Source organism: Salmo salar, chromosome 06 (assembly GCF_965601325.2).
Source record: "Salmo salar chromosome 06, fSalSal1, whole genome shotgun sequence".
In the NCBI taxonomy this organism is placed as follows: domain Eukaryota; kingdom Metazoa; phylum Chordata; class Actinopteri; order Salmoniformes; family Salmonidae; genus Salmo; species Salmo salar.
Window position 1 is genome coordinate 11,420,378 of NC_138296.1, and position 72,089 is coordinate 11,492,466.

At 45.1% G+C, this 72,089-nt stretch overlaps 1 protein-coding gene across 2 annotated transcripts; it reads left to right on the forward strand.

The window, feature by feature from the left end:
* Positions 1 to 18,053: 18,053 nt before the first annotated feature.
* On the forward strand, positions 18,054 to 33,241 carry LOC106606229 (monocarboxylate transporter 6). Of its 2 annotated transcripts, none has more exons than XM_082976322.1 (6): positions 18,054 to 18,333; positions 20,548 to 21,226; positions 25,636 to 25,776; positions 26,005 to 26,620; positions 26,793 to 27,049; positions 30,049 to 33,241. In XM_082976322.1, the coding sequence occupies exons 2-6, from the start codon at positions 20,593 to 20,595 to the stop codon at positions 30,624 to 30,626; spliced, it is 2,226 nt and encodes a 741-aa protein (XP_082832448.1). In that variant the 5' UTR covers positions 18,054 to 18,333; positions 20,548 to 20,592; the 3' UTR covers positions 30,627 to 33,241. The 2 variants fall into 2 exon arrangements, with proteins under 2 accessions (XP_082832448.1, XP_082832449.1); XM_082976323.1 differs by lacking the exon at positions 18,054 to 18,333 and adding an exon at positions 18,876 to 19,425.
* Positions 33,242 to 72,089: the final 38,848 nt, after the last annotated feature.

Sequence of the window (72,089 nt, forward strand, 5' to 3'; positions counted from 1 at the left end):
GTGGATACCACTAGGTGGACCGCTATAGAACTCTGGACAGGGGAACTCTGTGTGGGTACCACTAGGTGGACCCCTGTAGAACTCTGGACAGGGGAACTCTGTGTGGATACCACTAGGTGGACCCCTATAGAACTCTGGACAGGGGAACTCTGTGTGGATACCACTAGGTGGACCCCTGTAGAACTCTGGACAGGAGAACTCTGTGTGGATACCACTAGGTGGACCCTATAGAACTCTGGACAGGGGAACTCTGTGTGGATACCACTAGGTGGACCCTATAGAACTCTGGACAGGGGAACTCTGTGTGGATACCACTAGGTGGACCCTATAGAACTCTGGACAGGGGAACTCTGTGTGGATACCACTAGGTGGACCCCTGTAGTACTCTGGACAGGGGAACTCTGTGTGGATACCACTAGGTGGACCCTATAGAACTCTGGACAGGGGAACTCTGCGTGGATACCACTAGGTGGACCCTTATAGAACTCTGGACAGGGGAACTCTGTGTGGATACCACTAGGTGGACCCTATAGAACTCTGGACAGGGGAACTCTGTGTGGATACCACTAGGTGGACCCTATAGAACTCTGGACAGGGGAACTCAGTGTGGATACCACTAGGTGGACCCCTGTAGAACTCTGGATAGGGGAACTCTGTGTGGATACCACTAGGTGGACCCGTATAGAACTCTGGACAGGGGAACTCTGTGTGGATACCACTAGGTGGACCCCTGTAGAACTCTGGACAGGGGAACTCTGTGTGGATACCACTAGGTGGACCCCTGTAGAACTCTGGACAGGGGAACTCTGTGTGGATACCACTAGGTGGACCCTATAGAACTCTGGACAGGGGAACTCTGTGTGGATACCACTAGGTGGACCCTATAGAACTCTGGACAGGGGAACTCTGTGTGGATACCACTAGGTGGACCCTATAGAACTCTGGACAGGGGAACTCTGTGTGGATACCACTAGGTGGACCGTATAGAACTCTGGACAGGGGAACTCTGTGTGGGTACCACTAGGTGGACCCTATAGAACTCTGGACAGGGGAACTCTGTGTGGATACCACTAGGTGGACCCCTATAGAACTCTGGACAGGGGAACTCTGTGTGGATACCACTAGGTGGACCCTATAGAACTCTGGACAGGGGAACTCTGTGTGTCTACCACTAGGTGGACCCCTATAGAACTCTGGACAGGGGAACTCTGTGTGGGTACCACTAGGTGGACCCTATAGAACTCTGGACAGGGGAACTCTGTGTGGATACCACTAGGTGGACCCCTATAGAACTCTGGACAGGGGAACTCTGTGTGGATACCACTAGGTGGACCCTATAGAACTCTGGACAGGGGAACTCTGTGTGGATACCAATAGGTGGACCCTATAGAACTCTGGACAGGGGAACTCTGTGTGGATACCACGACGTGGACCCTATAGAACTCTGGACAGGGGACATCTGTGTGGATACCACTAGGTGGACCCCTATAGAACTCTGGACAGGGGAACTCTGTGTGGATACCACTAGGTGGACCCCTATAGATCTCTGGACAGGGGAACTCTGTGTGGATACCACTAGGTGGACCCCTATAGAACTCTGGACAGGGGAACTCTGTGTGGATACCACTAGGTGGACCCTATAGAACTCTGGACAGGGGAACTCTGTGTGGATACCACTAGGTGGACCCCTATAGAACTCTGGACAGGGGAACTCTGTGTGGATACCACTAGGTGGACCCCTATAGAACTCTGGACAGGGGAACTCTGTGTGGATACCACTAGGTGGACCCTATAGAACTCTGGACAGGGGAACTCTGTGTGGATACCTCTAGGTGGACCCCTATAGAACTCTGGACAGGGGAACTCTGTGTGGGTACAACTAGGTGGACCCTATAGAACTCTGGACAGGGGAACTCTGTGTGGGTACCACTAGGTGGACCCCTATAGAACTCTGGACAGGGGAACTCTGTGTGGATACCACTAGGTGGACCCTATAGAACTCTGGACAGGGGAACTCTGTGTGGATACCACTAGGTGGACCCCTGTAGAACTCTGGACAGGGGAACTCTGTGTGGATACCACTAGGTGGACCCCTATAGAACTCTGGACAGGGGAACTCTGTGTGGGTACCACTAGGTGGACCCCTGTAGAACTCTGGACAGGGGAACTCTGTGTGGATACCACTAGGTGGACCCCTATAGAACTCTGGACAGGGGAACTCTGTGTGGATACCACTAGGTGGACCCCTGTAGAACTCTGGACAGGAGAACTCTGTGTGGATACCACTAGGTGGACCCTATAGAACTCTGGACAGGGGAACTCTGTGTGGATACCACTAGGTGGACCCTATAGAACTCTGGACAGGGGAACTCTGTGTGGATACCACTAGGTGGACCCTATAGAACTCTGGACAGGGGAACTCTGTGTGGATACCACTAGGTGGACCCCTGTAGAACTCTGGACAGGGGAACTCTGTGTGGATACCACTAGGTGGACCCTATAGAACTCTGGACAGGGGAACTCTGTGTGGATACCACTAGGTGGACCCCTGTAGAACTCTGGACAGGGGAACTCTGTGTGGATACCACTAGGTGGACCCTATAGAACTCTGGACAGGGGAACTCTGTGTGGATACCACTAGGTGGACCCCTGTAGAACTCTGGACAGGGGAACTCTGTGTGGATACCACTAGGTGGACCCCTGTAGAACTCTGGACAGGGGAACTCTGTGTGGATACCACTAGGTGGAGGCAGAGTGTCACTGTCACACCATGATTTATTACCACATCGACAAGTTATTGTTGAAATGGAATAGAGAAGACAGTACAGTATTGTATTTCAGAAACAATAATGGAACAGTACAGAGAGAGAATACTGAAGTAATGGGTAAATTGTGTTATTATTTGATGGGTGTTTGATAGAGGTATGATGTGTCAGTCTGTGTAGTAGTGCATATCTTTATATAGACTATAAACACTAGTAAGTACATGTTTGATCAAGAAAGTGTGTATCCCCAATTGGTATGTGTGACTCTTTATAGCACTGTATTTCTGGAAGTTGGAACATGCCCCTAAGATGAGTGTCTCTGAGGAGAGAGAGGAGGGGGGCACTGCCAACCCCCAGACCCAGAGAACAGTACCCAGCTGTCTGTCTATGACTGGTCCAGGGACAATCCTCTGAATGTTATCAGTGGACCATTGCCTTTTGAACCCAAAGTAAGGTTACTGCTATACATGACACATTATAAAAGGGGAATTCCTCAAAGATTTGTGGAGAATGTGAGAATGTAACAGACTCTGCAGCTTGGTTGAGTGGGTTCAACGTTCAATGCTTTTTCATATTACTGATCATCATTACTGTAGGAAATACTATGGGGTTTAATAAGGATACAGGATGATACAGAAATACTATGGGGTTTAATAATGATACAGGATGATACAGAAATACTATGGAGTTTAATAATGATACAGGATGTTACAGAAATACTATGGGGTTTAATAATGATACAGGATGATACAGAAATACTATGGGGTTTATTAATGATACAGGATGATACAGAAATACTATGGGGTTTAATAATGATACAGGATGATACAGAAATACTATGGGGTTTAATAATGATACAGGATGATACAGAAATACTATGGGGTTTATTAATGATACAGTAGGATACAGAAATACTATGGGGTTTAATAATGATACAGGATGATACAGAAATACTATGGGGTTTAATAATGATACAGGATGATACAGAAATACTATGGGGTTTAATAATGATACAGGATGATACAGAAATACTATGGGGTTTAATAATGATACAGGCTGCTTTCTCATACTACTGATCATCATTACTGAAGGAAATACTATGGGGTTAAATAATGATACAGGATGTTACAGAAATACTATGGGGTTTAATAATGATACAGGATGATACATAAATACTATGGGGTTTAATAACTAAAAATGCATTGTGGAAATCTACTTGATAATTCCTGAGGCTCCAACCAGACCCTGAGATCAGTCTCCAGTACCCAGCTGTCTGTCTATGAAGAGTGACTGACGGGTCAATGGATCTTCCTGAAAATGTTCAAAGTGGACCAATGCCCTTTAATCTAGGAATATATTAAAAAGTTAAACATGACATTACATTAATTGAGAAATAGGAGTGAAGGATCAAAATGTCTTTATGTTTTAATAATGTTCTTTCAGCTCTCTGCCAGAGGATCAGTCCAGGTGTGCAGTGTCTCAGCAGGTGCTGGGGGATCGAGTCTCTATCACCTGTGGACACAGGTTCTGTAGACAGTGCATCACCAGATACTGGGAGAAACCTGCTCCCTCAGGAGACTATGACTGTCCTCAGTGTAGAAAGAAATCCAGAACACTTCCGGTACTACATCCTGATGCCAGATCTAAACCATATGTGTTGATATGACAGGGCAGGTGGGCAGGGAAACCCCTGTAGAACTCTGTGTGGATACCACTAGGTGGAGGCAGAGTGTCACTCTCACACTATGATTTCTTACCAAAACCTCAAGTTGTTGAAATGGAATGGAATAGTCCCAAATGTTTAATGATCAGTGGAAATAAAGTTCATCTCAAATAGTTAAAATGACGAGACCTTTTACCAAGTCTGGTATGAAGCTATGATTTCAGAGCCTTCAGAACATTCAATTAGATTTTCACAGAGAAAGGTAGAGCTAACCTGAAACAGGATACTTTATCCTCATTAAAATGGGCTTTGTGATTTTCCCCTTTTGTGTAAAATTTTAAATCCCTACTGTAACTATGGCAACTAGGACCAGGCATATACGGAATTACTGTGTTGTTGTGTCTCTACAGCTGAACAACATGATGGAGGACCAGACATACTGAATTACTGTGTTGTTGTGTCTCTACAGCTGAACAACATGATGGAGGACCAGACATACTGAATTACTGTGTTGTTGTGTCTCTACAGCTGAACAACTCTTTCCATGATGGAGGACCAGACATACTGAATTACTGTGTTGATGTGTCTCTACAGCTGAACAACATGATGGAGGACCAGACATACTGAATTACTGTGTTGTTGTGTCTCTACAGCTGAACAACATGATGGAGGACCAGACATACTGAATTACTGTGTTGTTGTGTCTCTACAGCTGAACAACATGATGGAGGACCAGACATACTGAATTACTGTGTTGTTGTGTCTCTACAGCTGAACAACATGATGGAGGACCAGACATACTGAATTACTGTGTTGTTGTGTCTCTACAGCTGAACAACATGATGGAGGACCAGACATACTGAATTACTGTGTTGTTGTGTCTCTACAGCTGAACAACATGATGGAGGACCAGACATACTGAATTACTGTGTTGTTGTGTCTCTACAGCTGAACAACATGATGGAGGACCAGACATACTGAATTACTGTGTTGTTGTGTCTCTACAGCTGAACAATATGATGGAGGACCAGACATACTGAATTACTGTGTTGTTGTGTCTCTACAGCTGAACAACATGATGGAGGACCAGACATACTGAATTACTGTGTTGTTGTGTCTCTACAGCTGAACAACATGATGGAGGACCAGACATACTGAATTACTGTGTTGTTGTGTCTCTACAGCTGAACAACATGATGGAGGACCAGACATACTGAATTACTGTGTTGTTGTGTTTCTACAGCTGAACAACATGATGGAGGACCAGACACACTGAATTACTGTGTTGTTGTGTCTCTACAGCTGAACAACTCTTTCCATTATGGAGGACCAGACATTCTGAATTACTGTGTTGTTGTGTCTCTACAGCTGAACAACTCTTTCCATGATGGAGGACCAGACATACTGAATTACTGTGTTGTTGTGTCTCTACAGCTGAACAACATGATGGAGGACCAGACATACTGAATTACTGTGTTGTTGTGTCTCTACAGCTGAACAACTCTTTCCATGATGGAGGACCAGACATACTGAATTACTGTGTTGTTGTGTCTCTACAGCTGAACAACATGATGGAGGACCAGACATACTGAATTACTGTGTTGTTGTGTCTCTACAGCTGAACAACATGATGGAGGACCAGACATACTGAATTACTGTGTTGTTGTGTCTCTACAGCTGAACAACATGATGGAGGACCAGACATACTGAATTACTGTGTTGTTGTGTCTCTACAGCTGAACAATATGATGGAGGACCAGACATACTGAATTACTGTGTTGTTGTGTCTCTACAGCTGAACAACATGATGGAGGACCAGACATACTGAATTACTGTGTTGTTGTGTCTCTACAGCTGAACAACATGATGGAGGACCAGACATACTGAATTACTGTGTTGTTGTGCCTCTACAGCTGAACAACATGATGGAGGACCAGACATACTGAATTACTGTGTTGTTGTGTCTCTACAGCTGAACAACATGATGGAGGACCAGACATACTGAATTACTGTGTTGTTGTGTCTCTACAGCTGAACAACATGATGGAGGACCAGACATACTGAATTACTGTGTTGTTGTGTCTCTACAGCTGAACAACATGATGGAGGACCAGACATACTGAATTACTGTGTTGTTGTGTCTCTACAGCTGAACAACATGATGGAGGACCAGACATACTGAATTACTGTGTTGTTGTGTCTCTACAGCTGAACAACATGATGGAGGACCAGACATACTGAATTACTGTGTTGTTGTGTCTCTACAGCTGAACAACATGATGGAGGACCAGACATACTGAATTACTGTGTTGTTGTGTCTCTACAGCTGAACAACATGATGGAGGACCAGACATACTGAATTACTGTGTTGTTGTGTCTCTACAGCTGAACAACTCTTTCCATTATGGAGGACCAGACATACTGAATTACTGTGTTGTTGTGTCTCTACAGCTGAACAACTCTTTCCATGATGGAGGACCAGACATACTGAATTACTGTGTTGTTGTGTCTCTACAGCTGAACAACATGATGGAGGACCAGACATACTGAATTACTGTGTTGTTGTGTCTCTACAGCTGAACAACTCTTTCCATGATGGAGGACCAGACATACTGAATTACTGTGTTGTTGTGTCTCTACAGCTGAACAACATGATGGAGGACCAGACATACTGAATTACTGTGTTGTTGTGTCTCTACAGCTGAACAACATGATGGAGGACCAGACACACTGAATTACTGTGTTGTTGTGTCTCTACAGCTGAACAACTCTTTCCATGATGGAGGACCAGACATACTGAATTACTGTGTTGTTGTGTCTCTACAGCTGAACAACATGATGGAGGACCAGACATACTGAATTACTGTGTTGTTGTGTCTCTACAGCTGAACAACATGATGGAGGACCAGACATACTGAATTACTGTGTTGTTGTGTCTCTACAGCTGAACAACATGATGGAGGACCAGACATACTGAATTACTGTGTTGTTGTGTCTCTACAGCTGAACAACATGATGGAGGACCAGACATACTGAATTACTGTGTTGTTGTGTCTCTACAGCTGAACAACATGATGGAGGACCAGACACACTGAATTACTGTGTTGTTGTGTCTCTACAGCTGAACAACATGATGGAGGACCAGACACACTGAATTACTGTGTTGTTGTGTCTCTACAGCTGAACAACTCTTTCCATTATGGAGGACCAGACATACTGAATTACTGTGTTGTTGTGTCTCTACAGCTGAACAACTCTTTCCATGATGGAGGACCAGACATACTGAATTACTGTGTTGTTGTGTCTCTACAGCTGAACAACATGATGGAGGACCAGACATACTGAATTACTGTGTTGTTGTGTCTCTACAGCTGAACAACTCTTTCCATGATGGAGGACCAGACATACTGAATTACTGTGTTGTTGTGTCTCTACAGCTGAACAACATGATGGAGGACCAGACACACTGAATTACTGTGTTGTTGTGTCTCTACAGCTGAACAACATGATGGAGGACCAGACATACTGAATTACTGTGTTGTTGTGTCTCTACAGCTGAACAACATGATGGAGGACCAGACATACTGAATTACTGTGTTGTTGTGTCTCTACAGCTGAACAACATGATGGAGGACCAGACATACTGAATTACTGTGTTGTTGTGTCTCTACAGCTGAACAACATGATGGAGGACCAGACATACTGAATTACTGTGTTGTTGTGTCTCTACAGCTGAACAACATGATGGAGGACCAGACACACTGAATTACTGTGTTGTTGTGTCTCTACAGCTGAACAACATGATGGAGGACCAGACATACTGAATTACTGTGTTGTTGTGTCTCTACAGCTGAACAACATGATGGAGGACCAGACATACTGAATTACTGTGTTGTTGTGTCTCTACAGCTGAACAACATGATGGAGGACCAGACATACTGAATTACTGTGTTGTTGTGTCTCTACAGCTGAACAACATGATGGAGGACCAGACATACTGAATTACTGTGTTGTTGTGTCTCTACAGCTGAACAACATGATGGAGGACCAGACATACTGAATTACTGTGTTGTTGTGTCTCTACAGCTGAACAACTCTTTCCATGATGGAGGACCAGACATACTGAATTACTGTGTTGTTGTGTCTCTACAGCTGAACAACATCCTGATGGAGGACCAGACATACTGAATTACTGTGTTGTTGTGTCTCTACAGCTGAACAACATGATGGAGGACCAGACATACTGAATTACTGTGTTGTTGTGTCTCTACAGCTGAACAACCATGATGGAGGACCAGACATACTGAATTACTGTGTTGTTGTGTCTCTACAGCTGAACAACATGATGGAGGACCAGACATACTGAATTACTGTGTTGTTGTGTCTCTACAGCTGAACAACATGATGGAGGACCAGACACACTGAATTACTGTGTTGTTGTGTCTCTACAGCTGAACAACATGATGGAGGACCAGACATACTGAATTACTGTGTTGTTGTGTCTCTACAGCTGAACAACATGATGGAGGACCAGACACACTGAATTACTGTGTTGTTGTGTCTCTACAGCTGAACAACATGATGGAGGACCAGACATACTGAATTACTGTGTTGTTGTGTCTCTACAGCTGAACAACATGATGGAGGACCAGACATACTGAATTACTGTGTTGTTGTGTCTCTACAGCTGAACAACATGATGGAGGACCAGACATACTGAATTACTGTGTTGTTGTGTCTCTACAGCTGAACAACATGATGGAGGACCAGACATACTGAATTACTGTGTTGTTGTGTCTCTACAGCTGAACAACATGATGGAGGACCAGACACACTGAATTACTGTGTTGTTGTGTCTCTACAGCTGAACAACATGATGGAGGACCAGACATACTGAATTACTGTGTTGTTGTGTCTCTACAGCTGAACAACATGATGGAGGACCAGACATACTGAATTACTGTGTTGTTGTGTCTCTACAGCTGAACAACATGATGGAGGACCAGACATACTGAATTACTGTGTTGTTGTGTCTCTACAGCTGAACATCTCGTTCCATGATGGAGGACCAGACATACTGAATTACTGTGTTGTTGTGTCTCTACAGCTGAACATCTCGTTCCATGATGGAGGACCAGACATACTGAATTACTGTGTTGTTGTGTCTCTACAGCTGAACAACATGATGGAGGACCAGACACACTGAATTACTGTGTTGTTGTGTCTCTACAGCTGAACAACTCTTTCCATGATGGAGGACCAGACATACTGAATTACTGTGTTGTTGTGTCTCTACAGCTGAACAACTCTTTCCATGATGGAGGACCAGACATACTGAATTACTGTGTTGTTGTGTCTCTACAGCTGAACAACATGATGGAGGACCAGACACACTGAATTACTGTGTTGTTGTGTCTCTACAGCTGAACAACTCTTTCCATGATGGAGGACCAGACATACTGAATTACTGTGTTGTTGTGTCTCTACAGCTGAACAACATGATGGAGGACCAGACATACTGAATTACTGTGTTGTTGTGTCTCTACAGCTGAACAACATGATGGAGGACCAGACATACTGAATTACTGTGTTGTTGTGTCTCTACAGCTGAACAACATGATGGAGGACCAGACACACTGAATTACTGTGTTGTTGTGTCTCTACAGCTGAACAACATGATGGAGGACCAGACATACTGAATTACTGTGTTGTTGTGTCTCTACAGCTGAACAACATGATGGAGGACCAGACATACTGAATTACTGTGTTGTTGTGTCTCTACAGCTGAACAACATGATGGAGGACCAGACATACTGAATTACTGTGTTGTTGTGTCTCTACAGCTGAACATCTCGTTCCATGATGGAGGACCAGACATACTGAATTACTGTGTTGTTGTGTCTCTACAGCTGAACATCTCGTTCCATGATGGAGGACCAGACATACTGAATTACTGTGTTGTTGTGTCTCTACAGCTGAACAACATGATGGAGGACCAGACATACTGAATTACTGTGTTGTTGTGTCTCTACAGCTGAACAACATGATGGAGGACCAGACATACTGAATTACTGTGTTGTTGTGTCTCTACAGCTGAACAACATGATGGAGGACCAGACATACTGAATTACTGTGTTGTTGTGTCTCTACAGCTGAACAACATGATGGAGGACCAGACATACTGAATTACTGTGTTGTTGTGTCTCTACAGCTGAACAACATGATGGAGGACCAGACATACTGAATTACTGTGTTGTTGTGTCTCTACAGCTGAACAACATGATGGAGGACCAGACATACTGAATTACTGTGTTGTTGTGTCTCTACAGCTGAACAACATGATGGAGGACCAGACATACTGAATTACTGTGTTGTTGTGTCTCTACAGCTGAACAACTCGTTCCATGATGGAGGACCAGACATACTGAATTACTGTGTTGTTGTGTCTCTACAGCTGAACAACATGATGGAGGACCAGACATACTGAATTACTGTGTTGTTGTGTCTCTACAGCTGAACAACATGATGGAGGACCAGACACACTGAATTACTGTGTTGTTGTGTCTCTACAGCTGAACAACATGATGGAGGACCAGACACACTGAATTACTGTGTTGTTGTGTCTCTACAGCTGAACAACTCTTCCATGATGGAGGACCAGACATACTGAATTACTGTGTTGTTGTGTCTCTACAGCTGAACAACTCTTCCATGATGGAGGACCAGACATACTGAATTACTGTGTTGTTGTGTCTCTACAGCTGAACAACATGATGGAGGACCAGACATACTGAATTACTGTGTTGTTGTGTCTCTACAGCTGAACAACTCGTTCCATGATGGAGGACCAGACATACTGAATTACTGTGTTGTTGTGTCTCTACAGCTGAACAACATGATGGAGGACCAGACATACTGAATTACTGTGTTGTTGTGTCTCTACAGCTGAACAACATGATGGAGGACCAGACATACTGAATTACTGTGTTGTTGTGTCTCTACAGCTGAACAACATGATGGAGGACCAGACACACTGAATTACTGTGTTGTTGTGTCTCTACAGCTGAACAACATGATGGAGGACCAGACATACTGAATTACTGTGTTGTTGTGTCTCTACAGCTGAACAACCCCATGATGGAGGACCAGACATACTGAATTACTGTGTTGTTGTGTCTCTACAGCTGAACAACTCTTTCCATGATGGAGGACCAGACATACTGAATTACTGTGTTGTTGTGTCTCTACAGCTGAACAACATGATGGAGGACCAGACATACTGAATTACTGTGTTGTTGTGTCTCTACAGCTGAACAACATGATGGAGGACCAGACATACTGAATTACTGTGTTGTTGTGTCTCTACAGCTGAACAACTCTTTCCATGATGGAGGACCAGACATACTGAATTACTGTGTTGTTGTGTCTCTACAGCTGAACAACATGATGGAGGACCAGACATACTGAATTACTGTGTTGTTGTGTCTCTACAGCTGAACAACTCTTTCCATGATGGAGGACCAGACATACTGAATTACTGTGTTGTTGTGTCTCTACAGCTGAACAACATGATGGAGGACCAGACATACTGAATTACTGTGTTGTTGTGTCTCTACAGCTGAACAACATGATGGAGGACCAGACATACTGAATTACTGTGTTGTTGTGTCTCTACAGCTGAACAACATGATGGAGGACCAGACACACTGAATTACTGTGTTGTTGTGTCTCTACAGCTGAACAACATGATGGAGGACCAGACATACTGAATTACTGTGTTGTTGTGTCTCTACAGCTGAACAACATGATGGAGGACCAGACATACTGAATTACTGTGTTGTTGTGTCTCTACAGCTGAACAACATGATGGAGGACCAGACATACTGAATTACTGTGTTGTTGTGTCTCTACAGCTGAACAACATGATGGAGGACCAGACATACTGAATTACTGTGTTGTTGTGTCTCTACAGCTGAACAACTCTTTCCATGATGGAGGACCAGACATACTGAATTACTGTGTTGTTGTGTCTCTACAGCTGAACAACATGATGGAGGACCAGACATACTGAATTACTGTGTTGTTGTGTCTCTACAGCTGAACAACATGATGGAGGACCAGACATACTGAATTACTGTGTTGTTGTGCCTCTACAGCTGAACATCTCGTTCCATGATGGACGACCAGACATACTGAATTACTGTGTTGTTGTGTCTCTACAGCTGAACAACATGATGGAGGACCAGACATACTGAATTACTGTGTTGTTGTGTCTCTACAGCTGAACAACATGATGGAGGACCAGACATACTGAATTACTGTGTTGTTGTGTCTCTACAGCTGAACAACATGATGGAGGACCAGACATACTGAATTACTGTGTTGTTGTGTCTCTACAGCTGAACAACATGATGGAGGACCAGACATACTGAATTACTGTGTTGTTGTGTCTCTACAGCTGAACAACATGATGGAGGACCAGACACACTGAATTACTGTGTTGTTGTGTCTCTACAGCTGAACAACATGATGGAGGACCAGACACACTGAATTACTGTGTTGTTGTGTCTCTACAGCTGAACAACTCTTTCCATGATGGAGGACCAGACACACTGAATTACTGTGTTGTTGTGTCTCTACAGCTGAACAACATGATGGAGGACCAGACATACTGAATTACTGTGTTGTTGTGTCTCTACAGCTGAACAACATGATGGAGGACCAGACATACTGAATTACTGTGTTGTTGTGTCTCTACAGCTGAACAACATGATGGAGGACCAGACATACTGAATTACTGTGTTGTTGTGTCTCTACAGCTGAACAACATGATGGAGGACCAGACATACTGAATTACTGTGTTGTTGTGTCTCTACAGCTGAACAACATGATGGAGGACCAGACATACTGAATTACTGTGTTGTTGTGTCTCTACAGCTGAACAACATGATGGAGGACCAGACATACTGAATTACTGTGTTGTTGTGTCTCTACAGCTGAACAACTCTTTCCATGATGGAGGACCAGACATACTGAATTACTGTGTTGTTGTGTCTCTACAGCTGAACAACATGATGGAGGACCAGACATACTGAATTACTGTGTTGTTGTGTCTCTACAGCTGAACAACATGATGGAGGACCAGACATACTGAATTACTGTGTTGTTGTGCCTCTACAGCTGAACATCTCGTTCCATGATGGACGACCAGACATACTGAATTACTGTGTTGTTGTGTCTCTACAGCTGAACAACATGATGGAGGACCAGACATACTGAATTACTGTGTTGTTGTGTCTCTACAGCTGAACAACATGATGGAGGACCAGACATACTGAATTACTGTGTTGTTGTGTCTCTACAGCTGAACAACATGATGGAGGACCAGACACACTGAATTACTGTGTTGTTGTGTCTCTACAGCTGAACAACATGATGGAGGACCAGACATACTGAATTACTGTGTTGTTGTGTCTCTACAGCTGAACAACTCTTTCCATGATGGAGGACCAGACACACTGAATTACTGTGTTTTTGTGTCTCTACAGCTGAACAACATGATGGAGGACCAGACACACTGAATTACTGTGTTGTTGTGTCTCTACAGCTGAACAACTCTTTCCATGATGGAGGACCAGACACACTGAATTACTGTGTTGTTGTGTCTCTACAGCTGAACAACATGATGGAGGACCAGACATACTGAATTACTGTGTTGTTGTGTCTCTACAGCTGAACAACATGATGGAGGACCAGACATACTGAATTACTGTGTTGTTGTCTCTACAGCTGAACAACATGATGGAGGACCAGACATACTGAATTACTGTGTTGTTGTGTCTCTACAGCTGAACAACTCTTTCCATGATTGCCTTGTCATTGAACCATCCCAGAAGGCCATTGTGTCTTCTGCACACAACATGATGCACAATAGCTTCCATAAAACCCTGCAATAAAACCCACTAAATATAATTCTAGTGAATCCCTTGTCCTTCCAGGTGTTACACTATTAACAGTGAGTCATAGGTGTTCTCTGAAACTGGTCCTGGAGAGAGCTACTGTGCTGTGCCTGCTGGTGCATGCTAACATGCGCCCTTTGTCCTGATCTTGTCCACATTCTGATTGTGCCCACATTTTTAGACAGGTGTAGACGATTAAAAAACACATTGTGATCTGATTGTGATTTTCACAGTCGGAGCTCGTTTTTTTTCCTGAGTTCCCAGTTGTTTTGAAAGCGGCATTAGTGGACTATTATGGGTATTCGGACAGTACGGGAGGGTTGGTTAGTCTGGTGAGAGCCAGCCTCACCGCTGCTCCCTCCCTCCCTCCACTCAGACTGACAATCAGATGCAGGCCATCAGTCCAGTAAAATAAAAATAAAACACATTATTATGCTCATTCAGCTGTGCCTCACAATACAACAAATTATTTATTACCAGTGTGATCATAAACTTCAAATGTTGAAATATAATTTCAAAATGGTCTGAGAAGAACAACATTGACAGGGCAATTCAAGCATAGCCAATATGCAGTGATAATGTATTGGGCCTATAGCCTACTGCACAAACCTCATTGCTACAGAACTGTTTTTAATAGGTTAATGTTGCATAAGCTTGTGTTTTTTTAAGTCATGTTTAAAAATAAAAATCTGAGTGTTAGACCTCGGCTTGCATTTTGACTCAAAGTGATCTTGTTTCCAGAAAAGATTGGTGACCCTGATCTAAATGATCTGAGGGTTGTGATTCACTTGATTCCTGTGTTTGTTTCAAATCTAAAAAGGTATTTATGGTGATGACAATAACAAGAGGCCACACCCAGAAGAGTCAAAAGGTGACGTTCAACTATAGTAAACGTTTTCCTTCGCTACTGCCAGTAATGTTGAGGCCAGGGTGGGACCCCACAGACTGTATCCTGAATCCTGAACAGATCAGCCAAGACAATAAGTGGTAGCTGAGTAGTTCAAGGTCTGCCAAAGGTAGTCTAGACAAAACACCCCCTCTCAGAGTCCACATGGGCCTGATGGGATGTGGTCAACGAGTTTGGGCTGATTACTTCAGATTTGTAATCATATTAAATGACAAAGTAATTAGTAACTCAGTCATTAGTAAATTAGTAACGTAAACAGATTACTTGGGTTACTTCCTTGGTTAGCCAGCATCTGCCTCCTCAGTTTACACAGACCTGTCTGCAAAGACAAAACATCTACCTGACAGACAGGTAGACTTTAATGTAGGCCTACTCATTTCCACTGAAACTAGAGATTTAGCTGAGCAGCTGATGTCATCCCTGTGCTTGATGGGAAGTGAACATGGTGGAGCTGTGTTGACTAATAAAAAAAAGTCCTCTTGACAAAAATATCCTGGTGAAATGTTTGATTATCTGGTCCTCAGTACGTGGGGTTAGCCTATGAAGAGGTTTTACAATAACATGGCAGGCCTACATCACTGGCCTAGAAAGAAAAACAAGGATTTCATCATCTCTTGAAATGAACTACCGCTCCTCTATATTATAGGTCTATACATAGACTACTGGACTACACATGACGTTGTGTGAGTGGTAGCCATGACTCTACAGTCACCTGAGTGTAGACTACTCTCAGCAACAAGTGAGTTAACCTTTTACTGCAGGGGCTAAATCAGGGTCACACAGTGTGTTTTCTTGGTAGTCTTAAACAAATTTAGCCTACCTACCTATACCTCACACACATGGTGTGCTTAAAGAAGAAGACACCTGTACCATGTCAGATATACAGTAGAGTTGAAATGTATTCAAGTTTGAGTTTGCATCCCAATAGTACACTTTTTATACATCACAGAATACAGTAATTTAACAAAACCGTTTGCCATAGAACCACCGGATTAAAAATATATATATATAATTAAATATTAATTATGAAATTATGAAAAACAATAAAATTCCACCCATGAGGCCACTAGAGGGCGATTTGGTCATTTGACTGCAGGAAAGGGGTATCTCAAGGCGTCCACATTGTTTCAGAGTGGAACACTGCAGAACATTCAGGTATACTGTCTGCTTCATGACCACTTGAGCCCCAACATGTAACATGTAAAGTGTTGGTCCCCATGTTTCAAGAGCTGAAATAAAACATCCCAGAAATGTTCCATAAGCTCAAAAAGCTAATTTCTCTAAAATGTTGCGCACACATTCATTTTCAAATCCCTGTTAGTGAGAATTTGTCCTTTGCCAAGATAATCCATCTACCTGACAGGTGTGGCATATCAAGAAGCTGATTAAACAGCATGATCATTACACAGGTTCTGGAGACAATAAAAGGCCACTCTAAAATGTGCAGTTTTGTCACACAACACAATGCCATAGAGTTTTGAGGGAGATTGCAATTGGTATGTTAACTTCAGGAATGTCCACCAGAGCTGTTGTTAATTACTCTACCATAAGCTGAATCCAACGTAGTTTTAGAGAATTTGGCAGTATGTCCAACCAGCCTCACAACCGCAGACCACGTGAATGGCATTGTGTGGGCGAGTGGTTTGCTGATGTCAACATTGTGAACAGAGTGCCCCATGGTGGCGGTGGGGTTATGGTATGGCCAGGCATAAGCTACGGACAATGAACACGATTGCATTTTATCGATGGCACTTTGAATGCACAGAGATACCGTGACCACATCCTGAGGCCCATTGTTGTGCCAGTCAGCCACCGCCATCACCTCATGTTTCAGCATGATAATACACTGCCCCATGTCGCAAGGATCTGTACACAATTCCTGGAAGCGTGAACTGTCCCAGTTTTTCCATTGCCTGCATACTCACCAGGGTGACAAACCCACTGAGCATGTTTGGGATGCTCTGGATTGATGTGTAGGACAGGATGTTCCAGTTCCAACCAATATCCAGAATATTCGCACAGCCATCGAAGATGAGTGGGACAACATTTCACAGGCCACAATCAACAGCCTGATCAACTCTATTCAAATGAGATGTGTTGCGCTGCATGAGGCCAATGGTGGTCACACCAGATACTGACTGGTTTTCTGATCCATGCCCCTACTTTTTTTTTCGGCGACCAACAGATGTGTATCTGTCTGTATTCTCAGTCATGTAAAATCCATAGATTAAGGCCTAATTCATTTATTTCAATTGATGGATTTCCTTATATGAACAGTAACTCAGTAAAATCTTTGAAATTGTTGCGTTTTGCATCACTAGGTTAATATCTTTTTTGGTATGGCTTATTTAGGCCTAATTATTGTAAACAGTAGCGGATTTAGGTATGGGTGACATGGGCAGCCGCCCAGGGCGACATCTTGCAAAAAAATCGGAATGGTGACATTTGCGCAATCGGTTTTCTATCGCTTATTTGTACATCACGTCAATGATATCATGTTACTGTGTGGGACTGTGGGTCAATTAACCTTGTCGGAGTGGGCGCCCTGATTCTAGTTTGTGAGCTAAGCAGGCTACTGCCTGGGAAGGTCTCCCACTCAGATGTACGAGATTGAGAGGGCGGTGGAGGTAGGTTGGCATCAGGCCTCCCCACTGGAAGCCGGAGGTAGGGGGAGCGGGGGAATCTATCAAATAGCACAACTCTAACTTTGTACAGTACTAATGCAATTAATAAAATCAGTCATACTACGAAATGCTACCTAATAAACCACAATTCATTCATAATACTGTGAATGTATAGTTTCACAGTCATATTGTTGCATTTTTCCCTGGTTTGTGCGAACTCGTTAAGAATAATATAAAACCAGTCTGCACACCACCAAGTTGAATTGGTTTAGCCTTGACTCTTGGTTGACAGTGTTGGGGGATGGGTAATGTATTGATGCTCGAGTGCCAAATCAACACAGATGGACAAGGAAAGGTCTAAACAATCAGTTTAGGAAAAAGAGGAAAGAAGAGGAGAAACGCGCAAAAGATAAAGGTATGCAGCTACTTAAAAAAAGTCTATAGTATGCTGAAATGTTGTATATTTTGTCATATATTCAGTCTTTTGGGGTGTTTTACGCCTAGCGCGGCAGGTAGGCTAGTGGTTGGGCCAGTATCCGAAAAGTTGCTGGATCGAATCCCCGAGCTGACAAGGTAATAAATGGTGTAATAATTTGATTATATTTTGAATTTATATACTAACATTTGTTTCTATTTAACTTTGTTACTTCTTTTTTATATTTATGAGGCGTAATTTTGTATATATTTTTTTTATATTTATATCGTTTTAAATGTTGATTATTTTATGTTTATTTATTGTGTTGTTCCAAATGTCGGGGCTTCGCCCAGGGAGCCATACAAGCCAGAACCGCCACTGATTGTAAATTGCATCATCGGGGACAGGCTATGACAAATGTCATCTGACAGTGTTAATATCATTATTTAGCCTAGACCTATTGCAATATATTGCGTAATAGGTTATGTTAGTTTCCAAAATGGCCAATGATTGTTACATTATTCTAGATTTATTGCGGTCAGATATCCTGTAGAGCTGCAGGTGCAAACCAGAAACCCGGGCTGTTCTGTTCCCATGGAGACAAATTCGCAAGGGACCTCTGACGAGAAACTATACGATAAACAGCCAACCGGACTTTATATGGTAAACCTAATCTTGATCATTCTGTATTTATTATGAAGTAGTTTAGATTAAGTGAACACGAGTCCTGGGGATTACAATAATGACAAAGTGGGATTTTTGTTGACGGCTTGTCTGTAGGCAAGCAGGTTGGATAATATTGGTGCTGGGGAGATTTGTCCTATCCAGTGATGTGACTGAGCTTGATGGCTTTCTGCCAGGCAGACCGGCAAATGAAAGTTGAGAACAAGAGAGGCGATTGAATCCTTCTCCAGGATTTGATTTTACAGTGTTTTTGAAAGAACTGCGAGTTTACGCAATGCCACCTGATTGAGAGGCATATGCTTTCTGTCTGCACACACATCCTCTGGTACCGCGGGCGACGTAAAGCGTTCTGTGTTGACGCCCAGACATGGACATCGGGAAAACATTGGTGATGCTGCGCGACTAAGGGTAATTGTGAAAAGTGATATAATCGTATATATGGTAAATAAATTATGCTAACACCCACTGACTTCATCGACATGATAATGGTAAAATATCTCGCCGGGTTTTGACGGGCTGACCAGGGACACCCCAGGTAGGAAAACCAACGGGATTTGTGTAGGATAGGTTACAGCCATTATGCATTTATTTTATAATCAATGTCAGTGCCACATGACTTGTATTTAGATTGCTTATCTGTTCAAATCTATTTAAATGTACAATTGCATATGACTTTATTACAGCTATAGCAATCGACTATGCATCCATGTTATTAGCCTATTTACCATGTATATGGTAGGTAGGTAGTCTTTGAGGCTAATTGGTGATTTTTTAAAATGTATTTATATTTTTTTATTTAACCTTTATTTAACCAGGAAGGCCAGTTGAGAACAAGTTCTCATTTACAACTGCGACCTGGTCAAGATAAAGCAAAGCAGTGTGACACAAACAACAACACATGGAATAAACAAACGTACAGTCAATAACACAATAGAAAAAGTCTATATACAGTGTGTGCAAATGGCGTAAGGAGGTAAGGCAATAAATAGGCCATAGTAGTGAAGTAATTACAATTTAGCAAATTAACACTGGAGTGATAGATGTGCAGATGATGATGTGCAAGTAGAAATACTGGGGTGAAAAAGTGAGTGAGTTGCGACAGAGAAAGATGGATTTCTTATCCACACTTTATGCATTGGTAGAAAGGCTCTATCTAATAGCCTATTTTTGGGGTATTCATGGAAAACATTTACTCAAGTTAATCCATTTACAATATATATTCAGCCAGTGAGGCTGTCATGCTTTGCTTTGTCCCTCTGCATCCATTATCAGTGGCTGTTTAGACACAGAGCCAATACCACAGCCAGCCAGGGCAGCTGCTGCCTCTGAGTTACTAACAACATCAGACCTCTCTCTCTCTCTCTCTCTCTCTCTCTCTCTCTCTCTCTCTCTCTCTCTCTCTCTCTCTCCCCTTCCCTCCTCATCCCTCTCTCTTTTTCTACCTCCTTACCACCCTACTTCTCATCCCTCTCTCCTTCCTTCCCTCCATCTCATCTATCCCTCCTTCCCTCCCTGTCAACCTCCACACAGGAAGCTGATCTAGCAGAAGGCCCGGTCCACAGCCAGCTAGGCAGGATGACAGAGGGGGTGGAGTTGGAGGCCAGACAGAACCAGACCCAGACCCACAGGACCCACAGGACCAGACAGAACCAGACCCAGGGTGTCACAGTCCTGCTGAGGAGGGGTAGTGGAGGAGAGGGCCCCCAGGGGCCTAAGGGACCCGAGGTTAGAGCAGAGGGGTCCAGGGGGTCTGAGGTTAGGGCAGAGGGGTCCAGGGGGTCCAAGGTTGGCGCAGAGGGATCCAGGGGATCAGAGGATGTGGTAGAGACACGGACGACTCAGGACTGGACCAGGGTGAACCACAGTACTGTGAGGAGGAGCACAGACAGTGACTCGGAGGAGCAGGAGGAAAAGGAGGAGGAAGAGGGTTCCCTCCACCACCACCACCTTACTGGGATACCACCGCACAATGGCCCAACTGGAGAACCAGGGGCTGGGCTGTCTGGGAACGGGTATGCCCAACAGGTGGCCCCAGATGGGGGCTGGGGCTGGGTAGTGCTGGTGGCTACTATCCTGGTCCTGGCTCTAACGCTGGCCTTCCCTTCCTGTATGGGTATCTTTTACACAGAGCTACAGGCTGAGTTCAGCTCCAGCAACACAGAGACGTCCTGGGTGCCTGCTATCATGACTGCTGTGCTGCACGCTGGTGGTGAGGATGCTTCTGTCATTGTACATTGAGGCATTGTTGCATGATTGAACACACACCCTCTCTCTCTCTCTCCGTCACCCTCTCTCTCTCTTTCTCACCCTCTATCACCCTCTCTCTCTCTCTCTCTCTCTCTCACCCACACACACACACACTGACAACTTGTCATTGTCATTGTAGGATTGTACACATCTATTGTAGTGTCTTTATTTGGCTGATTGAAGTAGGCCTACTTCCAATACATAACACTATGTTGCAATGAAAGTACTACAGGTTAATGATTCATTTTGTGTTATCTTTCACCTCAGTGTATGTTGACACAGAAATACACACACACGACACAAACCCACCGGACACACACGGATGAAGTGTTAGTCAGTTTTTCTGGCAGGCTGTAGATTTACAGTAAAGGTGAGGGGTTAGGGTGAAGAGTTCTGGTAACTCTGTGTCTCTTTCCGTGACCCTGCGCCTGTGGGAACGGCCCAGGTTCAGATGTACCACACACACACTGGACACACACACACTGGACACACACTGGACACACACACACTGGACACACACTGGACACACACACACTGGACACACACTGGACACACACTGGACACACACACACTGGACACACACTGGACACACAGAGGGAGTATAGGGTGTTTCCTGGCTGGCTGTGTGTTTAGAGTAAGGGTGATAACTGCGGATGCTGTCTGTTCAGGCCCAGTGTGTGTGTGTGTGAGAGAACGGACGGCCCAGGTTCAGACGTGCCGCGGTGTGTTTGTGTGTTGCGCTGTGTGTGACTCAGCCTCTGTTTGTTATTACAGGGCGGTAGCTCAGGGCCAGACGGGATAGACAGGACCAGTAGTCCATTGTTCTGGTGGCCCAATGTTTATTTATCTATCTATCTCCCTCCCTGACCCTCCCTCCCTCTCATTCCTCCTCTTTCTATCACCCTGACCCTCCCTCCTCTCTCATTCCTCCTCTTTCTATCACCCTGACCCTCCCTCCTCTCTAATTCCTCCTCTTTCAATCACCCTGACCCTCCCTCTCTCTAATTCCTCCTCTTTCAATCACCCTGACCCTCCCTCTCTCTAATTCCTCCTCTTTCTATCACCCTGACCCTCCCTCCCTCTAATTCCTCCTCTTTCTATCACCCTGACCCTCCCTCCTTCTCATTGCTCCTCTTTCAATCACCCTGACCCTCCCTCCCTCTAATTCCTCCTCTTTCAATCACCCTGACTCTCCCTCTCTCTACTTCCTCCTCTTTCTATCGCCTTCCCTCCCTCTCATTCCTCCTCTTTCTATCACCCTGACTCTCCCTCTCTCCACTTCCTCCTCTTTCTATCGCCTTCCCTCCCTCTCATTCCTCCTCTTTCTATCACCCTGACCCTCCCTCCCTCCCTCTCATTCCTCCTCATTCTATCATCCTGACCCTCCCTCTCATTCATCCTCTTTCTATCATCCTGACCCTCCCTCCTTCTAATTCCTCCTCTTTCAATCACCCTGACCCTCCCTCTCTCTCATTCCTCCTCTTTCAATCACCCTGACCCTCCCTCCTTCTAATTCCTCCTCTTTCTATCACCCTGACCCTCCCTCCTTCTAATTCCTCCTCTTTCTATCACCCTGACCCTCCCTCCCTCTCATTCCTCCTCTTTCGATCACCCTGACTCTCCCTCCCTCTCATTCCTCCTCTTTCGATCACCCTGACTCTCCCTCCCTCTCATTCCTCCTCATTCTATCATCCTGACACTCCCTCCCTCTCATTCCTCCTCTTTCTATCACCCTGACCCTCCCTCCCTCCTGTTCCTCCTCTTTCTCTTCCTGCTGAGGAGGACTAAAGCCAAGAGGAACATTAAATGGTGATTCACTGAAGTAATATGATAGTGTAAATCTCCAATTGACCCATCGATATTAGACCTCCAGTTGATCCATCGATATTAGACCTCCAGTTGATCCATCGATATTAGACCTCCAGTTGATCCATCGATATTAGACCTCCAGTTGATCCATCGATATTAGACCTCCAGTTGATACATCGATATTAGACCTCCAGTTGATCCATCGATATTAGACCTCCAGTTGATCCATCGATATTAGACCTCCAGTTGATCCATCGATATTAGACCTCCAGTTGATCCATCGATATTAGACCTCCAGTTGATCCATCGATATTAAGCCTCCAGTTGATCCAATGTCATGACTGTAAATTCTGAATTCATGTAATTATTGTTGCGTAATGTCAGCGTTCTTCATTTCTAGTTGTCAAAGGTTAAATATGTGTGTGGTCTGGTGTGGCTCAGTTGGTAGAGCATGGTGCTTGCAACACCAGGGTTGTGGGTTTGATTCCCACGGGGAACCAGTATGAAAATATATGCACTCATTACTGTAAGTTGCTCTGGATAAGAGTGTCTGCTAAATGGCTCAAATGTAAGTATGTGTTCTAGGCTAGCAGTGCATTTAGTCATCAACTGATGAGAACCAGCATCATGTGTCATATTGGGAAAATGACCGTAGTGCTTGTGTGTCAAACTGGGATTTTTTTTCAGTTGGACCAAGATATTATGATATTCAAGGCTGCAATGATTTTCCAGTGGACAGGGTTGGTTTTAACCGAATTAATCTGGAGGAGACGGAGGGAGAGATGAAAGGGAGGGATGGTTGTAGCGACAGAGGGAGAGATGGAATGTGGATGGAGGGAGAAATAGATGGAGGGATAGTTTCAGAAATAGTCTCGGAAGTCCCAGGGCCAAAGCATATGTCAGAACACTGTTCATGTGGGAGGCAACCTGTCTGCCTAGGGAGACTAAGAAAGAGCTGGAGGGAGGGAGGGATAGGGTTCACCCAGGACTAAGGAACATTCTTAGAGACCAGACTAGACCACATGACTGGAGCAGACATTATCATGACAGAGACCAGACTGGACCACATGACTGGAGCAGACATTATCATGACAGAGACCAGACTGGACCACATGACTGGAGCAGACATTATCATGACAGAGACCAGACTGGACCACATGACTGGAGCAGACATTATCATGACAGAGACCAGACTAGACCACATGACTGGAGCAGACATTGTCATGACAGAGACCAGACTAGACCACATGACTGGAGCAGACATTATCATGACACAGAGACCAGACTGGACCACATGACTGGAGCAGACATTATCATGACACAGAGACCAGACTGGACCACATGACTGGAGCAGACATTATCATGACACAGAGACCAGACTGGACCACATGACTGGAGCAGACATTATCATGACAGAGACCAGACTGGACCACATGACTGGAGCAGACATTATCATGACACAGAGACCAGACTGGACCACATGACTGGAGCAGACATTATCATGACAGAGACCAGACTAGACCACGTGACTGGAGCAGACATTATCATGACAGAGACCAGACCACATGACTGGAGCAGACATTATCATGACAGAGACCAGACCACATGACTGGAGCAGACATTATCATGACATAGACCAGACTAGACCACATGACTGGAGTAAACATTATCATGACAGAGACCAGACTAGACCACATGACTGGAGCAGACATTATCATGACAGAGACCAGACCACATGACTGGAGCAGACATTATCATGACACAGAGACCAGACTGGACCACAAGACTGGAGCAGACATTATCATGACAGAGACCAGACTGGACCACATGACTGGAGCAGACATTATCATGACAGAGACCAGACTGGACCACATGACTGGAGCAGACATTATCATGACACAAGAGCACAGATGAGACGGCACAAAGAATGGACTCATTATTCCCACATCAAAGACAGTACCAAGAGTTCTCAGTACTCTGAATCTCATGTTCGTTTGAATCAATTAGCCTGATAGGTACTCCTGTAAGCTTTGGTCTGTCTTGGAGAGTTGGATTGAAGAGCTGGAAGATGGTCATTCAGATCATGTGTTTCTGACCACATTATTGTAAGAGCCTGTACACATAGCCACCTGTCACAGTCTGGGTAACCTCGTGACCTTTTCCCAGGCTAATTGTGGTTAGCACATATACATAAGCCTGTAACACCAACTAACAAGTCTGGCCGACTGGGGAGTGAACTGATTTGTAGTTTTTTAGTTTGAAGCTTTGGTCCACCAGACGTTCCCAGCATTGGGAGGAAGTGTCTGCTGAACGACGTTACAGAGTGGGTTTCAGCAGCTGTGTTTTAGTGGAAATAAACAGCGTCCTGTCCTCTTTTTGCAGACTATTGTTCCATGTTCAGTGATAATGCATTGATGATGCTAATTAGGGTGATATGATATGCTAATCAGTCCATTGAATGTTTTTGGTGAGTGTGTGGTGTGTGTGTGTGTGTGTGTGTGTGTGTGTGTGTGTGTGTGTGTGTGTGTATTGTGATTGAACATTGTTTTCCTGTCTCTCCAGGTCCACTATGCAGCGTGCTCGTGGAACGCTTTGGTTGCCGGGTAACGGTGATGGTGGGAGGGGTTCTGAGTGGACTAGGCATGGTGGTCAGCGCCCTGGCCAGAACCATCACAGAACTCTACATCACCAGCATCATCGCAGGTCAGAGGGCGCACACACACACACACACACACACACACACACACACACACACACACACACACACACACACACACACACACACACACACACACACACACACACACACACACACACACACACACACACACACTATAAACCCCCCAATATAAGACGTCTCTCCTTCTTTCTATGGGGCATTATGTGTCATCCTCATCAGTTCCTCTGTCCTCCTCTCTCCTCCACATACAGGGTTGGGGTTCTGCCTGTCCTTCCAGCCCTCTGTGACCATGATGGGCCACTACTTTTTGAGGCGGCGGGCATTTGCCAACGCCCTGTCGTCCACTGGCACGGCCCTGGGCCTCAGCACCTTACCCCTGCTGGCCAACTTCCTGCTGGGCCAGTTTGGCTGGAGAGGCAGCTTCCTGGTCCTTGGAGGGCTGCTGTTGAACTGCTGCGTGTGTGGGGCTGTCATGAGGCCCCTGGGGGCTAAACACAGTGGAGCCCAGAGGACACTCACTAACAAGGCTGCCCAGGGGCTCAGCAAGCAACCAATCAAAGGTCCTCTCAAACAGGAGAAGGAGGGACTTAAGGCAAGACTTAGGACAGCGCTCAGTGACCTTGTCGTGTTCCTACGGAGACACATGGCCTTTGATCTGTTGGTCAGTAACGCTCGTTACCGTTCCTACGCCCTGGGAGTGACGTGGATGATGTTGGGATTTGTAGTTCCCCTGGTCTACCTGGTGCCCTATGCTACAGCCAATGGTATGGAACAGGACCGAGCCGCGTTACTGATGGCCATACTGGGCCTAGTTAACATTGCTGTGAGACCCGTGGCGGCTGTCTTCTTCGGCCTGCCACGCTTCAGGTACCGTAGCCTGGATGTTAGAGGTTAGGAGTGGGTCAGCAACTTGACCGGAGGGTTGCTGGTTCGAATCCCAAGCAAGAAAACATTTAATAAAAAATAATGTGATCTGAAAACGAAAATGGATAATAAATTGGTCTTCTCCTCCTCTTCCTCCTCCTCCTCCTCCTCTCAGTGGCAGTGGCTGTTTTGTGTATGTGTTTGCGGTAGCCCTCCTGGTCAACGGGCTGAGTAACAGTATCTGTGGTGCGGCTGCCACCTTCCCCGTGCTCCTGATCTACGTGGTCATCTTTGGTCTGTCCATGTCTGTGATTGGCTCTCTGCTCTTCACGGTGCTGATGGAAACGGTGGAGATGAGCCGGTTCCCCTCTGCCCTGGGTCTCATCAGTATGTTAGAGAGTGGAACACTGCTGATTGGACCGCCCCTCGCAGGTACTGTGTGTATTGCACCTGTCAGGATTGTACTACTATACATTTTGCCATGGGACAAAGATAAACATTTTCAGTTTTACAGCTAATTTTCTTGAATTATGTATATTCTTTTGACATGGCTTATGACATGTTCATATGCTATCTGGGGGTGGGGGGTTGCGGAGGCAATAGGGGTGTGTGGTACACCAGTGGTCAGAATTTCCCCATTGCAATATGTTTCAAATGAAATTGTATTTTTCTCAATGCGCCGGTTATAACAGTGAAATGTTTACTTACAAGCCCTTAACCAACAATGCAGTTAAGAAAAATAAGTGTTAAGTAAAAACTAGATAAGTAGAAAATCTAAGTAATAAAGTGTTTGGTACAGTATGGTCATCTAGTCTATGGCATCTGTTCAAATCCTATGTGTGGATTCTTTGTCTGTGGTACAGAATCAATGACTTCCCCTACTGCATGTTATCTACAGTCTAGTTGTATCATTGTTGGTCAGTAGGTGGTCAGCATAACAACAGGTGCTGGTGTGGTTGACACAGTGACTCATACAGATATACATGTTAAGGTTCTTGTCAAGTTATGCCCAGTATAAACATGTTATGTTATGTGAGGACTGGGGAGGGTATGAGTTATGCCCAGTATAAACCTGTTATGTTATGTGAGGACTGGGGAGGGTATGAGTTATGCCCAGTATAAACCTGTTATGTTTTGTGAGGACTGGGGAGGGTATGAGTTATGCCCAATATAAACCTGTTATGTTATATGAGGACTGGGGAGGGTATGAGTTATGCCCAGTATAAACCTGTTATGTTATATGCGGACTGGGGAGGGTATGAGTTATGCCCAGTATAAACATGTTATATGAGGACTGGGGAGGGTATGAGTTATGCCCAGTATAAACATGTTATATGAGGACTGGGGAGGGTATGAGTTATGCCCAGTATAAACATGTTATAAGAGGACTGGGGAGGGTATGAGTTATGCCCAATATAAACCTGTTATGTTATATGCGGACTGGGGAGGGTATGAGTTATGCCCAGTATAAACCTGTTATGTTATATGAGGACTGGGGAGGGTATGAGTTATGCCCAGTATAAACATGTTATATGAGGACTGGGGAGGGTATGAGTTATGCCCAGTATAAACATGTTATATGAGGACTGGGGAGGGTATGAGTTATGCCCAGTATAAACATGTTATATGAGGACTGGGGAGGGTATGAGTTATGCCCAGTATAAACATGTTATATGAGGACTGGGGAGGGTATGAGTTATGCCCAGTATAAACATGTTATGTTATATGCGGACTGGGGAGGGTATGAGTTATGCCCAGTATAAACCTGTTATGTTATATGAGGACTGGGGAGGGTATGAGTTATGCCCAGTATAAACATGTTATATGAGGACTGGGGAGGGTATGAGTTATGCCCAGTATAAACATGTTATATGAGGACTGGGGAGGGTATGAGTTATGCCCAGTATAAACATGTTATATGAGGACTGGGGAGGGTATGAGTTATGCCCAGTATAAACATGTTATGTTATATGCGGACTGGGGAGGGTATGAGTTATGCCCAGTATAAACCTGTTATGTTATATGAGGACTGGGGAGGGTATGAGTTATGCCCAGTATAAACATGTTATATGAGGACTGGGGAGGGTATGAGTTATGCCCAGTATAAACATGTTATATGAGGACTGGGGAGGGTATGAGTTATGCCCAGTATAAACATGTTATATGAGGACTGGGGAGGGTATGAGTTATGCCCAGTATAAACATGTTATATGAGGACTGGGGAGGGTATGAGTTATGCCCAGTATAAACATATTATATGAGGACTGGGGAGGGTATGAGTTATGCCCAGTATAAACATGTTATATGAGGACTGGGGAGGGTATGAGTTATGCCCAGTATAAACATGTTATATGAGGACTGGGGAGGGTATGAGTTATGCCCAGTATAAACATGTTATATGAGGACTGGGGAGGGTATGAGTTATGCCCAGTATAAACATGTTATATGAGGACTGGGGAGGGTATGAGTTATGCCCAGTATAAACATGTTATATGAGGACTGGGGAGGGTATGAGTTATGCCCAGTATAAACATGTTATATGAGGACTGGGGAGGGTATGAGTTATGCCCAGTATAAACATGTTATATGAGGACTGGGGAGGGTATGAGTTATGCCCAGTATAAACATGTTATATGAGGACTGGGGAGGGTATGAGTTATGCCCAGTATAAACATGTTATAAGAGGACTGGGGAGGGTATGAGTTTTGTCACACAGGGAAATGGAATGTTCTTTCCACTGAATTTCCATGTCTAGCTGGGGATGTTAATGGGTCATGTGCTCTGGTTTCCACAATGTGCGTGTGTGTCTGTGTGTATGCTTGCGTGTGTATCTGTGTGTGCGTGCGTGCATCAGGCGGGTAGGAAGGTCTCGGGGTTGACAGGGAATGGCTCTGTTCTGTCCAGGAGTCAGCTAAATGTTTGCCCAAAGACATAACCCTAAGCGAGAGAGCGAGCGAGAGAGAGAGAGAGGGAGAGAGAGAGAGCGAGAGAGAGAGAGAGAGAGAGTATTTATGCATGTGTGTTCAGGGCAGAGGGTGAGGCAGGCTGACTGGAGGAGGGCGTGGCGTAGTGTACCCCTGCTGAACTCCTAAGGTGGTCTCTGGTTACCAGCGCCATGACAACTCTAATGTCAACGCCTGGTAGAAGCCGACTAGCCCTGTGCTCAGTGATTTCTCTGAACTAGGATCCAGTTCAGAGGAATGTATTATGAGGACACACACTGCCACGCTTAAATATAGCTGTTTTTTCACTGTTATAGCACCACGTGTGGTTGTTGATACAAGCCTTCTAGGAAATGCTTATGTACTGCTTATGAACTGTTTTGTGTGGTTATGAACTTGTTTTGACATGGTAATGTAGGTACCCTTCAAATGAAGTGTTACCCAAGTCTTTTCTAACACTGTGCCTGTTTCCATGTCCCTCTCTTCCAGGCATGTTGGTGGACAGTACAGGACACTACTCTTATGTGTTCTATGCCTGCAGTGGGATTGTCTCCTCCTCTGGCCTCTTCCTCATCGGAGCGTTCTACTATCTGGACAGACAGAAGAAGAGGGAAGAGAAGAAGAGAGCAGGGCCTCCTGCTGCGTACCAACAGAAGCCTGCCATCAGCCTAGTCCCTGACTGCCAGTACAGCCATGTTCCTTCTACACAGGGAGGGAAGCCTGCCATCAGCCTAGTCCCTGACTGCCAGTACAGCCATGTTCCTTCTACACAGGGAGGGAAGCCTGCCATCGGCCTAGTTCCTGACTGCCAGTACAGCCATGTTCCTTCTACACAGGGAGGGAAGCCAGCCATCAGCCTAGTCCCTGACTGCCAGTACAGCCATGTTCCTTCTACACAGGGAGGGAAGCCTGCTATCAGCCTAGTCCCTGACTGCCAGTACAGCCATGTTCCTTCTACACAGGGAGGGAAGCCTGCCATCAGCCTAGTCCCTGACTGCCAGTACAGCCATGTTCCTTCTACACAGGGAGGGAGAGCAGCGGACACTGTTCGTGTCACCAACGTGTGACGTACTAATATGCACGTGTGTAACCCAGTAAGACAAACTGTCTAGCTGCCTGCCATAGAATTACATCTAGAATCAGAATGAAGTAAGGAGGTAGCCTTCCACGAGCCTTGGCCTGTAGGAGCTGCAGCATATCACAGGAACTGCTCACTGTGTAACGCCTCACTATGATGAATCAATGAAGGATAGGATCTCTGTGGTGCCTGCTGTCTGCTGCCTTCAGAGGGAAGAACTGGGAGGTTACACATACACTACAGTTATCATCACTGTGATTCTATGTGTGTACATACGTATCCAGGCATTCACAACATAGATTTAATCTGGATTTGGAAGTCACACTCTGTCACATGCTCTCTCTCTCTCGCTCTCTCTCGCTCTCTCTCTCTCATACACCACCATCTTTATTTCAATAAATATCTTCTGTTTCATCACAGACACATGAGGCTGAATGACACAACATCCCTGTTTCATTCAGACCCTGAATGACAGTGCTGTAAAAGCTGACCAAGCAGTCTAGTAGACGCTACAGTAGGACTGTATAACATACGGCCCACTAGTAGACGCTACAGTAGGACTGTATAACATACGGCCCACTAGTAGACGCTACAGTAGGACTGTATAACATACGGCCCACTAGTAGACGCTACAGTAGGACTGTATAACATACGGCCCACTAGTAGACGCTACAGTAGGACTGTATAACATACGGCCCACTAGTAGACGCTACAGTAGAACTGTATAACATACGGCCCACTAGTAGACGCTACAGTAGGACTGTATAACATACGGCCCACTAGTAGACGCTACAGTAGAACTGTATAACATACGGCCCACTAGTAGACGCTACAGTAGAACTGTATAATATACGCCCACTAGTAGACGCTACAGTAGGACTGTATAACATACGGCCCACTAGTAGACGCTACAGTAGAACTGTATAACATACGGCCCACTAGTAGACGCTACAGTAGGACTGTATAACATATGGCCCACTAGTAGACGCTACAGTAGGACTGTATAACATACGGCCCACTAGTAGACGCTACAGTAGAACTGTATGACATACGGCCCACTAGTAGACGCTACAGTAGGACTGTATAACATACGGCCCACTAGTAGACGCTACAGTAGAACTGTATAACATACGGCCCACTAGTAGACGCTACAGTAAGACTGTATAACATACGGCCCACTAGTAGACGCTACAGTAGAACTGTATAATATACGGCCCACTAGTAGACGCTACAGTAGAACTGTATAACATACGGCCCACTAGTAGACGCTACAGTAGGACTGTCTGACATACGGCCCACTTGTAGACGCTACAGTAGGACTGTCTGACATACGGCCACTAGTTGACGCTACAGTAGAACTGTATAACATACGGCCCACTAGTAGACGCTACAGTAGAACTGTATAACATACGGCCCACTAGTAGACGCTACAGTAGAACTGTATAACATACGGCCCACTAGTAGACGCTACAGTAGGACTGTATAACATACGGTCCACTAGTAGACGCTACAGTAGGACTGTATAACATACGGCCCACTAGTAGACGCTACAGTAGAACTGTATGACATACGGCCCACTAGTAGATGCTACAGTAGAACTGTATAACATATGGCCCACTAGTAGACGCTACAGTAGAACTGTATAACATATACGGCCCACTAGTAGACACTACAGTAGGACTGTATAACATACGGCCCACTAGTAGACGCTACAGTAGAACTGTATAACATACTGCCCACTAGTAGACGCTACAGTAGAACTGTATAACATACGGCCCACTAGTAGACGCTACAGTAGGACTGTATAACATATGGCCCACTAGTAGACGCTACAGTAGAACTGTATAACATATGTTCCACTAGTAGACACAAATAAATATTTGAATTTGTTACATTTTTTGACTAACAACGATCTCAATCGACATTTAAATGATTAAAACCAAATCATAACTATTTAGAAATGATAATGGACCTAAATATAGTCTCTTCACTCTGTCCAGCTAGCTAACAGTAATCATAATGAAAGCTACATTTATAGTCTCTTCACTCTGTCCAGCTAGCTTAGTCATCATAATGAAAGCCACATTTATAGTCTCTTCACTCTGTCCAGCAATAACAGTCATCAAAATGATAGCTAGACCGTCAGGGAGAATCAAACATTCGAAAACCAATGGATAGACATTTTGCACATTTTGACGCCAAGACAGTATATACACATTTTAAGTGCGGCACTCCGGACCTTGGTGAAGACTGAATGCGGCCCGCAGGGCAAAATGAATTGGACCACCCTGTGCTAGAGCAGTGTTACTCACGAATTGCGGCAATTGTACTGCCAATAACATTTTAGTGCTTTAACTGTTTGGCTTTAGGAGGAGATTATGGTTTGTACACTGTCACCGTGACAACACTGTGTATGGCTATGAATGTATTCCTGCACCTTTTTGAATATCCTCTGTGACTTCTTAGATGCCTTGATATAACTGAGAATGAAACAATAGCCTTATGTATGAAAGGATATACAAATATTTTGTATTTTAATCAAATTATTTCTGAAGATTTAATATTGAATGTTTACAGAATATTAAACATTTTCTATAAAAGTAAGTTGATGTGTTCATGTGTCAGTCTTGTTTTATTATCACTGTATAATAATCTGAATTTGAGGGCGGATCGGATTGAATAGGTAACTTTAATACAACGTTCTTGTTAATACAGCTCTTATGTCATTCACTTCCTGCTACTGTCTCGTTTCCTTCCACTCACCTTTACACTCACCTTTATCGCCACCTTGTGGAATGTGTGATGTACAGTTGTTTTAATAATCATCATGACAGCCAAATGACAGTTTGGAAAAATGACCCATGAAGCCTATTTGTCAAATTTGGTGTACTTTTTAAGATATTGTCCAGACTCTGCCACATACTGTATAAGACGTGCCTCCATTAGCGTGTCCTGTCACTCACAACCCATATTCTTGTCATGTCTTATCTGAGTCTTTTTTAACCTGACCAGTTTTTCTACTTTTATTTTTATTTTCTGGTAAACACACAATACTGAAGACTGTGTCCAGTGAAAGCCCTGATCAGTCAAATATCTGATCAGTTACCTGATCAACTGCCTGATCAATTAACTGATCAATTATCTGAAAGTTACCTGATAAATGATCAATTACCTGATATATTATCTGACCAATTACTTGGTCAATTATCTGATAAATTACCAGATCAATTACCTGATCAATTGTCATCTTTGGCCTTTCAGTGTGAGGCTCCTATGATGGTTGGTGAAGTATGTTGGTAGCTTGAGGTTTGAAAGTAAATAGACTAATTCAACTTCATTTTTCACAGTTTCCTTCCCCCAACCTGGGCCAAACAGTGAAAGCCCTGACCACTCAATCATGTTGTCAAGTATCTTCTTCAGTCTTCGGTGACGGGCTACCATGAAGGGCCCTGTTCAGTCTTCGGTGACGGGCTACCATGAAGGGCCCTGTTCAGTCTTCGGTGACAGGATACCATGAAGGGCCCTGTTCAGTCTTCAGTGACAGGATACCATGAAGGGCCCTGTTCAGTCTTCAGTGACAGGATACCATGAAGGGCCCTGTTCAGTCTTCAGTGACAGGATACCATGAAGGGCCCTGTTCAGTCTTCGGTGACAGGATACCATGAAGGGCCCTGTTCAGTCTTCGGTGACAGGATACCATGAAGGGACCTGTTCAGTCTTCAGTGACAGGATACCATGAAGGGACCTGTTCAGTCTTCAGTGACAGGATACCATGAAGGGCCCTGTTCAGTCTTCGGTGACAGGATACCATGAAGGGACCTGTTCAGTCTTCAGTGACAGGATACCATGAAGGGCCCTGTTCAGTCTTCAGTGACAGGATACCATGAAGGGACCTGTTCAGTCTTCAGTGACAGGATACCATGAAGGGACCTGTTCAGTCTTCAGTGACAGGATACCATGAAGGGCCCTGTTCAGTCTTCAGTGACAGGATACCATGAAGGGCCCTGTTCAGTCTTCAGTGACAGGATACCATGAAGGGCCCTGTTCAGTCTTCAGTGACAGGATACCATGAAGGGCCCTGTTCAGTCTTCAGTGACAGGATACCATGAAGGGACCTGTTCAGTCTTCAGTGACAGGATACCATGAAGGGCCCTGTTCAGTCTTCAGTGACAGGATACCATGAAGGGCCCTGTTCAGTCTTCAGTGACAGGATACCATGAAGGGCCCTGTTCAGTCTTCAGTGACAGGATACCATGAAGGGCCCTGTTCAGTCTTCAGTGACAGGATACCATGAAGGGCCCTGTTCAGTCTTCAGTGACAGGATACCATGAAGGGCCCTGTTCAGTCTTCAGTGACAGGATACCATGAAGGGCCCTGTTCAGTCTTCGGTGACAGGATACCATGAAGGGCCCTGTTCAGTCTTCAGTGACAGGATACCATGAAGGGACCTGTTCAGTCTTCAGTGACTGGATACCATGAAGGGCCCTGTTCAGTCTTCAGTGACAGGATACCATGAAGGGCCCTGTTCAGTCTTCAGTGACAGGATACCATGAAGGGCCCTGTTCAGTCTTCAGTGACAGGATACCATGAAGGGCCCTGTTCAGTCTTCAGTGACAGGATACCATGAAGGGACCTGTTCAGTCTTCAGTGACAGGATACCATGAAGGGCCCTGTTCAGTCTTCAGTGACAGGATACCATGAAGGGCCCTGTTCAGTCTTCAGTGACAGGATACCATGAAGGGCCCTGTTCAGTCTTCAGTGACAGGATACCATGAAGGGCCCTGTTCAGTCTTCGGTGACAGGATACCATGAAGGGCCCTGTTCAGTCTTCAGTGACAGGATACCATGAAGGGACCTGTTCAGTCTTCAGTGACTGGATACCATGAAGGGCCCTGTTCAGTCTTCAGTGACAGGATACCATGAAGGGCCCTGTTCAGTCTTCGGTGACAGGATACCATGAAGGGCCCTGTTCAGTCTTCGGTGACAGGATACCATGAAGGGCCCTGTTCAGTCTTCAGTGACAGGATACCATGAAGGGCCCTGTTCAGTCTTCAGTGACAGGATACCATGAAGGGCCCTGTTCAGTCTTCAGTGACAGGATACCATGAAGGGCCCTGTTCAGTCTTCAGTGACAGGATACCATGAAGGTCCCTCCAGTCTCCTGCTCTGTCCTGTCCTTCTGGTACCTCAGACCATGGCTACTCACCTCCTCAGACAGCTCAGTGTGTTCTCTAGAAGGGCTGTGTTACAACCTCTACAGGTGGTCTCCTCACTACAGAAGACATGGACACCTGGGAACCCAACCTGGCTCTGGTGCTGTAGGTAGGTTAACTCTCTTATCATATACACTAGTCTCTTACTTATTTTTACCTTTATTTAACTAGGCAAGTCAGTTAAGAACAAATTCTTATTTTCAATGACGGCCTAGGAACAGTGGGTTAACTGCCTTGTTCAGGGGCAGAACGACAGATTTGTACCTTGTCAGCTCGGGGATTCAAACTTGCAACCTTTACGGTTTCTAGTCCAACACTCTAACCACTAGGCTACGCTGCCGCCCCGATAATACATCATCACAGCCTAGCTAATTTGGTGTTGGGTGCAAAGATTATCCACAGAGTTAGACTAGTTGGATTATTTCTCTTTATTCACCCTTATTCGGCAAACCACATGTTTTTTCTTTGATTTACCAACTGTAGAGTACAAACTAAAGGACCTGAATGTGACTGGACTTATTTAGACTGAGGGTATGTCTTTCAATGCTTCCTTGTGAGATTACCTTTTCAGAAACATGTTTTTTACAAATCAAATATGTTTTAACTTGGATTGTCCAGCCCAGTTTCTGCTTTGTCTTGGCTGTAAGGAACGGGGTTCAGCGTGGTTGTCTTGGCTGTAAGGAACGGGGTTCAGCGTGGTTGTCTTGGCTGTAAGGAACAGGGTTCAGCGTGGTTGTCTTGGCTGTAAGGAACGGGGTTCAGCGTGGTTGTCTTGGCACTGAACATGTTTGTTTTTTCACATATCCATTAAGTCCAGTTTCCCCTCTGAAAGACTTCACATGTCCTGTGACCTGATGGGAATAATATTGAGTGAGTGAGGTGGGCCATATTTGTTCTAATAGCAGCCTGCTGTTTACGTAGGCTCCCAACAGAACAGCCGAGAGAGGTCGACTATGAAACCACAGCCCACAGAACTCCACAGGAGGTCAGGTTAGGGTCCACAGGAGGTCGGGTTAGGGTCCACAGGAGGTCGGGTTAGGGTCCACAGGAGGTTGGGTTAGGATCCACAGGAGGTCGGGTTAGGATCCACAGGAGGTCGGGTTAGGGTCCACAGGAGGTCGGGTTAGGATCCACAGGAGGTCGGGTTAGGATCCACAGGAGGTCGGGTTAGGATCCACAGGAGGTCGGGTTAGGGTCCACAGGAGGCCGGTTTAGGGTCCACAGGAGGCCGGGTTAGGGTCCACAGGAGGCCGGGTTACGGTCCACAGGAGGTCGGGTTAGGGTCCACAGGAGGTCGGGTTAGGGTCCACAGGAGGCCGGGTTCGGGTCCACAGGAGGTCGGGTTAGGATCCACAGGAGGTCGGGTTAGGGTCCACAGGAGGTCAGGTTAGGGTCAGGGATGCAGAGGTTTCCTTTCTGATGTTTGACTAACTCCAGTATTATATTGACATGTCATGGATAATGTCCACCACCCGTTCCCTGTCTGTTTCCACCCCCCTGTGTATCTCTCTCTGTATATACTGTCTTGCTAAAGTATTCATACCCCTTGGATTTCTTCACATTTTGTGTTACAAAGTGGAATTAAAATTGATTTAACTATTCTTTTTGTCAACAATCTACTCAAAATACTCTAATGTCAAAGTGGAAGAAAACATTTATTTTAAGAGTAATAAAAATTACATGACTAAAATATTGTCATTGCAGAAGTATTCAGCCCCTTTGTCCAGGCAAGCCTAAATTAGTTCAGAAGTAAAATGTGGCTTAACTGAAATAATAGGGATTGACAAGATTTTTGATTGACTAAACCTTCCTCTGTCCCCCATATATACAACATCTGGAAGGTCCCTCAGTCAAGTATTACATTTCAAGCACAGATTCAACTACAAAGACCAGGGAGCTTTTCGAAAGCATTATAAAGAAGAGCAGGGATTGATAGATGGGTACCAATAACAAATCAGACTTTATATTTCTTTAAGCATGGTCAAGTTAATCATTATGCTGTGGATGATGTATTAAACCCCCCAGACACATCAAAGCTACTGAACTGAGCTGCAGGACAGGAATGAAATCCAAGGGGTATGATGAATACTATTTTGCAAGGTGTAGTATCTTTCCACGTTCACAATACATTTATAACCAAGGCATAGCATCTTTCCACGTTCACAATACATTTATAACCAAGGCATAGTATCTTTCCACGTTCACAATACATTTATAACCAAGGCATAGCATCTTTCCACGTTCACAATACATTTATAACCAAGGCATAGTATCTTTCCACGTTCACAATACATTTATAACCAAGGCATAGCATCTTTCCACGTTCACAATACATTTATAACCAAGGCATAGCATCTTTCCACGTTCACAATACATTTATAACCAAGGCATAGCATCTTTCCACGTTCACAATACATTTATAACCAAGGCATAGCATCTTTCCACGTTCACAATACATTTATAACCAAGGCATAGCATCTTTCCACGTTCACAATACATTTATAACCAAGGCATAGCATCTTTCCACGTTCACAATACATTTATAACTAAGGCATAGCATCTTTCCACGTTCACAATACATTTATAACCAAGGCATAGCATCTTTCCACATTCATAATACATTTATAACCAAGGCCTATCACCTTTGTAAGCAGTACACTTATGTAAGCTGTAGCTACGACCACGGGACCTCCTCAGTGACCCTGCTAGGCCTTTATAACGTCTTCATCATAATGTCTTATAAAGGCTTATAATACGTTACTCCCTCAACAGATCCCTCCATGTGGACAGTCCCCCCATGGTCCCAGGGCAGAGCTTCAGCTACGTCCATGGGGCCTCCTCGGTGTCCCTGCTGGGCCAGACGGGGTCAGAGTCTTCAGGCTGCAGCCGACCGCTGGCCCCACAGAGAGGCCCTGGTCTTCCTGCAGGATGGAGTCCGTAAGACCTCCCAGTTTCAGGAGGACGTGAATCTCCAGGGAACAGCTACTCACTAGGGAACACCCATCCTATATATATATTCACATCTGACACTAGGGAACACCCATCCTATATATTCACATCTGTTACATCACATTTGGACGCCAGGAATCCATTTCCTCTTTCCCCTCTTCTCACCCAAGGCACATACATGCATGATTTGTCAGCAAATTTCTAATGGTTGACAACCATTCCGGTATAGGGACACCGATCCCATAGAGGTTAACTACATAGTGAAGTGTGGGATTGTAGTGTTTTAGTAGCAGTAACATAACAGGATTGTAGAGGTTTAGGAGGGGTAACATAACAGGACTGTAGAGGTTTAGGAGGGGTAACATAACAGGATTGTAGAGGTTTAGGAGGGGTAACATAACAGGATTGTAGAGGTTTAGGAGGGGTAACATAACAACAGGATTGTAGAGGTGTAGGAGGGGTAACATAACAGGACTGTAGAGGTGTAGGAGGGGTAACATAACAACAGGACTGTAGAGGTTTAGGAGGGGTAACATAACAGGATTGTAGAGGTGTAGGAGGGGTAACATAAAAACAGGATTGTAGAGGGTTAGGAGGGGTAACATAACAACAGGATTGTAGAGGTGTAGGAGGGGTAACATAACAGGACTGTAGAGGTGTAGGAGGGGTAACATAACAACAGGACTGTAGAGGTTTAGGAGGGGTAACATAACAGGATTGTAGAGGTTTAGGAGGGGTAACATAACAGGACTGTAGAGGTTTAGGAGGGGTAACATAAAAACAGGATTGTAGAGGTTTAGGAGGGGTAACATAACAGGACTGTAGAGGTGTAGGAGGGGTAACATAACAACAGGACTGTAGAGGTTTAGGAGGGGTAACATAACAGGATTGTAGAGGTGTAGGAGGGGTAACATAACAACAGGACTGTAGAGGTGTAGGAGGGGTAACATAACAGGACTGTAGAGGTTTAGGAGGGGTAACATAACAGGACTGTAGAGGTTTAGGAGGGGTAACATAACAGGACTGTAGAGGTTTAGGAGGGGTAACATAACAGGACTGTAGAGGTTTAGGAGGGGTAACATAACAGGACTGTAGAGGTTTAGGAGGGGTAACACAACAGGACTGTAGAGGTGTAGGAGGGGTAACATAACAGGACTGTAGAGGTTTAGGAGGGGTAACATAACAACAGGATTGTAGAGGTTTAGGAGGGGTAACATAACAACAGGACTAGAGGTTTAGGAGGGGTAACATAACAACAGGACTGTAGAGGTTTAGGAGGGGTAACATAACAGGACTGTAGAGGTTTAGGAGGGGTAACATAACATGATTGTAGAGGTTTAGGAGGGGTAACATAACAGGACTGTAGAGGTGTAGGAGGGGTAACATAACAGGACTGTAGAGGTTTAGGAGGGGTAACATGACAGGACTGTAGAGGTTTAGGAGGGGTAACATAACAGGACTGTAGAGGTTTAGGAGGGGTAACATAACAGGACTGTAGAGGTTTAGGAGTGGTAACATAACAGGACTGTAGAGGTTTAGGAGGGGTAACATAACAGGACTGTAGAGGGTTAGGAGGGGTAACAAAACAACAGGATTGTAGAGGTGTAGGAGGGGTAACATAACAACAGGACTGTAGACGTGTAGGAGGGGTAACATAACAGGACTGTAGAGGTTTAGGAGGGGTAACATAACAGGACTGTAGAGGTTTAGGAGGGGTAACATAACAGGACTGTAGAGGTTTAGGAGGGGTAACATCAACAGGACTGTAGAGGTTTAGGAGGGGTAACATAACAACAGGACTGTAGAGGTTTAGGAGGGGTAACATAACAGGACTGTAGAGGTTTAGGAGGGGTAACATAACAGGACTGTAGAGGTGTAGGAGGGGTAACATAACAACAGGACTGTAGAGGTGTAGGAGGGGTAACATAACAGGACTGTAGAGGTGTAGGAGGGGAAACATAACAGGACTGTAGAGGTGTAGGAGGGGTAACATAACAACAGGACTGTAGAGGTGTAGGAGGGGTAACATAACAACAGGACTGTAGAGGTGTAGGAGGGGTAACATAACAGGACTGTAGAGGTGTAGGAGGGGTAACATAACAACAGGACTGTAGAGGTGTAGGAGGGGTAACATAACAGGACTGTAGAGGTTTAGGAGGGGTAACATAACAGGACTGTAGAGGTGTAGGAGGGGTAACATAACAGGACTGTAGAGGTTTAGGAGGGGTAACATAACAGGACTGTAGAGGTGTAGGAGGGGTAACATAACAGGACTGTAGAGGTATAGGAGGGGTAACATAACAGGACTGTAGAGGTTTAGGAGGGGTAACATAACAGGACTGTAGAGGTTTAGGAGGGGTAACATAACAACAGGACTGTAGAGGTTTAGGAGGGGTAACATAACAGGACTGTAGAGGTTTAGGAGGGGTAACACAACAGGACTGTAGAGGTGTAGGAGGGGTAACATAACAGGACTGTAGAGGTTTAGGAGGGGTAACATAACATGATTGTAGAGGTTTAGGAGGGGTAACATAACAGGACTGTAGAGGTGTAGGAGGGGTAACATAACAGGACTGTAGAGGTTTAGGAGGGGTAACATAACAGGACTGTAGAGGTTTAGGAGGGGTAACATAACAGGACTGTAGAGGTTTAGGAGGGGTAACATAACAGGACTGTAGAGGTTTAGGAGGGGTAACATAACAGGACTGTAGAGGTTTAGGAGGGGTAACATAACAGGACTGTAGAGGGTTAGGAGGGGTAACAAAACAACAGGATTGTAGAGGTGTAGGAGGGGTAACATAACAACAGGACTGTAGAAGTGTAGGAGGGGTAACATAACAGGAATGTAGAGGTTTAGGAGGGGAAACATAACAGGACTGTAGAGGTGTAGGAGGGGTAACATAACAACAGGACTGTAGAGGTGTAGGAGGGGTAACATAACAGGACTGTAGAGGTGTAGGAGGGGTAACATAACAACAGGACTGTAGAGGTGTAGGAGGGGTAACATAACAGGACTGTAGAGGTTTAGGAGGGGTAACATAACAGGACTGTAGAAGTGTGGGAGGGGTAACATAAAAACAGGATTGTAGAGGTTTAGGAGGGGTAACATAACAGGACTGTAGAGGTGTAGGAGGGGTAACATAACAACAGGACTGTAGAGGTTTAGGAGGGGTAACATAACAGGATTGTAGAGGTTTAGGAGGGGTAACATAACAGCACTGTAGAGGTTTAGGAGGGGTAACATAAAAACAGGATTGTAGAGGTTTAGGAGGGGTAACATAACAGGACTGTAGAGGTGTAGGAGGGGTAACATAACAACAGGACTGTAGAGGTTTAGGAGGGGTAACATAACAGGACTGTAGAGGTTTAGGAGGGGTAACATAACAGGACTGTAGAGGTTTAGGAGGGGTAACATAACAGGACTGTAGAGGTTTAGGAGGGGTAACATAACAGGACTGTAGAGGTTTAGGAGGGGTAACATAACAGGACTGTAGAGGTTTAGGAGGGGTAACATAACAGGACTGTAGAGGTTTAGGAGGGGTAACATAACAGGACTGTAGAGGTTTAGGAGGGGTAACATAACAGGACTGTAGAGGTTTAGGAGGGGTAACATAACAGGACTGTAGAGGTTTAGGAGGGGTAACATAACAGGACTGTAGAGGTTTAGGAGGGGTAACATAACAGGACTGTACAGGGTTAGGAGGGGTAACAAAACAACAGGATTGTAGAGGTTTAGGAGGGGTAACATAACAGGACTGTAGAGGTGTAGGAGGGGTAACATAACAACAGGACTGTAGAAGTGTAGGAGGGGTAACATAACAGGACTGTAGAGGTTTAGGAGGGGTAACATAACAGGACTGTAGAGGTGTAGGAGGGGTAACATAACAGGACTGTAGAGGTTTAGGAGGGGTAACATAACAGGACTGTAGAGGTTTAGGAGGGGTAACATAACAGGACTTTAGAGGTGTAGGAGGGGTAACATAACAGGACTGTAGAGGTTTAGGAGGGGTAACATAACAGGACTGTAGAGGTTTAGGAGGGGTAACATAACATGATTGTAGAGGTTTAGGAGGGGTAACAACAGGACTGTAGAGGTTTAGGAGGGGTAACATAACAGGACTGTAGAGGTTTAGGAGGGGTAACATAACAGGACTGTAGAGGTTTAGGAGGGGTAACATAACAGGACTGTAGAGGTTTAGGAGGGGTAACATAACAGGACTGTAGAGGTTTAGGAGGGGTAACATAACAGGACTGTAGAGGGTTAGGAGGGGTAACAAAACAACAGGACTGTAGAGGTTTAGGAGGGGTAACATAACAGGACTGTAGAGGTTTAGGAGCGGTAACATAACAGGACTGTAGAAGTGTAGGAGGGGTAACATAAAAACAGGATTGTAGAGGTTTAGGAGGGGTAACATAACAGGACTGTAGAGGTGTAGGAGGGGTAACATAACAACAGGACTGTAGAGGTTTAGGAGGGGTAACATAACAGGATTGTAGAGGTTTAGGAGGGGTAACATAACAGGACTGTAGAGGTTTAGGAGGGGTAACATAACAACAGGATTGTAGAGGTTTAGGAGGGGTAACATAACAGGACTGTAGAGGTGTAGGAGGGGTAACATAACAACAGGACTGTAGAGGTTTAGGAGGGGTAACATAACAGGATTGTAGAGGTGTAGGAGGGGTAACATAACAACAGGACTGTAGAGGTGTAGGAGGGGTAACATAACAGGACTGTAGAGGTATAGGAGGGGTAACATAACAGGACTGTAGAGGTTTAGGAGGGGTAACATAAAAAGACTATAGAGGTTTAGGAGGGGTAACATAACAGGATTGTAGAGGTTTAGGAGGGGTAACATAACAGGACTGTAGAGGTTTAGGAGGGGTAACATAACAGGACTGTAGAGGTTTAGGAGGGGTAACACAACAGGACTGTAGAGGTGTAGGAGGGGTAACATAACAGGACTGTAGAGGTTTAGGAGGGGTAACATAACATGATTGTAGAGGTTTAGGAGGGGTAACATAACAGAACTGTAGAGGTGTAGGAGGGGTAACATAACAGGACTGTAGAGGTTTAGGAGGGGTAACATAACAGGACTGTAGAGGTTTAGGAGGGGTAACATAACAGGACTGTAGAGGTTTAGGAGGGGTAACATAACAGGACTGTAGAGGTTTAGGAGGGGTAACATAACAGGACTGTAGAGGTTTAGGAGGGGTAACATAACAGGACTGTAGAGGGTTAGGAGGGGTAACAAAACAACAGGATTGTAGAGGTGTAGGAGGGGTAACATAACAACAGGACTGTAGAAGTGTAGGAGGGGTAACATAACAGGAATGTAGAGGTTTAGGAGGGGAAATATAACAGGACTGTAGAGGTGTAGGAGGGGTAACATAACAACAGGACTGTAGAGGTGTAGGAGGGGTAACATAACAGGACTGTAGAGGTTTAGGAGGGGTAACATAACAACAGGACTGTAGTGGTGTAGGAGGTGTAACATAACAGGACTGTAGAGGTTTAGGAGGGGTAACAAAACAGGACTATAGAGGTTTAGGAGGGGTAACATAACAGGATTGTAGAGGTTTAGGAGGGGTAACATAACAGGACTGTAGAGGTTTAGGAGGGGTAACATAACAGGACTGTAGAGGTTTAGGAGGGGTAACATAACAGGACTGTAGAGGTTTAGGAGGGGTAACATAACAGGACTGTAGAGGTTTAGGAGGGGTAACATAACAGGACTGTAGAGGTTTAGGAGGGGTAACATAACAGGACTGTAGAGGTTTAGGAGGGGTAACATAACAGGACTGTACAGGGTTAGGAGGGGTAACAAAACAACAGGATTGTAGAGGTGTAGGAGGGGTAACATAACAACAGGACTGTAGAAGTGTAGGAGGGGTAACATAACAGGACTGTAGAGGTTTAGGAGGGGTAACATAACAGGACTGTAGAGGTGTAGGAGGGGTAACATAACAGGACTGTAGAGGTTTAGGAGGGGTAACATAACAGGACTGTAGAGGTTTAGGAGGGGTAACATAACAGGACTTTAGAGGTGTAGGAGGGGTAACATAACAGGACTGTAGAGGTTTAGGAGGGGTAACATAACAGGACTGTAGAGGTTTAGGAGGGGTAACATAACATGATTGTAGAGGTTTAGGAGGGGTAACAACAGGACTGTAGAGGTTTAGGAGGGGTAACATAACAGGACTGTAGAGGTTTAGGAGGGGTAACATAACAGGACTGTAGAGGTTTAGGAGGGGTAACATAACAGGACTGTAGAGGGTTAGGAGGGGTAACAAAACAACAGGACTGTAGAGGTGTAGGAGGGGTAACATAACAACAGGACTGTAGAGGTGTAGGAGGGGTAACATAACAGGACTGTAGAGGTTTAGGAGCGGTAACATAACAGGACTGTAGAAGTGTAGGAGGGGTAACATAAAAACAGGATTGTAGAGGTTTAGGAGGGGTAACATAACAGGACTGTAGAGGTGTAGGAGGGGTAACATAACAACAGGACTGTAGAGGTTTAGGAGGGGTAACATAACAGGATTGTAGAGGTTTAGGAGGGGTAACATAACAGGACTGTAGAGGTTTAGGAGGGGTAACATAAAAACAGGATTGTAGAGGTTTAGGAGGGGTAACATAACAGGACTGTAGAGGTGTAGGAGGGGTAACATAACAACAGGACTGTAGAGGTTTAGGAGGGGTAACATAACAGGATTGTAGAGGTGTAGGAGGGGTAACATAACAACAGGACTGTAGAGGTGTAGGAGGGGTAACATAACAGGACTGTAGAGGTATAGGAGGGGTAACATAACAGGACTGTAGAGGTTTAGGAGGGGTAACATAAAAAGACTATAGAGGTTTAGGAGGGGTAACATAACAGGATTGTAGAGGTTTAGGAGGGGTAACATAACAGGACTGTAGAGGTTTAGGAGGGGTAACATAACAGGACTGTAGAGGTTTAGGAGGGGTAACATAACAGGACTGTAGAGGTTTAGGAGGGGTAACACAACAGGACTGTAGAGGTGTAGGAGGGGTAACATAACAGGACTGTAGAGGTTTAGGAGGGGTAACATAACATGATTGTAGAGGTTTAGGAGGGGTAACATAACAGAACTGTAGAGGTGTAGGAGGGGTAACATAACAGGACTGTAGAGGTTTAGGAGGGGTAACATAACAGGACTGTAGAGGTTTAGGAGGGGTAACATAACAGGACTGTAGAGGTTTAGGAGGGGTAACATAACAGGACTGTAGAGGTTTAGGAGGGGTAACATAACAGGACTGTAGAGGTTTAGGAGGGGTAACATAACAGGACTGTAGAGGGTTAGGAGGGGTAACAAAACAACAGGATTGTAGAGGTGTAGGAGGGGTAACATAACAACAGGACTGTAGAAGTGTAGGAGGGGTAACATAACAGGAATGTAGAGGTTTAGGAGGGGAAATATAACAGGACTGTAGAGGTGTAGGAGGGGTAACATAACAACAGGACTGTAGAGGTGTAGGAGGGGTAACATAACAGGACTGTAGAGGTTTAGGAGGGGTAACATAACAACAGGACTGTAGTGGTGTAGGAGGGGTAACATAACAGGACTGTAGAGGTTTAGGAGGGGTAACATAACAGGACTTTAGAGGTGTAGGAGGGGTAACATAACAGGACTGTAGAGGTTTAGGAGGGGTAACATAACAGGACTGTAGAGGTTTAGGAGGGGTAACATAACATGATTGTAGAGGTTTAGGAGGGGTAACAACAGGACTGTAGAGGTTTAGGAGGGGTAACATAACAGGACTGTAGAGGTTTAGGAGGGGTAACATAACAGGACTGTAGAGGTTTAGGAGGGGTAACACAACAGGACTGTAGAGGTGTAGGAGGGGTAACATAACAGGACTGTAGAGGTTTAGGAGGGGTAACATAACATGATTGTAGAGGTTTAGGAGGGGTAACATAACAGAACTGTAGAGGTGTAGGAGGGGTAACATAACAGGACTGTAGAGGTTTAGGAGGGGTAACATAACAGGACTGTAGAGGTTTAGGAGGGGTAACATAACAGGACTGTAGAGGTTTAGGAGGGGTAACATAACAGGACTGTAGAGGTTTAGGAGGGGTAACATAACAGGACTGTAGAGGTTTAGGAGGGGTAACATAACAGGACTGTAGAGGGTTAGGAGGGGTAACAAAACAACAGGATTGTAGAGGTGTAGGAGGGGTAACATAACAACAGGACTGTAGAAGTGTAGGAGGGGTAACATAACAGGAATGTAGAGGTTTAGGAGGGGAAATATAACAGGACTGTAGAGGTGTAGGAGGGGTAACATAACAACAGGACTGTAGAGGTGTAGGAGGGGTAACATAACAGGACTGTAGAGGTTTAGGAGGGGTAACATAACAACAGGACTGTAGTGGTGTAGGAGGTGTAACATAACAGGACTGTAGAGGTTTAGGAGGGGTAACATAACAGGACTATAGAGGTTTAGGAGGGGTAACATAACAGGATTGTAGAGGTTTAGGAGGGGTAACATAACAGGACTGTAGAGGTTTAGGAGGGGTAACATAACAGGACTGTAGAGGTTTAGGAGGGGTAACATAACAGGACTGTAGAGGTTTAGGAGGGGTAACATAACAGGACTGTAGAGGTTTAGGAGGGGTAACATAACAGGACTGTAGAGGTTTAGGAGGGGTAACATAACAGGACTGTAGAGGTTTAGGAGGGGTAACATAACAGGACTGTACAGGGTTAGGAGGGGTAACAAAACAACAGGATTGTAGAGGTGTAGGAGGGGTAACATAACAACAGGACTGTAGAAGTGTAGGAGGGGTAACATAACAGGACTGTAGAGGTTTAGGAGGGGTAACATAACAGGACTGTAGAGGTGTAGGAGGGGTAACATAACAGGACTGTAGAGGTTTAGGAGGGGTAACATAACAGGACTGTAGAGGTTTAGGAGGGGTAACATAACAGGACTTTAGAGGTGTAGGAGGGGTAACATAACAGGACTGTAGAGGTTTAGGAGGGGTAACATAACAGGACTGTAGAGGTTTAGGAGGGGTAACATAACATGATTGTAGAGGTTTAGGAGGGGTAACAACAGGACTGTAGAGGTTTAGGAGGGGTAACATAACAGGACTGTAGAGGTTTAGGAGGGGTAACATAACAGGACTGTAGAGGTTTAGGAGGGGTAACATAACAGGACTGTAGAGGGTTAGGAGGGGTAACAAAACAACAGGACTGTAGAGGTGTAGGAGGGGTAACATAACAACAGGACTGTAGCGGTGTAGGAGGGGTAACATAACAGGACTGTAGAGGTTTAGGAGCGGTAACATAACAGGACTGTAGAAGTGTAGGAGGGGTAACATAAAAACAGGATTGTAGAGGTTTAGGAGGGGTAACATAACAGGACTGTAGAGGTGTAGGAGGGGTAACATAACAACAGGACTGTAGAGGTTTAGGAGGGGTAACATAACAGGATTGTAGAGGTTTAGGAGGGGTAACATAACAGGACTGTAGAGGTTTAGGAGGGGTAACATAAAAACAGGATTGTAGAGGTTTAGGAGGGGTAACATAACAGGACTGTAGAGGTGTAGGAGGGGTAACATAACAACAGGACTGTAGAGGTTTAGGAGGGGTAACATAACAGGATTGTAGAGGTGTAGGAGGGGTAACATAACAACAGGACTGTAGAGGTGTAGGAGGGGTAACATAACAGGACTGTAGAGGTATAGGAGGGGTAACATAACAGGACTGTAGAGGTTTAGGAGGGGTAACATAAAAAGACTATAGAGGTTTAGGAGGGGTAACATAACAGGATTGTAGAGGTTTAGGAGGGGTAACATAACAGGACTGTAGAGGTTTAGGAGGGGTAACATAACAGGACTGTAGAGGTTTAGGAGGGGTAACATAACAGGACTGTAGAGGTTTAGGAGGGGTAACACAACAGGACTGTAGAGGTGTAGGAGGGGTAACATAACAGGACTGTAGAGGTTTAGGAGGGGTAACATAACATGATTGTAGAGGTTTAGGAGGGGTAACATAACAGAACTGTAGAGGTGTAGGAGGGGTAACATAACAGGACTGTAGAGGTTTAGGAGGGGTAACATAACAGGACTGTAGAGGTTTAGGAGGGGTAACATAACAGGACTGTAGAGGTTTAGGAGGGGTAACATAACAGGACTGTAGAGGTTTAGGAGGGGTAACATAACAGGACTGTAGAGGTTTAGGAGGGGTAACATAACAGGACTGTAGAGGGTTAGGAGGGGTAACAAAACAACAGGATTGTAGAGGTGTAGGAGGGGTAACATAACAACAGGACTGTAGAAGTGTAGGAGGGGTAACATAACAGGAATGTAGAGGTTTAGGAGGGGAAATATAACAGGACTGTAGAGGTGTAGGAGGGGTAACATAACAACAGGACTGTAGAGGTGTAGGAGGGGTAACATAACAGGACTGTAGAGGTTTAGGAGGGGTAACATAACAACAGGACTGTAGTGGTGTAGGAGGGGTAACATAACAGGACTGTAGAGGTTTAGGAGGGGTAACATAACAGGACTTTAGAGGTGTAGGAGGGGTAACATAACAGGACTGTAGAGGTTTAGGAGGGGTAACATAACAGGACTGTAGAGGTTTAGGAGGGGTAACATAACATGATTGTAGAGGTTTAGGAGGGGTAACAACAGGACTGTAGAGGTTTAGGAGGGGTAACATAACAGGACTGTAGAGGTTTAGGAGGGGTAACATAACAGGACTGTAGAGGTTTAGGAGGGGTAACATAACAGGACTGTAGAGGTTTAGGAGGGGTAACATAACAGGACTGTAGAGGTTTAGGAGGGGTAACATAACAGGACTGTAGAGGGTTAGGAGGGGTAACAAAACAACAGGACTGTAGAGGTGTAGGAGGGGTAACATAACAACAGGACTGTAGAGGTGTAGGAGGGGTAACATAACAGGACTGTAGAGGTGTAGGAGGGGTAACATAACAACAGGACTGTAGAGGTGTAGGAGGGGTAACATAACAGGACTGTAGAGGTTTAGGAGGGGTAACATAACAGGACTGTAGAAGTGTAGGAGGGGTAACATAAAAACAGGATTGTAGAGGTTTAGGAGGGGTAACATAACAGGACTGTAGAGGTGTAGGAGGGGTAACATAACAACAGGACTGTAGAGGTTTAGGAGGGGTAACATAACAGGATTGTAGAGGTTTAGGAGGGGTAACATAACAGGACTGTAGAGGTTTAGGAGGGGTAACATAAAAACAGGATTGTAGAGGTTTAGGAGGGGTAACATAACAGGACTGTAGAGGTTTAGGAGGGGTAACATAACAGGATTGTAGAGGTGTAGGAGGGGTAACATAACAAAAGGACTGTAGAGGTGTAGGAGGGGTAACATAACAGGACTGTAGAGGTATAGGAGGGGTAACATAACAGGACTGTAGAGGTTTAGGAGGGGTAACATAAAAAGACTATAGAGGTTTAGGAGGGGTAACATAACAGGATTGTAGAGGTTTAGGAGGGGTAACATAACAGGACTGTAGAGGTTTAGGAGGGGTAACATAACAGGACTGTAGAGGTTTAGGAGGGGTAACATAACAGGACTGTAGAGGTTTAGGAGGGGTAACACAACAGGACTGTAGAGGTGTAGGAGGGGTAACATAACAGGACTGTAGAGGTTTAGGAGGGGTAACATAACATGATTGTAGAGGTTTAGGAGGGGTAACATAACAGGACTGTAGAGGTGTAGGAGGGGTAACATAACAGGACTGTAGAGGTTTAGGAGGGGTAACATAACAGGACTGTAGAGGTTTAGGAGGGGTAACATAACAGGACTGTAGAGGTTTAGGAGGGGTAACATAACAGGACTGTAGAGGTTTAGGAGGGGTAACATAACAGGACTGTAGAGGGTTAGGAGGGGTAACAAAACAACAGGATTGTAGAGGTGTAGGAGGGGTAACATAACAACAGGACTGTAGAAGTGTAGGAGGGGTAACATAACAGGAATGTAGAGGTTTAGGAGGGGAAACATAACAGGACTGTAGAGGTGTAGGAGGGGTAACATAACAGGACTGTAGAGGTGTAGGAGGGGTAACATAACAACAGGACTGTAGAGGTGTAGGAGGGGTAACATAACAGGACTGTAGAGGTTTAGGAGGGGTAACATAACAGGACTGTAGAAGTGTAGGAGGGGTAACATAAAAACAGGATTGTAGAGGTTTAGGAGGGGTAACATAACAGGACTGTAGAGGTGTAGGAGGGGTAACATAACAACAGGACTGTAGAGGTTTAGGAGGGGTAACATAACAGGATTGTAGAGGTTTAGGAGGGGTAACATAACAGGACTGTAGAGGTTTAGGAGGGGTAACATAAAAACAGGATTGTAGAGGTTTAGGAGGGGTAACATAACAGGACTGTAGAGGTTTAGGAGGGGTAACATAACAGGACTGTAGAGGTTTAGGAGGGGTAACATAACAGGACTGTAGAGGTTTAGGAGGGGTAACATAACAGGACTGTAGAGGTTTAGGAGGGGTAACATAACAGGACTGTAGAGGTTTAGGAGGGGTAACACAACAGGACTGTAGAGGTGTAGGAGGGGTAACATAACAGGACTGTAGAGGTTTAGGAGGGGTAACATAACATGATTGTAGAGGTTTAGGAGGGGTAACATAACAGAACTGTAGAGGTGTAGGAGGGGTAACATAACAGGACTGTAGAGGTTTAGGAGGGGTAACATAACAGGACTGTAGAGGTTTAGGAGGGGTAACATAACAGGACTGTAGAGGTTTAGGAGGGGTAACATAACAGGACTGTAGAGGTTTAGGAGGGGTAACATAACAGGACTGTAGAGGTTTAGGAGGGGTAACATAACAGGACTGTAGAGGGTTAGGAGGGGTAACAAAACAACAGGATTGTAGAGGTGTAGGAGGGGTAACATAACAACAGGACTGTAGAAGTGTAGGAGGGGTAACATAACAGGAATGTAGAGGTTTAGGAGGGGAAATATAACAGGACTGTAGAGGTGTAGGAGGGGTAACATAACAACAGGACTGTAGAGGTGTAGGAGGGGTAACATAACAGGACTGTAGAGGTTTAGGAGGGGTAACATAACAACAGGACTGTAGTGGTGTAGGAGGGGTAACATAACAGGACTGTAGAGGTTTAGGAGGGGTAACATAACAGGACTTTAGAGGTGTAGGAGGGGTAACATAACAGGACTGTAGAGGTTTAGGAGGGGTAACATAACAGGACTGTAGAGGTTTAGGAGGGGTAACATAACATGATTGTAGAGGTTTAGGAGGGGTAACAACAGGACTGTAGAGGTTTAGGAGGGGTAACATAACAGGACTGTAGAGGTTTAGGAGGGGTAACATAACAGGACTGTAGAGGTTTAGGAGGGGTAACATAACAGGACTGTAGAGGTTTAGGAGGGGTAACATAAAAGGACTGTAGAGGTTTAGGAGGGGTAACATAACAGGACTGTAGAGGGTTAGGAGGGGTAACAAAACAACAGGACTGTAGAGGTGTAGGAGGGGTAACATAACAACAGGATTGTAGAGGTTTAGGAAAGGTAACATAACAGGACTGTAGAGGTGTAGGAGGGGTAACATAACAACAGGACTGTAGAGGTTTAGGAGGGGTAACATAACAGGATTGTAGAGGTGTAGGAGGGGTAACATAACAACAGGACTGTAGAGGTGTAGGAGGGGTAACATAACAGGACTGTAGAGGTATAGGAGGGGTAACATAACAGGACTGTAGAGGTTTAGGAGGGGTAACATAAAAAGACTATAGAGGTTTAGGAGGGGTAACATAACAGGATTGTAGAGGTTTAGGAGGGGTAACATAACAGGACTGTAGAGGTTTAGGAGGGGTAACATAACAGGACTGTAGAGGTTTAGGAGGGGTAACACAACAGGACTGTAGAGGTGTAGGAGGGGTAACATAACAGGACTGTAGAGGTTTAGGAGGGGTAACATAACATGATTGTAGAGGTTTAGGAGGGGTAACATAACAGGACTGTAGAGGTGTAGGAGGGGTAACATAACAGGACTGTAGAGGTTTAGGAGGGGTAACATAACAGGACTGTAGAGGTTTAGGAGGGGTAACATAACAGGACTGTAGAGGTTTAGGAGGGGTAACATAACAGGACTGTAGAGGTTTAGGAGGGGTAACATAACAGGACTGTAGAGGGTTAGGAGGGGTAACAAAACAACAGGATTGTAGAGGTGTAGGAGGGGTAACATAACAACAGGACTGTAGAAGTGTAGGAGGGGTAACATAACAGGAATGTAGAGGTTTAGGAGGGGAAACATAACAGGACTGTAGAGGTGTAGGAGGGGTAACATAACAGGACTGTAGAGGTGTAGGAGGGGTAACATAACAACAGGACTGTAGAGGTGTAGGAGGGGTAACATAACAGGACTGTAGAGGTTTAGGAGGGGTAACATAACAGGACTGTAGAAGTGTAGGAGGGGTAACATAAAAACAGGATTGTAGAGGTTTAGGAGGGGTAACATAACAGGACTGTAGAGGTGTAGGAGGGGTAACATAACAACAGGACTGTAGAGGTTTAGGAGGGGTAACATAACAGGATTGTAGAGGTTTAGGAGGGGTAACATAACAGGACTGTAGAGGTTTAGGAGGGGTAACATAAAAACAGGATTGTAGAGGTTTAGGAGGGGTAACATAACAGGATTGTAGAGGTTTAGGAGGGGTAACATAACAGGACTGTAGAGGTTTAGGAGGGGTAACATAACAGGACTGTAGAGGTTTAGGAGGGGTAACATAACAGGACTGTAGAGGTTTAGGAGGGGTAACATAACAGGACTGTAGAGGTTTAGGAGGGGTAACATAACAGGACTGTAGAGGTTTAGGAGGGGTAACATAACAGGACTGTAGAGGTTTAGGAGGGGTAACATAACAGGAGTGTACAGGGTTAGGAGGGGTAACAAAACAACAGGATTGTAGAGGTGTAGGAGGGGTAACATAACAACAGGACTGTAGAAGTGTAGGAGGGGTAACATAACAGGACTGTAGAGGTTTAGGAGGGGTAACATAACAGGACTGTAGAGGTGTAGGAGGGGTAACATAACAGGACTGTAGAGGTTTAGGAGGGGTAACATAACAACAGGACTGTAGTGGTGTAGGAGGGGTAACATAACAGGACTTTAGAGGTGTAGGAGGGGTAACATATCAGGACTGTAGAGGTTTAGGAGGGGTAACATAACAGGACTGTAGAGGTTTAGGAGGGGTAACATAACATGATTGTAGAGGTTTAGGAGGGGTAACAACAGGACTGTAGAGGTTTAGGAGGGGTAACATAACAGGACTGTAGAGGTTTAGGAGGGGTAACATAACAGGACTGTAGAGGTTTAGGAGGGGTAACATAACAGGACTGTAGAGGTTTAGGAGGGGTAACATAACAGGACTGTAGAGGTTTAGGAGGGGTAACATAACAGGACTGTAGAGGGTTAGGAGGGGTAACAAAACAACAGGACTGTAGAGGTGTAGGAGGGGTAACATAACAACAGGACTGTAGAAGTGTAGGAGGGGTAACATAACAGGAATGTAGAGGTTTAGGAGGGGAAACATAACAGGACTGTAGAGGTGTAGGAGGGGTAACATAACAACAGGACTGTAGAGGTGTAGGAGGGGTAACATAACAGGACTGTAGAGGTGTAGGAGGGGTAACATAACAACAGGACTGTAGAGGTGTAGGAGGGGTAACATAACAGGACTGTAGAGGTTTAGGAGGGGTAACATAACAGGACTGTAGAAGTGTAGGAGGGGTAACATAACAGGACTGTAGAGGTTTAGGAGGGGTAACATAACAACAGGACTGTAGAGGTGTAGGAGGGGTAACATAACAGGACTGTAGAGGTGTAGGAGGGGTAACATAACAACAGGACTGTAGAGGTTTAGGAGGGGTAACATAACAGGATTGTAGAGGTGTAGGAGGGGTAACATAACAACAGGACTGTAGAGGTGTAGGAGGGGTAACATAACAGGACTGTAGAGGTATAGGAGGGGTAACATAACAGGACTGTAGAGGTTTAGGAGGGGTAACATAAAAAGACTATAGAGGTTTAGGAGGGGTAACATAACAGGATTGTAGAGGTTTAGGAGGGGTAACATAACAGGACTGTAGAGGTTTAGGAGGGGTAACATAACAGGACTGTAGAGGTTTAGGAGGGGTAACATAACAGGACTGTAGAGGTGTAGGAGGGGTAACATAACAACAGGACTGTAGAGGTGTAGGAGGGGTAACATAACAGGACTGTAGAGGTTTAGGAGGGGTAACATAACAGGACTGTAGAAGTGTAGGAGGGGTAACATAAAAACAGGATTGTAGAGGTTTAGGAGGGGTAACATAACAGGACTGTAGAGGTGTAGGAGGGGTAACATAACAACAGGACTGTAGAGGTTTAGGAGGGGTAACATAACAGGATTGTAGAGGTTTAGGAGGGGTAACATAACAGGACTGTAGAGGTTTAGGAGGGGTAACATAAAAACAGGATTGTAGAGGTTTAGGAGGGGTAACATAACAGGATTGTAGAGGTTTAGGAGGGGTAACATAACAGGACTGTAGAGGTTTAGGAGGGGTAACATAACAGGACTGTAGAGGTTTAGGAGGGGTAACATAACAGGACTGTAGAGGTTTAGGAGGGGTAACATAACAGGACTGTAGAGGTTTAGGAGGGGTAACATAACAGGACTGTAGAGGTTTAGGAGGGGTAACATAACAGGACTGTAGAGGTTTAGGAGGGGTAACATAACAGGAGTGTACAGGGTTAGGAGGGGTAACAAAACAACAGGATTGTAGAGGTGTAGGAGGGGTAACATAACAACAGGACTGTAGAAGTGTAGGAGGGGTAACATAACAGGACTGTAGAGGTTTAGGAGGGGTAACATAACAGGACTGTAGAGGTGTAGGAGGGGTAACATAACAGGACTGTAGAGGTTTAGGAGGGGTAACATAACAACAGGACTGTAGTGGTGTAGGAGGGGTAACATAACAGGACTGTAGAGGTTTAGGAGGGGTAACATAACAGGACTTTAGAGGTGTAGGAGGGGTAACATAACAGGACTGTAGAGGTTTAGGAGGGGTAACATAACAGGACTGTAGAGGTTTAGGAGGGGTAACATAACATGATTGTAGAGGTTTAGGAGGGGTAACAACAGGACTGTAGAGGTTTAGGAGGGGTAACATAACAGGACTGTAGAGGTTTAGGAGGGGTAACATAACAGGACTGTAGAGGTTTAGGAGGGCTAACATAACAGGACTGTAGAGGTTTAGGAGGGGTAACATAACAGGACTGTAGAGGTTTAGGAGGGGTAACATAACAGGACTGTAGAGGGTTAGGAGGGGTAACATAACAACAGGACTGTAGAGGTGTAGGAGGGGTAACATAACAGGACTGTAGAAGTGTAGGAGGGGTAACATAACAGGAATGTAGAGGTTTAGGAGGGGAAACATAACAGGACTGTAGAGGTGTAGGAGGGGTAACATAACAACAGGACTGTAGAGGTGTAGGAGGGGTAACATAACAGGACTGTAGAGGTGTAGGAGGGGTAACATAACAGGACTGTAGAGGTTTAGGAGGGGTAACATAAAAAGACTATAGAGGTTTAGGAGGGGTAACATAACAGGATTGTAGAGGTTTAGGAGGGGTAACATAACAGGACTGTAGAGGTTTAGGAGGGGTAACATAACAGGACTGTAGAGGTTTAGGAGGGGTAACATAACAGGACTGTAGAGGTTTAGGAGGGGTAACACAACAGGACTGTAGAGGTGTAGGAGGGGTAACATAACAGGACTGTAGAGGTTTAGGAGGGGTAACATAACATGATTGTAGAGGTTTAGGAGGGGTAACATAACAGAACTGTAGAGGTGTAGGAGGGGTAACATAACAGGACTGTAGAGGTTTAGGAGGGGTAACATAACAGGACTGTAGAGGTTTAGGAGGGGTAACATAACAGGACTGTAGAGGTTTAGGAGGGGTAACATAACAGGACTGTAGAGGTTTAGGAGGGGTAACATAACAGGACTGTAGAGGTTTAGGAGGGGTAACATAACAGGACTGTAGAGGGTTAGGAGGGGTAACAAAACAACAGGATTGTAGAGGTGTAGGAGGGGTAACATAACAACAGGACTGTAGAAGTGTAGGAGGGGTAACATAACAGGAATGTAGAGGTTTAGGAGTGGAAATATAACAGGACTGTAGAGGTGTAGGAGGGGTAACATAACAACAGGACTGTAGAGGTGTAGGAGGGGTAACATAACAGGACTGTAGAGGTTTAGGAGGGGTAACATAACAACAGGACTGTAGTGGTGTAGGAGGGGTAACATAACAGGACTGTAGAGGTTTAGGAGGGGTAACATAACAGGACTTTAGAGGTGTAGGAGGGGTAACATAACAGGACTGTAGAGGTTTAGGAGGGGTAACATAACAGGACTGTAGAGGTTTAGGAGGGGTAACATAACATGATTGTAGAGGTTTAGGAGGGGTAACAACAGGACTGTAGAGGTTTAGGAGGGGTAACATAACAGGACTGTAGAGGTTTAGGAGGGGTAACATAACAGGACTGTAGAGGTTTAGGAGGGGTAACATAACAGGACTGTAGAGGTTTAGGAGGGGTAACATAACAGGACTGTAGAGGTTTAGGAGGGGTAACATAACAGGACTGTAGAGGGTTAGGAGGGGTAACAAAACAACAGGACTGTAGAGGTGTAGGAGGGGTAACATAACAACAGGACTGTAGAGGTGTAGGAGGGGTAACATAAAAACAGGATTGTAGAGGTTTAGGAGGGGTAACATAACAGGACTGTAGAGGTGTAGGAGGGGTAACATAACAACAGGACTGTAGAGGTTTAGGAGGGGTAACATAACAGGATTGTAGAGGTGTAGGAGGGGTAACATAACAACAGGACTGTAGAGGTGTAGGAGGGGTAACATAACAGGACTGTAGAGGTATAGGAGGGGTAACATAACAGGACTGTAGAGGTTTAGGAGGGGTAACATAACAGGACTGTAGAGGTGTAGGAGGGGTAACATAACAACAGGACTGTAGAGTTTTAGGAGGGGTAACATAACAGGACTGTAGAGGTTTAGGAGGGGTAACATAACAGGACTGTAGAGGTGTAGGAGGGGTAACATAACAGGACTGTAGAGGTGTTGGAGGGGTAACATAACAGGACTGTAGAGGTGTAGGAGGGGTAACATAACAGGACTGTAGAGGTTTAGGAGGGGTAACATAACAACAGGACTGTAGAGGTTTAGGAGGGGTAACATAACAGGACTGTAGAGGTGTAGGAGGGGTAACATAACAGGACTGTAGAGGTTTAGGAGGGGTAACATAACAACAGGACTGTAGAGGTTTAGGAGGGGTAACATAACAACAGGACTGTAGAGGTTTAGGAGGGGTAACATAACAGGACTGTAGAGGTTTAGGAGGGGTAACATAACAACAGGACTGTAGAGGTTTAGGAGGGGTAACATAGCAGGACTGTAGAGGTTTAGGAGGGGTAACATAACAACAGGACTGTAGAAGTGTAGGAGGGGTAACATAACAGGAATGTAGAGGTTTAGGAGGGGAAACATAACAGGACTGTAGAGGTGTAGGAGGGGTAACATAACAACAGGACTGTAGAGGTGTAGGAGGGGTAACATAACAGGACTGTAGAGGTGTAGGAGGGGTAACATAATAACAGGACTGTAGAGGTGTAAGAGGGGTAACATAACAGGACTGTAGAGGTGTAGGAGGGGTAACATAACAGGACTGTAGAGGTTTAGGAGGGGTAACATAACAGGACTTTAGAGGTGTAGGAGGGGTAACATAACAACAGGATTGTAGAGGTTTAGGAGGGGTAACATAACAGGACTGTAGAGGTGTAGGAGGGGTAACATAACAACAGGACTGTAGAGGTGTAGGAGGGGTAACATAACAGGACTGTAGAGGTGTAGGAGGTAGAGGTGTAGGAGGGGTAACATAACAACAGGACTGTAGAGGTGTAGGAGGGGTAACATAACAGGACTGTAGAGGTTTAGGAGGGGTAACATAACAACAGGACTGTAGAGGTGTAGGAGGGGTAACATAACAGGACTGTAGAGGTTTAGGAGGGGTAACATAACAACAGGACTGTAGAGGTTTAGGAGGGGTAACATAACAATAGGACTGTAGAGGTTTAGGAGGGGTATCATAACAGGACTGTAGAGGTTTAGGAGGGGTAACATAACAGGACTGTAGAGGTGTAGGAGGGGTAACATAACAACATGACTGTAGAGGTTTAGGAAAGGTAACATAACAGGATTGTAGAGCTGTAGGAGGGGTAACATAACAGGATTGTAGAGGTTTAGGAGGGGTAACATAACAGGACTGTAGAGGTGTAGGAGGGGTAACATAACAACAGGACTGTAGAGGTTTAGGAGGGGTAACATAACAGGACTGTAGAGGTGTAGGAGGTAGAGGTGTAGGAGGGGTAACATAACAACAGGACTGTAGAGGTGTAGGAGGGGTAACATAACAGGACTGTAGAGGTTTAGGAGGGGTAACATAACAACAGGACTGTAGAGGTTTAGGAGGGGTAACATAACAACAGGACTGTAGAGGTTTAGGAGGGGTAACATAACAGGATTGTAGAGGTGTAGGAGGGGTAACATAACAGGACTGTAGAGGTATAGGAGGGGTAACATAACAGGACTGTAGAGGTTTAGGAGGGGTAACATAACAGGACTGTAGAGGTTTAGGAGGGGTAACATAACAGGACTGTAGAGGTGTAGGAGGGGTAACATAACAGGACTGTAGAGGTGTAGGAGGGGTAACATAACAGGACTGTAGAGGTGTAGGAGGGGTAACATAACAGGACTGTAGAGGTGTAGGAGGGGTAACATAGCAGGACTGTAGAGGTTTAGGAGGGGTAACATAACAACAGGACTGTAGAAGTGTAGGAGGGGTAACATAACAGGAATGTAGAGGTTTAGGAGGGGAAACATAACAGGACTGTAGAGGTGTAGGAGGGGTAACATAACAACAGGACTGTAGAGGTGTAGGAGGGGTAACATAACAGGACTGTAGAGGTGTAGGAGGGGTAACATAATAACAGGACTGTAGAGGTGTAGGAGGGGTATCATAACAGGACTGTAGAGGTTTAGGAGGGGTAACATAACAGGACTGTAGAAGTGTAGGAGGGGTAACATAACAACAGGACTGTAGAGGTGTAGGAGGGGTAACATAACAGGACTGTAGAGGTGTAGGAGGGGTAACATAACAACAGGACTGTAGAGGTGTAGGAGGGGTAACATAACAGGACTGTAGAGGTTTAGGAGGGGTAACATAACAGGACTGTAGAAGTGTAGGAGGGGTAACATAACAGGACTGTAGAGGTTTAGGAGGGGTAACATAACAACAGGACTGTAGAGGTGTAGGAGGGGTAACATAACAGGACTGTAGAGGTTTAGGAGGGGTAACATAACAGGACTTTAGAGGTGTAGGAGGGGTAACATAACAGGACTGTAGAGGTTTAGGAGGGGTAACATAACAGGACTGTAGAAGTGTAGGAGGGGTAACATAACAGGACTGTAGAGGTTTAGGAGGGGTAACATAACAACAGGACTGTAGAGGTGTAGGAGGGGTAACATAACAGGACTGTAGAGGTTTAGGAGGGGTAACATAACAGGACTTTAGAGGTGTAGGAGGGGTAACATAACAGGACTGTAGAGGTTTAGGAGGGGTAACATAACAGGACTGTAGAGGTTTAGGAGGGGTAACATAACATGATTGTAGAGGTTTAGGAGGGGTAACAACAGGACTGTAGAGGTTTAGGAGGGGTAACATAACAGGACTGTAGAGGTTTAGGAGGGGTAACATAACAGGACTGTAGAGGTTTAGGAGGGGTAACATAACAGGACTGTAGAGGTTTAGGAGGGGTAACATAACAGGACTGTAGAGGTTTAGGAGGGGTAACATAACAGGACTGTAGAGGGTTAGGAGGGGTAACATAACAGGACTGTAGAGGGTTAGGAGGGGTAACAAAACAACAGGACTGTAGAGGTGTAGGAGGGGTAACATAACAGGACTGTAGAGGGTTAGGAGGGGTAAGAAAACAACAGGATTGTAGAGGTGTAGGAGGGGAAACATAACAGGACTGTAGAGGTGTAGGAGGGGTAACATAACAACAGGACTGTAGAGGTGTAGGAGGGGTAACATAACAGGACTGTAGAGGTGTAGGAGGGGTAACATAACAACAGGACTGTAGAGGTGTAGGAGGGGTAACATAACAGGACTGTAGAGGTTTAGGAGGGGTAACATAACAGGACTGTAGAAGTGTAGGAGGGGTAACATAAAAACAGGATTGTAGAGGTTTAGGAGGGGTAACATAACAGGATTGTAGAGGTGTAGGAGGGGTAACATAACAACAGGACTGTAGAGGTGTAGGAGGGGTAACATAACAGGACTGTAGAGGTTTAGGAGGGGTAACATAACAGGACTGTAGAGGTTTAGGAGGGGTAACATAACAGGACTGTAGAGGTGTAGGAGGGGTAACATAACAGGACTGTAGAGGTTTAGGAGGGGTAACATAACAACAGGACTGTAGTGGTGTAGGAGGGGTAACATAACAGGACTGTAGAGGTTTAGGAGGGGTAACATAACAGGACTGTAGAGGTTTAGGAGGGGTAACATAACAGGACTGTAGAGGTTTAGGAGGGGTAACATAACATGATTGTAGAGGTTTAGGAGGGGTAACAACAGGACTGTAGAGGTTTAGGAGGGGTAACATAACAGGACTGTAGAGGTTTAGGAGGGGTAACATAACAGGACTGTAGAGGTTTAGGAGGGGTAACATAACAGGACTGTAGAGGTTTAGGAGGGGTAACATAACAGGACTGTAGAGGTTTAGGAGGGGTAACATAACAGGACTGTAGAGGGTTAGGAGGGGTAACAAAACAACAGGATTGTAGAGGTGTAGGAGGGGTAACATAACAACAGGACTGTAGAAGTGTAGGAGGGGTAACATAACAGGAATGTAGAGTTTTAGGAGGGGAAACATAACAGGACTGTAGAGGTGTAGGAGGGGTAACATAACAACAGGACTGTAGAGGTGTAGGAGGGGTAACATAACAGGACTGTAGAGGTGTAGGAGGGGTAACATAACAACAGGACTGTAGAGGTGTAGGAGGGGTAACATAACAGGACTGTAGAGGTTTAGGAGGGGTAACATAACAGGACTGTAGAAGTGTAGGAGGGGTAACATAACAGGACTGTAGAGGTTTAGGAGGGGTAACATAACAACAGGACTGTAGAGGTGTAGGAGGGGTAACATAACAGGACTGTAGAGGTTTAGGAGGGGTAACATAACAGGACTGTAGAGGTGTAGGAGGGGTAACATAACAGGACTGTAGAGGTTTAGGAGGGGTAACATAACAGGACTGTAGAGGTGTAGGATGGGTAACATAACAGGACTGTAGAGGTTTAGGAGGGGTAACATAACAACAGGACTGTAGTGGTGTAGGAGGGGTAACATAACAGGACTGTAGAGGTTTAGGAGGGGTAACATAACAGGACTTTAGAGGTGTAGGAGGGGTAACATAACAGGACTGTAGAGGTTTAGGAGGGGTAACATAACTGGACTGTAGAGGTGTAGGAAGGGTAACATAACAACAGGACTGTAGAGGTGTAGGAGGGGTAACATAACAGGACTGTAGAAGTGTAGGAGGGGTAACATAAAAACAGGATTGTAGAGGTTTAGGAGGGGTAACATAACAGGACTGTAGAGGTGTAGGAGGGGTAACATAACAACAGGACTGTAGAGGTTTAGGAGGGGTAACATAACAGGATTGTAGAGGTGTAGGAGGGGTAACATAACAACAGGACTGTAGAGGTGTAGGAGGGGTAACATAACAGGACTGTAGAGGTTTAGGAGTGGTAACATAACAGGACTGTAGAGGTTTAGGAGGGGTAACATAACAGGACTATAGAGGTTTAGGAGGGGTAACATAACAGGATTGTAGAGGTTTAGGAGGGGTAACATAACAGGACTGTAGAGGTTTAGGAGGGGTAACATAACAGGACTGTAGAGGTTTAGGAGGGGTAACATAACAGGACTGTAGAGGTTTAGGAGGGGTAACATAACAGGACTGTAGAGGTTTAGGAGGGGTAACATAACAGGACTGTAGAGGGTTAGGAGGGGTAACAAAACAACAGGATTGTAGAGGTGTAGGAGGGGTAACATAACAGGAATGTAGAGGTTTAGGAGGGGTAACATAACAGGACTGTAGAGGTGTAGGATGGGTAACATAACAGGACTGTAGAGGTTTAGGAGGGGTAACATAACAACAGGACTGTAGAGGTTTAGGAGGGGTAACATAACAGGACTGTTGAAGTGTAGGAGGGGTAACATAAAAACAGGATTGTAGAGGTTTAGGAGGGGTAACATAACAGGACTGTAGAGGTGTAGGAGGGGTAACATAACAACAGGACTGTAGAGGTTTAGGAGGGGTAACAACAGGACTGTAGAGGTTTAGGAGGGGTAACATAACAGGACTGTAGAGGTGTAGGATGGGTAACATAACAGGACTGTAGAGGTTTAGGAGGGGTAACATAACAACAGGACTGTAGAGGTGTAGGAGGGGTAACATAACAACAGGACTGTAGAGGTTTAGGAGGGGTAACATAACAGGACTGTAGAGGTTTAGGAGGGGTAACATAACAACAGGACTGTAGAGGTTTAGGAGGGGTAACATAACAACAGGACTGTAGAGGTTTAGGAGGGGTAACATAACAGGACTGTTGAAGTGTAGGAGGGGTAACATAAAAACAGGATTGTAGAGGTTTAGGAGGGGTAACATAACAGGACTGTAGAGGTGTAGGAGGGGTAACATAACAACAGGACTGTAGAGGTTTAGGAGGGGTAACAACAGGACTGTAGAGGTTTAGGAGGGGTAACATAACAGGACTGTAGAGGTTTAGGAGGGGTAACATAACAGGACTGTAGAGGTTTAGGAGGGGTAACATAACAGGACTGTAGAGGTTTAGGAGGGGTAACATAACAGGACTGTAGAGGTTTAGGAGGGGTAACATAACAGGACTGTAGAGGGTTAGGAGGGGTAACATAACAGGACTGTAGAGGGTTAGGAGGGGTAACAAAACAACAGGACTGTAGAGGTGTAGGAGGGGTAACATAACAGGACTGTAGAGGGTTAGGAGGGGTAACAAAACAACAGGATTGTAGAGGTGTAGGAGGGGAAACATAACAGGACTGTAGAGGTGTAGGAGGGGTAACATAACAACAGGACTGTAGAGGTGTAGGAGGGGTAACATAACAGGACTGTAGAGGTGTAGGAGGGGTAACATAACAACAGGACTGTAGAGGTGTAGGAGGGGTAACATAACAGGACTGTAGAGGTTTAGGAGGGGTAACATAACAGGACTGTAGAAGTGTAGGAGGGGTAACATAAAAACAGGATTGTAGAGGTTTAGGAGGGGTAACATAACAGGACTGTAGAGGTGTAGGAGGGGTAACATAACAACAGGACTGTAGAGGTTTAGGAGGGGTAACATAACAGGACTGTAGAGGTGTAGGAGGGGTAACATAACAACATGACTGTAGAGGTTTAGGAGGGGTAACATAACAGGACTGTAGAGGTGTAGGAGGGGTAACATAACAGGACTGTAGAGGTTTAGGAGGGGTAACATAACAGGACTGTAGAGGTGTAGGAGGGGTAACATAACAACAGGACTGTAGAGATTTAGGAGGGGTAACATAACAGGACTGTAGAGGTTTAGGAGGGGTAACAACAGGACTGTAGAGGTTTAGGAGGGGTAACATAACAGGACTGTAGAGGTTTAGGAGGGGTAACATAACAGGACTGTAGAGGTTTAGGAGGGGTAACATAACAGGACTGTAGAGGTTTAGGAGGGGTAACATAACAGGACTGTAGAGGTTTAGGAGGGGTAACATAACAGGACTGTAGAGGGTTAGGAGGGGTAACATAACAGGACTGTAGAGGGTTAGGAGGGGTAACAAAACAACAGGACTGTAGAGGTGTAGGAGGGGTAACATAACAGGACTGTAGAGGGTTAGGAGGGGTAACAAAACAACAGGATTGTAGAGGTGTAGGAGGGGAAACATAACAGGACTGTAGAGGTGTAGGAGGGGTAACATAACAACAGGACTGTAGAGGTGTAGGAGGGGTAACATAACAGGACTGTAGAGGTGTAGGAGGGGTAACATAACAACAGGACTGTAGAGGTGTAGGAGGGGTAACATAACAGGACTGTAGAGGTTTAGGAGGGGTAACATAACAGGACTGTAGAAGTGTAGGAGGGGTAACATAAAAACAGGATTGTAGAGGTTTAGGAGGGGTAACATAACAGGACTGTAGAGGTGTAGGAGGGGTAACATAACAACAGGACTGTAGAGGTTTAGGAGGGGTAACATAACAGGATTGTAGAGGTTTAGGAGGGGTAACATAACAGGACTGTAGAGGTTTAGGAGGGGTAACATAAAAACAGGATTGTAGAGGTTTAGGAGGGGTAACATAACAGGACTGTAGAGGTGTAGGAGGGGTAACATAACAACAGGACTGTAGAGGTTTAGGAGGGGTAACATAACAGGATTGTAGAGGTGTAGGAGGGGTAACATAACAACAGGACTGTAGAGGTGTAGGAGGGGTAACATAACAGGACTGTAGAGGTTTAGGAGGGGTAACATAACAGGACTGTAGAGGTTTAGGAGGGGTAACATAACAGGACTGTAGAGGTGTAGGAGGGGTAACATAACAGGACTGTAGAGGTTTAGGAGGGGTAACATAACAACAGGACTGTAGTGGTGTAGGAGGGGTAACATAACAGGACTGTAGAGGTTTAGGAGGGGTAACATAACAGGACTGTAGAGGTTTAGGAGGGGTAACATAACAGGACTGTAGAGGTTTAGGAGGGGTAACATAACATGATTGTAGAGGTTTAGGAGGGGTAACAACAGGACTGTAGAGGTTTAGGAGGGGTAACATAACAGGACTGTAGAGGTTTAGGAGGGGTAACATAACAGGACTGTAGAGGTTTAGGAGGGGTAACATAACAGGACTGTAGAGGTTTAGGAGGGGTAACATAACAGGACTGTAGAGGTTTAGGAGGGGTAACATAACAGGACTGTAGAGGTTTAGGAGGGGAAACATAACAGGACTGTAGAGGTGTAGGAGGGGTAACATAACAACAGGACTGTAGAGGTGTAGGAGGGGTAACATAACAGGACTGTAGAGGTGTAGGAGGGGTAACATAAAAACAGGACTGTAGAGGTGTAGGAGGGGTAACATAACAGGACTGTAGAGGTTTAGGAGGGGTAACATAACAGGACTGTAGAAGTGTAGGAGGGGTAACATAACAGGACTGTAGAGGTTTAGGAGGGGTAACATAACAACAGGACTGTAGAGGTGTAGGAGGGGTAACATAACAACAGGACTGTAGAGGTGTAGGAGGGGTAACATAACAACAGGACTGTAGAGGTTTAGGAGGGGTAACATAACAGGAATGTAGAGGTTTAGGAGGGGAAACATAACAGGACTGTAGAGGTGTAGGAGGGGTAACATAACAACAGGACTGTAGAGGTGTAGGAGGGGTAACATAACAGGACTGTAGAGGTGTAGGAGGGGTAACATAACAACAGGACTGTAGAGGTGTAGGAGGGGTAACATAACAGGACTGTAGAGGTTTAGGAGGGGTAACATAACAGGACTGTAGAAGTGTAGGAGGGGTAACATAACAGGACTGTAGAGGTTTAGGAGGGGTAACATAACAACAGGACTGTAGAGGTGTAGGAGGGGTAACATAACAGGACTGTAGAGGTGTAGGAGGGGTAACATAACAGGACTGTAGAGGTGTAGGAGGGGTAACATAACAGGACTGTAGAGGTTTAGGAGGGGTAACATAACAACAGGACTGTAGAGGTGTAGGAGGGGTAACATAACAGGACTGTAGAGGTTTAGGAGGGGTAACATAACAGGACTGTAGAGGTGTAGGAGGGGTAACATAACAGGACTGTAGAGGTTTAGGAGGGGTAACATAACAGGACTGTAGAGGTGTAGGATGGGTAACATAACAGGACTGTAGAGGTTTAGGAGGGGTAATATAACAACAGGACTGTAGTGGTGTAGGAGGGGTAACATAACAGGACTTTAGAGGTGTAGGAGGGGTAACATAACAGGACTGTAGAGGTTTAGGAGGGGTAACATAACTGGACTGTAGAGGTGTAGGAAGGGTAACATAACAACAGGACTGTAGAGGTGTAGGAGGGGTAACATAACAGGACTGTAGAAGTGTAGGAGGGGTAACATAAAAACAGGATTGTAGAGGTTTAGGAGGGGTAACATAACAGGACTGTAGAGGTGTAGGAGGGGTAACATAACAACAGGACTGTAGAGGTTTAAGAGGGGTAACATAACAGGATTGTAGAGGTGTAGGAGGGGTAACATAACAACAGGACTGTAGAGGTGTAGGAGGGGTAACATAACAGGACTGTAGAGGTTTAGGAGTGGTAACATAACAGGACTGTAGAGGTTTAGGAGGGGTAACATAACAGGACTATAGAGGTTTAGGAGGGGTAACATAACAGGATTGTAGAGGTTTAGGAGGGGTAACATAACAGGACTGTAGAGGTTTAGGAGGGGTAACATAACAGGACTGTAGAGGTTTAGGAGGGGTAACATAACAGGACTGTAGAGGTTTAGGAGGGGTAACACAACAGGACTGTAGAGGTGTAGGAGGGGTAACATAACAGGACTCTAGAGGTTTAGGAGGGGTAACATAACAACAGGATTGTAGAGGTTTAGGAGGGGTAACATAACAGGACTGTAGAGGTTTAGGAGGAGTAACATAACATGATTGTAGAGGTTTAGGAGGGGTAACATAACAGGACTGTAGAGGTGTAGGAGGGGTAACATAACAGGACTGTAGAGGTTTAGGAGGGGTAACATAACAGGACTGTAGAGGTTTAGGAGGGGTAACATAACAGGACTGTAGAGGTTTAGGAGGGGTAACATAACAGGACTGTAGAGGTTTAGGAGGGGTAACATAACAGGACTGTAGAGGTTTAGGAGGGGTAACATAACAGGACTGTAGAGGGTTAGGAGGGGTAACAAAACAACAGGATTGTAGAGGTGTAGGAGGGGTAACATAACAGGAATGTAGAGGTTTAGGAGGGGTAACATAACAGGACTGTAGAGGTGTAGGATGGGTAACATAACAGGACTGTAGAGGTTTAGGAGGGGTAACATAACAACAGGACTGTAGTGGTGTAGGAGGGGTAACATAACAGGACTGTAGAGGTTTAGGAGGGGTAACATAACAGGACTTTAGAGGTGTAAGAGGGGTAACATAACAGGACTGTAGAGGTTTAGGAGGGGTAACATAACTGGACTGTAGAGGTGTAGGAGGGGTAACATAACAACAGGACTGTAGAGGTGTAGGAGGGGTAACATAACAGGACTGTTGAAGTGTAGGAGGGGTAACATAACACGACTGTAGAGGTTTAGGAGGGGTAACATAAAAACAGGATTGTAGAGGTTTAGGAGGGGTAACATAACAGGACTGTAGAGGTGTAGGAGGGGTAACATAACAACAGGACTGTAGAGGTTTAGGAGGGGTAACATAACAGGATTGTAGAGGTGTAGGAGGGGTAACATAACAACAGGACTGTAGAGGTGTAGGAGGGGTAACATAACAACAGGACTGTAGAGGTGTAGGAGGGGTAACATAACAGGACTGTAGAGGTTTAGGAGTGGTAACATAACAGGACTGTAGAGGTTTAGGAGGGGTAACATAAAAACAGGATTGTAGAGGTTTAGGAGGGGTAACATAACAGGACTGTAGAGGTGTAGGAGGGGTAACATAACAACAGGACTGTAGAGGTTTAGGAGGGGTAACATAACAGGATTGTAGAGGTGTAGGAGGGGTAACATAACAACAGGACTGTAGAGGTGTAGGAGGGGTAACATAACAGGACTGTAGAGGTTTAGGAGGGGTAACATAACAGGACTGTAGAGGTTTAGGAGGGGTAACATAACAGGACTGTAGAGGTGTAGGAGGGGTAACATAACAGGACTGTAGAGGTTTAGGAGGGGTAACATAACAACAGGACTGTAGTGGTGTAGGAGGGGTAACATAACAACAGGACTGTAGTGGTGTAGGAGGGGTAACATAACAGGACTGTAGAGGTTTAGGAGGGGTAACATAACAGGATTGTAGAGGTGTAGGAGGGGTAACATAACAACAGGACTGTAGAAGTGTAGGAGGGGTAACATAACAGGAATGTAGAGGTTTAGGAGGGGAAACATAACAGGACTGTAGAGGTGTAGGAGGGGTAACATAACAGGACTGTAGAGGTGTAGGAGGGGTAACATAACAACAGGACTGTAGAGGTGTAGGAGGGGTAACATAACAGGACTGTAGAGGTTTAGGAGGGGTAACATAACAGGACTGTAGAAGTGTAGGAGGGGTAACATAAAAACAGGATTGTAGAGGTTTAGGAGGGGTAACATAACAGGACTGTAGAGGTGTAGGAGGGGTAACATAACAACAGGACTGTAGAGGTTTAGGAGGGGTAACATAACAGGATTGTAGAGGTTTAGGAGGGGTAACATAACAGGACTGTAGAGGTTTAGGAGGGGTAACATAAAAACAGGATTGTAGAGGTTTAGGAGGGGTAACATAACAGGACTGTAGAGGTTTAGGAGGGGTAACATAACAGGACTGTAGAGGTTTAGGAGGGGTAACATAACAGGACTGTAGAGGTTTAGGAGGGGTAACATAACAGGACTGTAGAGGTTTAGGAGGGGTAACATAACAGGACTGTAGAGGTTTAGGAGGGGTAACACAACAGGACTGTAGAGGTGTAGGAGGGGTAACATAACAGGACTGTAGAGGTTTAGGAGGGGTAACATAACATGATTGTAGAGGTTTAGGAGGGGTAACATAACAGAACTGTAGAGGTGTAGGAGGGGTAACATAACAGGACTGTAGAGGTTTAGGAGGGGTAACATAACAGGACTGTAGAGGTTTAGGAGGGGTAACATAACAGGACTGTAGAGGTTTAGGAGGGGTAACATAACAGGACTGTAGAGGTTTAGGAGGGGTAACATAACAGGACTGTAGAGGTTTAGGAGGGGTAACATAACAGGACTGTAGAGGGTTAGGAGGGGTAACAAAACAACAGGATTGTAGAGGTGTAGGAGGGGTAACATAACAACAGGACTGTAGAAGTGTAGGAGGGGTAACATAACAGGAATGTAGAGGTTTAGGAGGGGAAATATAACAGGACTGTAGAGGTGTAGGAGGGGTAACATAACAACAGGACTGTAGAGGTGTAGGAGGGGTAACATAACAGGACTGTAGAGGTTTAGGAGGGGTAACATAACAACAGGACTGTAGTGGTGTAGGAGGGGTAACATAACAGGACTGTAGAGGTTTAGGAGGGGTAACATAACAGGACTTTAGAGGTGTAGGAGGGGTAACATAACAGGACTGTAGAGGTTTAGGAGGGGTAACATAACAGGACTGTAGAGGTTTAGGAGGGGTAACATAACATGATTGTAGAGGTTTAGGAGGGGTAACAACAGGACTGTAGAGGTTTAGGAGGGGTAACATAACAGGACTGTAGAGGTTTAGGAGGGGTAACATAACAGGACTGTAGAGGTTTAGGAGGGGTAACATAACAGGACTGTAGAGGTTTAGGAGGGGTAACATAAAAGGACTGTAGAGGTTTAGGAGGGGTAACATAACAGGACTGTAGAGGGTTAGGAGGGGTAACAAAACAACAGGACTGTAGAGGTGTAGGAGGGGTAACATAACAACAGGATTGTAGAGGTTTAGGAAAGGTAACATAACAGGACTGTAGAGGTGTAGGAGGGGTAACATAACAACAGGACTGTAGAGGTTTAGGAGGGGTAACATAACAGGATTGTAGAGGTGTAGGAGGGGTAACATAACAACAGGACTGTAGAGGTGTAGGAGGGGTAACATAACAGGACTGTAGAGGTATAGGAGGGGTAACATAACAGGACTGTAGAGGTTTAGGAGGGGTAACATAAAAAGACTATAGAGGTTTAGGAGGGGTAACATAACAGGATTGTAGAGGTTTAGGAGGGGTAACATAACAGGACTGTAGAGGTTTAGGAGGGGTAACATAACAGGACTGTAGAGGTTTAGGAGGGGTAACACAACAGGACTGTAGAGGTGTAGGAGGGGTAACATAACAGGACTGTAGAGGTTTAGGAGGGGTAACATAACATGATTGTAGAGGTTTAGGAGGGGTAACATAACAGGACTGTAGAGGTGTAGGAGGGGTAACATAACAGGACTGTAGAGGTTTAGGAGGGGTAACATAACAGGACTGTAGAGGTTTAGGAGGGGTAACATAACAGGACTGTAGAGGTTTAGGAGGGGTAACATAACAGGACTGTAGAGGTTTAGGAGGGGTAACATAACAGGACTGTAGAGGGTTAGGAGGGGTAACAAAACAACAGGATTGTAGAGGTGTAGGAGGGGTAACATAACAACAGGACTGTAGAAGTGTAGGAGGGGTAACATAACAGGAATGTAGAGGTTTAGGAGGGGAAACATAACAGGACTGTAGAGGTGTAGGAGGGGTAACATAACAGGACTGTAGAGGTGTAGGAGGGGTAACATAACAACAGGACTGTAGAGGTGTAGGAGGGGTAACATAACAGGACTGTAGAGGTTTAGGAGGGGTAACATAACAGGACTGTAGAAGTGTAGGAGGGGTAACATAAAAACAGGATTGTAGAGGTTTAGGAGGGGTAACATAACAGGACTGTAGAGGTGTAGGAGGGGTAACATAACAACAGGACTGTAGAGGTTTAGGAGGGGTAACATAACAGGATTGTAGAGGTTTAGGAGGGGTAACATAACAGGACTGTAGAGGTTTAGGAGGGGTAACATAAAAACAGGATTGTAGAGGTTTAGGAGGGGTAACATAACAGGATTGTAGAGGTTTAGGAGGGGTAACATAACAGGACTGTAGAGGTTTAGGAGGGGTAACATAACAGGACTGTAGAGGTTTAGGAGGGGTAACATAACAGGACTGTAGAGGTTTAGGAGGGGTAACATAACAGGACTGTAGAGGTTTAGGAGGGGTAACATAACAGGACTGTAGAGGTTTAGGAGGGGTAACATAACAGGACTGTAGAGGTTTAGGAGGGGTAACATAACAGGAGTGTACAGGGTTAGGAGGGGTAACAAAACAACAGGATTGTAGAGGTGTAGGAGGGGTAACATAACAACAGGACTGTAGAAGTGTAGGAG

Coding starts and splice junctions, on each gene's coding strand:
- LOC106606229 (XM_082976322.1), top strand. CDS start 20,593: ATGACAGAGGGGGTGGAGTTGGAGGCCAGACAGAACCAGACCCAGACC. Junction 25,777..26,004: donor CATCACCAGCATCATCGCAG/GTCAGAGGGCGC, acceptor CTCCACATACAG/GGTTGGGGTTCTGCCTGTCC. Junction 27,050..30,048: donor GATTGGACCGCCCCTCGCAG/GTACTGTGTGTA, acceptor CCTCTCTTCCAG/GCATGTTGGTGGACAGTACA.